The sequence below is a fragment of the Apium graveolens genome, chromosome 9 (genome assembly GCF_009905375.1).
Source record: "Apium graveolens cultivar Ventura chromosome 9, ASM990537v1, whole genome shotgun sequence".
Classification (NCBI taxonomy): domain Eukaryota; kingdom Viridiplantae; phylum Streptophyta; class Magnoliopsida; order Apiales; family Apiaceae; genus Apium; species Apium graveolens.
Genome location: NC_133655.1, coordinates 27,481,719 through 27,553,807, shown reverse-complemented (window position 1 = coordinate 27,553,807; position 72,089 = coordinate 27,481,719). Strand labels below are relative to the sequence as shown.

The following is a 72,089-nucleotide window of genomic DNA, read 5'->3' as shown; positions in this document are numbered from 1 at the left end:
CTGCAAACATATATAATATAGCATAGGTTTTCTAGGCGAACTGAGGTACATGTCATTGTTGAGTGATGTGTATCTGTGGACGAAGTACTCTGAGCTATTGTATCCTGAAAGCGATATTGCTGCAACCCAACACAGCGTAAGTGGGGAAATAATCTCTTCAAGAATAGTCTAGACTTCTCGAATCCTAGGCGCCTTAGTTGTTCTGGTTCTTTCATATTTGTTAAAGTTTCTGATAGAGTTAAGTGTTCTATCTTTTCTTTGTCAATTTCAGTTACTGATTTATATCTTGTTCTTTGCCTTCGTGATTTTATTTCGTTATTTGGTTAATTATATGTTCTTGTTAATTCTGATATATATAACTGACTTATTGTTGCGCATAATGTTAGTTATATTTAGAATTATACCCAACATAATTTGCACTACATATTGTTGCAAATTACTAATCAAACATATTGTATAATCAGCAAGATTGAGATAGCTAGATGAAGAGAGAAAAAGAGAGAGATAGAAAGAAGAATTATTCAATCATACTAAAAAAATGAAATGTCTGTCTTTACATATTGTAACTAACTCATCATATATGCTCGACACTCTAAACGGGAAATGCGAAATTCGTTACATTTCAGTCAACACAGTCAAGCAAGGTCAACATTCATCACTCTCCTTTAACAAGGTACTGTGAGGCCTCCGCTCTACTGCATTATTTTGCAGGAATTTGCTCCGATAATTTCATCGCATGCTGACCAGCTGGAGCGTATAGAGGACTAAGCAATCACGATGCCTCTAACATATGGGCATCATTAATTCGTTATCATCTCCAATTAATAGTACTGTTATGGATAAAAAAAACTAGAGTATATTAATTGTTGTGTTTATTGCTAAGGTTCGGGATCTCAAGGCCTTTAATGGCTGCTCTCATGTTTTGTTGCTTAACTCTGCCTTTACGAGATGCCTATGTACTTTGAATTAGAGAATCAAGCCAAAAAAGCGTAGTTTTGATTGGTGGGGGTGAGACCCTTTATATAGATGTTGGGAGTCCTTGAATTGGACTTGGGTTAGGAGACTTGGTGGGCAAGTCTCTGAATTAGAATGGACTTTGGAGTCCTAAGAAGTAGGAAGCTGATTCCTTATCCCATGAGGTTCCTTGGAGGCCAATCTACAAGGACTTATGTCCCCACTAGGACTCATCTTAATAGCTGTTTTTCTCCCTTATTAATTAATTATGAAATTAATTAATATTCAAGGTTTTGGGCCTTCTTTGTTCCATCAGGCCTGATCTGGTCCATCAGGCTTGATTAATGTGTTAACCTTTTTGGTCTAAATGTCATACATCTTCTTATTGGGCCTTGTAGCCCAAATCATGTGTAATTATTGCAATATTAATTAAATAATCAGGATTTATTTATTCCCTATCATTTGCCCCCCAACTTTTGGGAAACAGTGGCTAGGTTTAACAAAAGTTAAGTTCACTTGTTCCCTTACAGGGTATCGTTTTGCGTAAAGTGTGGAGCAACCTACATATTTACAATGATTTGATTTAATCCCTATTGTTAAGAATTACCTTAATTTCCTGGAATTTTTCCTTTAATTCTGGGATTTTTTCTTAATTTCCAGGAATTTTTCCCTTAATTCTGGGATTTTTCCTTAATTTCCAGGAATTTTTCCCTTAATTTTCAGGATTTATCCTTTTTCTGGATTTATTCTCAATTTTCGGCTCTAAATCGATTAGGAAATATTTCAAAGCGACTAGGATTCCTGATCGAAATCGATCAGGATACTGATCGAATTAGCTATTATTCTATCTCTCTAGTCGATGGAATTTCGAACAGGATTTGTGTCAAAATCGACCAGGATTCATGATCGAAATCGATCAAGATCCTGATCGAACTAGCTGTCATTCTGTCTCTCTGGTCGATGGAATTTTGACCAGGATTTGTGCAAAAATCGACCAGGACTCCTGATCGAAATCGGTCAGGATCCTGATCGAACTAGCTTAAGACTTGTCGCCCTAATCGATCATATTTCGACCAGGATTCCTGATCGAAATCGATCAGGATTCTAATCGAATTAAACAAGCTTATTCCTTTTTGTTCGAATTAAAATTCGACCAGGATGTTATTCTTTGTCGATCAGGACTCTGATCGAACTAAGTGGCTTTTTACACTTTTAATCGAATGAAATATCGATCAAGATTCTTCCTTTCGTCGATCAGGAATCTGATCAAATTAAATGGCTTTTTACCCTTTTAATCGAATGAAATATCGATCAAGATTCTTCCTTTCGTCGATCAGGACTCTGATCGAACTAAGTGGCTTTTTAAACTTTTAATTGAATGAAATATCGATCAAGATTCTTTCTTTCGTCGATCAGGACTCTGATCAAACTAAATGGCTTTTTACCCTTTTAATCGAATAAAATATCGATCAAGATTCTTCCTTTCATCGATCAGGACTCTGATCGAACTAAGTGGTTTTTTACCCTCATAATCGAATGAAAATTCGATCAGGATTCCTACCTTTTGTCGACCAGGATTCTGATCGAAACATTTCTTCAAAATTCTGGTCAATTTTTAACCATTCAGTTTCCATCCCCGCTTCTAGAATATCCCTGAAACTTCCCCATAGTGGGCTTTCCTCAAGTTGGGCCTTGTTGTTTGGGCCTTAAAACGCCTAGTATTCCGAGCTTTTCGCCTATAAAAGAGAAGTGCGAAGTGAGAATCCTCACTTCACTCCTCATTTCTCAAATATTCTCTCAAAAACTCTCTCAAATTTCTCTCTTAGGAAGGCGATTTCCGGTGACCTCAGCCACCGCAGTTCCACCACCTTCAAGCTTTTTCTGGGTTTCAAGCCTTCATTCGAAGAATATCAATGGCGGATCGTGATCTAGCTCGTTTGGGGAAGATGAACACTTCTAAGAGAGGTACCGCCATTCAAATCCAATCTCCGTACACTTCTTTAATTGATATGATAAACTCTAGAGGCGATGAATATCCCTCTTTATCTGAATTAGATTCATACAACCACGGTAACACTTTCCACGAGTTTGAGGGCAGAATTGAGTCCATGAACACCATGTATAAACTTCCACCCCACCTTAGTATTACCCCAGCCGCCCCTGGGGATATGACATGTAACTGGGAGGGCGACACTCTGTTTATTTATTGAGGAACCCTGACCGCGGGTCTTAGGTTCCCATTTCACGAATTTATTCCTCGTTTACTTGCAGACGTGAATATTATCTATTTTATGGTTCTGTGTCTTAGAAATAAATTTCCTCTTTCCGTAGCTGTCTTTAGGAAAGTTTTCCAATTTTATAACAGTTTCATGGGTCAACCGGACTGGGTTTTAATTCGTCAACGACCCAAAATTCCCCATATTTTTTATAGCAACTCTATAGTTGAGAATAACCCTAAGTGGAGGGACGAGTTTGTCAGGCTGACCTGGGCTGGGGGTGATTGGGCCACACTCTTCCGTAGGCCCTTTTGTAAAGTGTAAGATGGTAGTCCCGGTAGCATCAGCTTAACTGATGAGGAGGAGGTGGCCTATCAAGCCCTTATTTCAGATGATGGAAAAACAGACACTTGGACCCTTTTAGAGGAGTTCTCGTTGAAGAAAGTTGGTCTCTCTCAGGCCAGTGATAAGGGTAAATTTATATATGCACAACTATTTCTTTCTTCCTTTTTATTGCAACTTTATTATCTCCAGAAGTTTAATATTTTTCTTCTTTTTCTTTCAGCTTGCGAGGCCATTAACAACATCAACAGGCCTATGGAGGGGGAATCTGGCCGCCAAAAGAGGGCCAAGCTGAACAGAGATCCCAGGGGCAAGCCTGATGCTCCCACCTTCCTTAGGCCCCACGTCCCTGTTGTAGAGCTGGGGTGATGTGGATCCTCCACTTAAGGCGCACTCCTTTAGGCCTAACTGGGGCTTTAGGAAAAGTAATACGGTGGTTGGATCCACCAAACATGCCAAGGACTGGTCGTATCACTCCATCACTCCCCACGACTTCACTGACATCGTCACGGGGAGTGACATTGAGACCATTGAGCTTCTGGGTTCTCAAGCCTAAGCTGCGGTAACATCCCTTTCTCTTCTCTTTAAATTCCAACTTTCCTCTTTTTTTTATAAACTTGCGTTAACTCACGTTTCTTTGTACATAACAACACTTATTTTCAGGCGGCCCTTCATCAGGCTAGGTCCTGGAAGGGGAATCTCGATGAGTTCAAAAGGGAGATGAAGAAATGGAAGGAGAGGCCCAAGGTCCTGCAGAAGAAGTTAAAGACAAAGGGGGAGGATCTGTCTAAGGCTCATTCCGAGCCGGTTAAGCTTATGAGTGATAAGGAAAAACTCATTGATGATTACATAGATTCTGATAAATTCAAGAATCTTATGGAAATCCACGATGAGGGTCTTTATTCTCTGCAGTTTACCTAGGGATGGGATGCAGCTGTGAAGCCTATCTCGGAGAAGCATCCTGACTTAGTTGATCCCAAGGACTTTATAAGTCCTGAGCAGCCAGAGACAGAGGATAGCTTGGACGCCCTCTTCAACTCCCCTCAGCCGGATGATCGCATCCTGGATCCTAGCACTGCCTCTCCTCCTACTTCTCCCGCAAAGGATGCTGAGAAGGATGGTGCTGATAAAGAGCAAGGGAATGAAGGCTCCCGTGTTACGACCGACATTTTCGTGTAATATTATTTGTGATTTTGGTATAATATTAAAGTCGAAAGTAAATATGTTCAATGATTGCGCGTTTGTGTTAGTGAGAATTTCTGCATTATAAAATTTTTAAGTGTAGTACATGATTTTTTTCAAAGTAAAAGTTTATTTATTTCCTTTATTCTTGATTTATAAGGAATATTCTAAACCTTGGAGAAATTTTCTTTTAAAAGATATTTTGTTCACAAATTTTGAAAGTGATTTTATAAAATTTCTAAAAATCCAAATTATTTTATGGTATAAATTTTATAATTTTTGAACTTTTATTTTATTATATAAAATAAATCTTTGAAAATAAGTTGCTTATTAATTATCAAATTACATGGTTGCCCTTGCATGAAAATCCTTTTCTATTCAACTTAAAGGGCTAAAAAGATAATTCCAACCCCACTAACTCTCACCTTACTAGCCAAATTACTTCTTTGTCCTTGCATGCAAAATGACCTAACCTTGCTAGAGGGCTACTTTTATCAATTACCAATTCCACTCACATTTGTTCAAATCAAAACCATAAAAAAACAAGAACAAGTTGTCATGATCATTTCACACTCCACCCTCACCTCACTCTCTCCTCCCTCCCTTCTCCCTCTCCTCTCGGCCCTCCCCCTCTCCTCTCGGGTTTTAGCCGAAAACCTACCCCCACCTTTTCTTCATTCCTCATTCAAGCTCCCACCTTTCATACAAGTAAATATTACTTCCCATATCATGATCATATATAATTCAAAGAATTTTGAGTAAAAAGTTTAAGTTTTAAGTTTGCATGTTAAAGTTTTAGTTGGAACTCAAAGTACAATCTTGATTCTTATGGATTTAAGGTTGTTTTTGAGAGGACTACAAGGAATGGTGAAATGCCAAGTCTTGAAGAAGAGACTCTTGATATTGAATGGTCATTTCCCTTCCATTTCATTCGGCCATGACCTTAAGGGAGCCGAATGAATGGTCCTTGAGATCATTCTTGTTGCCTTGATTCATTTCTATGTGTTTTTGGTAGTGATAACATAAATTTTGTATCAAAAACTTGATAAAACCCTTTGCATGCTAAGTGATCATCTAGATATAGCTTATGTTGGGCTTGCATGTCGATTTCATGATAGAATATATTTAGAAAATATGTTGTTTTGGTTTGAAAAACTCGAAGTCATGCATGCATGTAGATTTCTCTTGGAATGTTGGAAGATTTTGATCATTTGGAAAGATTTTGTTAGTAAGCTTTAATTTCAGTAGGGATAAGGTATTAATCTTGATTAGTTCTCCTTGATGCATGGTAATAATTCGTGAATATATTTTATAAGAATATATAACTTGTTATTTTCAAAAACTTGATGACTTGTAAATTGTGTAATGTGATTTCCTTTGTTTTACCATGTTGCACCCTATGTAAGGATGATCTCCACCAAAATTATTTTGAGTATATGGGAGTTAGTTCAGTAGATCACCATAGTTAAGTCATGGTTTGGGTATTTGAGTTGTTGGAGGTTGAGTTTGTCAAGTAAAAACCTTGGAGAAAGGAGAGTCTTAATTTCTGCAGAAAATCAGTTTAGTACCCTGAGGTTTAGAGTGGGTTTTGACCATGTCATTGATGTGCACTTTGAGGCCCAAGCCACCAGAAGCTAGCATTAGGAGTATATAAAAGGTTTTAGGAGTATACAAGCAAATGATGCCATCGCCCAAAGTTTATTCTCTTGTCATTATTGGTTATGTCTTCACATTGTCATTCTTTAATATATATCTCGATTTATGTGTTGTATCGTATTGTTTAGCACTTGTTGAGCATTTGGTTCACTCCTTGCTTTACCCTGATATTACAGCTAGCAGCTATGGTTAGATTCAAGCAGACATCACGTAAGACCTATAACGCTGATGCGTATGTTCGAGCTCAGGTAAAATAAGAGATAGTTTTGTGTGAGGACTCGATATTAAAATCAGTTGTAATATATGGTAGTGTTGGGCTGTTCCAAACCCTAAACTGTAAGATCTTGGATTTGGTTATGTTTACTTTCTTCTAAATATTGTAATAATTATATTTAATTTTGTTGGTTAAGTTGGGGGTGTGACAGGTTTTGGTATCAGAGCTACGGTTTAGAGTCTCTGGAGAGCCCAAATAGGTTATAGGATTTATGTATAGGTTATAGATAATATGCGAGAGAGTAGGTTAAGTAAATTTAATATTAATACTCCTCTTATTGGTTTGTCAGCAAAGGGCGCATTCCTCGACACCCTCTGGGTCAGACGACACTATTGCTTTCTCCGTGTATGCTGAGTTGAGGCGCGAGTTTGACATGCTTCAGGGCAAGTACGACCGACTGATAGACCGACTGAAGAATGTGTACCCGGATAGCCGAAACTATGAAGGGAAGCCCAAGGAGCAGATGACTGCGAGACTTGAGACCTTGGTTCAGTACGTCAACACTAAGCTTGAGGAGATGCCAGCGCACCGGGACCGCACCAGCCAGTATATCATCCAGATGGTGGCAGATGAGCTCCAGAGCATTGTGAAGACGCTTCGAGCGGAGAAGACTACCAAACCCCGTTCAGATGGAGTGGAGCCTTAGTTCTTTCCATTTACCTTTTCATGTTGTTGTACTATCAGACTTCGTAGAATTCCCGGTTGTTTCCTTTAAATAAGCCTGTTGTTCCTAGAATCAGACTTTGTCCTACTCCTGATGTATTGTGACCTTTAAATTTCAATAATCATGCACTATTGTTCCATTTGCTCTCAACTGTTATTTTACGCTTTTATATGCATCGCCATATCTGCTTAGTTTGAAACTTGACCTCATATGTAAATAAGAATGCCATGCGATACCCTCAAATTATTTCATCATTCATATCTGTTTTGACATAACTCTTATTTCAGGATCATGCCTCCCAAAAAGAAGAACCCAACAACCACATCTACCACAGACCCAAATATTCTTCGACTACTTGAAACTTTGCAACAGCAAACCAATGCTATAGCTGTTGGATTTTTATCACAGCAGAGACATGGTAAAACACTTTTACACATATAAAATCCAAATAAAAGTATATAAATCATGGTAAAAACATAGGGATTGATTACTAACCTTTAATATGCGATCCAAGAGCAACGATCGGAGATCCTTAGCAACTGTTCCTCAAACGTGAAGCACTCCACCGGTATTCACCAAGAAAATGACGTTAAGGAGGAGGAGGAGGTGGAGAGAATTAGGTTTTCTAAAACTTTTGGGTTTTTGGGTTAGAATAAAAATAGGGTTTATAATAGTATATTTATAGGCAAAATTTTCAGCTGAAATTTTCCCATAAATATTATTATTATTATTATCCCATTTATTATTCTCATTAATAATTAAAACACCTTTTAATTATTAATTCTTTTTCTAAACACTTTAGAAATAATTCTTTCTCTTGATTTAATTTCCAAAAATTAAATTCTTAATTAATAATATTAAGAACTTTTCTTAATTAATTTATAATCAATTAAATCTCATTTAATCAATAATTAAATTTGCCAATTAATTATTTATTTCATAAATAAATAATTATCAGCCATTATTAATTAATTCCTTCACCATTAAATCATTCTCTTTTTATGGTGTGACCCTGTACGTTCAATATTAAGCCAGTAGTAGAAATAAATAATAATAAAACTATTTTATCATTATTTATATAAATTCTCTAATTTATTAAATATGATTAATTAATTAATCATATTTATTCTACATCGTGAGGGATACTTCTCAGCATATTGCGACTATCCGGATAATACGAATTCACTGCTTAGAATACCAAGAACCTATTCAGTGAATAGTTACCGTACAATAAACTCCTTCTACCCTACAATGTCCCGATTAAATACAAGGCATGGATCTCGTGTCAAGCCTATCTAATTTAATCACTTGCTTACCATTTACTATGCTTAGTTCTATGCAAATTAGAAACTCCTTTCTAATTTCATTTACTCTGGCCAGAGATTCCTGAACTAGCATAAGTGGATCAGCCTTGAACATTCGCTTCCTTCACTGGAAGGGGTAGATCCTTTATTGATCATACACTATCTTCGTGTACAAATTCCTATACCCAGTAGAGCCCTAATAATTGTCCCTGGAGACTAAGAACTAAACCAAAGCATAGTTCAGTGTACACAAGATGACTATGATGACCTCAAGTCTAAGGATACTTGTACAACTATCACTATGTGAACAACTGCTGACATGTGAGTGAACTCCATCAGTTGTTCAGCTGTGCGAGTCATGTTCAATGAACTTATTCTATAATAAGCACCTACATACTAGCTATAGTGTCACCACACAAATGTCTATGAGAACAGACATCCTTCATAATGAAGCAAGCATAGTATGTACCGATCTTTGCGGATTATTAATTACCAGTTAGTAATCCTACGACCAGGAACTATTTAAGTTTAGAGTTATCATCTTTTAGGTCTCACTATTATGATCTCATCATAATCCATAAAAAGCTTTACTCTAAACTATGGTATATCTTATTTAAACACTTAAATAGATAAAGCCCGTAATAAAAACAAAACAAGTCTTTTATTAATATCAATGAAATCAAAACAGATTACACAGGAAGTTATTCCTAAATCCTAATACATGATTGGACTTAGGACATATTCCTTTCAATAGCTCAACAATAACTAACTCTTCAACAACGAATTGAAAACCAAGATAACCGTGAACCATACCAACCACCCGAGCCACCAGTACCACCCCGACAAATTGTCACTTTCAAGGCATTTCGGAATATGAATCCACCTACATTTCACGATACCACTGATCCAGTAATAGCTAACACATGGATTAAGTAAATGGAAAGAGCCTTTGAGTTGGTACAGTTAGGAGACGATCAGAAGACGCCATATGCTACTTACTTCTTGAAGGGCGAAGTCATCTATTGGTGGGAATCAGTAAAAGCTATGGAAGCAACTCAGTAGGTTTCTTGGGAGAGATTTAAGAAGTTATTTCTGGAAAAGTATTACCCTAAGTACATGCAGAATCAGATGGACCTTAAATTTCTGGAGTTGAAGCAAGGGAACATGACGGTAACGGAGTATAAGAAGAAGTTCACTGAGTTGTCAAGGTTTGTGACCAAGTATACCAGCACTGAGGAAGAAAAAGCGAAGAAATTTCAGCAAGGATTGGAGCCTTGGATCAGAGATAGAGTGGCTATGTTTGAACTTGAAACCTATGCGGGAGTAGTACAGAAAGCTGCTCTGATTGAGAATAATGGGATGCAGTCAAGGAAGGAAAAGGATAATAAGAAGAGAAAGGTCCCATTTTATGGAGAGAAGTCTGAAGCCGGAAATTCACAAGATCGGAATGTAAAGAGGATTGGGTTCCATAAGGGCGTAAATTTTCAAAAGAAGGGAAATTTGGGCAAAAGGCAAGAATCAAAGGGGAACAACCAGGCAAGCCAAGGACAAGTTGGAGAAAACAGGTTCCAGAGACCAGAATGCAAGCACTGTGGAAGAAGGCACCCCGGAGTATGTAATAAGCTGAGCATGACATGCTATAGGTGTAACCAGAAGGGACATTTGGCAAATGAGTGCAAGATGCCGAAGCCAGGAGTTACATGTTACAAGTGTGGGAAGACTGGACACATAGCTAGGGAGTGCAAGGCGACCGGACCAGTCAAAGCTCTAATGAATGTGGCAAGTACCAGTGCAAGCGTGTCAGCCGAGGTATTGGCATTACCTCCACCACCTACAACAACCGCGCTAGCAACAACAAGGACATTTGATCTGAAGATGAAGGATGCTGTTCAGAATTCTGAGGTGATAGCAGGTACACTTTTACTCAATAATGTCAAAGCTAAAGTATTGATTGATTCGGGAGCAACAAGATCTTTCATATCAGAAACTTTTGTTGATAAACTTCAATGTGATAAAATGGTTATGAGCGAGGTAGTAAATGTGGTAATTGCGAACCAAGAGAAGATTCTTGTGAATCAATTCTGTCCGAAGTGTGAGATTGATATTTCAGGGTATAAGTTTTCAGCCGACTTGATACTCTTCAAGTTGGGAGAGTTTGATATAATTTTAGGAATGGATTGGTTAGGGAAGAATAACGCCCAGATTAATTGTAAGACCAAGAAAGTGTATTTAAAGACGAAGAGTGGAGAGAAGGTAGTAGTTAAGGGGCAGAGGCAAGAACAACTATTTCTTACAATCGTTCAGGCTAAGAAGCTACTTAGAAAAGTTTGTGAGTCGTTCCTAGCTTATGTAGTGGATTCAGAAAAAGGTAGTCTCAGCATAGAAGATATCCCCGTAGTTAACGACTTCCCCGATGTGTTTCCAGACGAACTACCAGGCTTACCACCAGATCGACAAATCGAGTTCGAGATCAACCTTGCTCCAGGCACGGAACCAGTTTCAATGGCCCCATATAGGATGGCACCAGCAGAAATGAAAGAGTTGGCAAGCCAGCTAAAAGAATTATTGGATAAAGGAGTGATACGGCCAAGTACATCGCCATTGGGAGCACCTGTTCTGTTTGTAAAGAAGAAAGATGGAAGTATGCGGCTATGTATAGATTATCGGGAGTTGAATAAGGTAAAGATTAAGAACCGCTACCCACTACCAAGAATAGATGACCTTTTTGACCAGCTGAAGGGAGCAAAGTGCTTTTCAAAGATTGACTTGAGATCAGGATACCATCAATTAAAGATCAAGGAAAAAGATATTCCCAAGATGGCATTTAGGACCAGATATGGGCATTATGAATTCCTAGTAATGCCGTTTGGATTGACTAATGCCCCGACCGCATTTATGGATCTGATGAATCGAGTATTCAAGAAGTATTTGGACAAGTTTGTAGTGGTATTCATTGATGACATCCTTATTTATTCTAAGTCGGAAGAAGAACATAAGCAGTACCTCTGGATAGCATTGGAGATACTTCGTCAAGAGAAGTTGTATGCCAAGTTTACCAAATGTGAGTTTTGGTTAAAGGAAGTCCAATTTTTGGGGCATGTCATTGGAAATGAAGGAGTTAAAGTGGATCCGGCAAAGATTGAGGCAGTTATGAGTTGGGAGAGGCCAAAGACACCTACGTAAGTGCGAAGTTTTCTAGGATTGGCAGGGTACTATAGAAGGTTTGTCCAGGATTTTTCAAAAATCGCTACGCCATTGACCAAGTTAACCAGGAAGAATCAGAAGTTCGGATGGAGTGCAGAATGTGAGGATAGCTTTCAAGAGTTAAAACATAGATTGGTAACCGCTCCCGTGTTAGTACTACCAGATGACCAAGGGAACTTTGTGATATTCAGCGACGCTTCTCATAAAGGATTGGGTTGTGTGTTAATGCAATACAGTAAGGTGATCGCGTATGCGTCAAGACAGTTAAAACCGCATGAGTTGAAGTACCCGACGCATGACTTGGAACTAGCCGCCATAGTGTTCGCACTTAAGATTTGGAGACATTACCTCTACGGAGAAAAGTGTGAAATCTACACAGATCATAAGAGTTTAAAGTACATTTTCACTCATAAGGAGCTCAATATGAGGCAGATGAGATGGCTGGAATTGATCAAGGACTACGATTGCTCGATAAATTACCAACCTGGAAAGGCGAATGTTGTGGCCGATGCTCTAAGCAGGAAGGAGAGATTGAATATGATGGCAACGCCAAAGGAACTGATTGTAGAGATCAAGAGATTTGGACTGGAACTCTGTGATTGTGGAAAAGTTGAAGAAGTTTGTCGTGCAATGACTTTTCAGCCAACACTAGTGGAAAGGATAAGGAAATGTCAGGAAGAAGAAATGGAGAAAGAGAAGAATCAGTTAACTGGAGAGGAGATTAGTACCCAAAAGGATGAGCAAGGTATACTAAGGTTTTCCTCGAGAATTTGGGTTCCTCATGTACCTGAATTGAAGAATGAAATCCTACAAGAAGCCCATAATTCAAAATTTTCAATCCACCCGGGAAGCACCAAGATGTATCGGGACTTAAAACGGAACTTTTGGTGGCCAAATATGAAGCGAGACGTGGCAGAATGGGTTGCGAAGTGTTATACTTGTCAGAAAGTGAAGACAGAACAACAACGACCAAGCGGATTAATTCAGCCCCTAAAGATTCCAGAATGGAAATGGGAAAATATTGCTATAGACTTTATAGTGGGACTACCACGAACGAAATCCGGACATGACGCTATATGGGTGATAATTGATCGTCTTACGAAGTCTGCGCATTTTCTTCCAATTAATGAGAAGTCGTCATTGGACAAATTGGGTCATCTGTACGTGCATGAAATCGTACTAAGGCATGGAGTACCTGTATCGATAGTTTCAGACAGAGATCCCCGATTTAACTCGAGATTCTGGAAGCAATTTCAAGAAAGTCTTGGCATGAAGTTGAATATGAGCATGGCGTACCACCCGCAGAATGATGATCAGAGCGAAAGGATAATTCAAACGATCGAAGACATGTTGCGCAGTTGTGCAATCGATTTTGCAGGAAGTGGGGACGACCACTTGCCATTGATTGAATTCTCTTACAACAGTAGTTATCATTCCAGTATTGGCATGCCACCATACGAAGCTTTGTACGGGCGAAAATGTAGATCACCGACAAGTTGGGATGAAGTAGGAGAAGGAAGGATTCTCGGCTCGAAATTGGTACAATAGTTACATGACAGTCAAGTTAATTCAGAGAAGGCTACTTACTGCTCAAGATAGACAGAGGAAGTATACGGATCCAGCGCGTAAGGATGTTCGATTCCAAGTTGGCGAAGCTGTTTTGTTGAAGGTGTCTTGTTGAAGGTGTCGCCTAGAAAAGGGTTGTCTAGATTTGGCAAGAAGGGGAAGTTAACACCTAGATATATAGGTCCTTTTGAAATTCTGAGTCAAGTGGGGAAGGTAGCCTACGAGTTAGCCTTACCACCTCAGTATCAGCATGTGCATAATGTGTTTCATGTGTCGTTGCTTAAAAAGTACAATCCCGACACCAGCCATGTGATAGACTATGAACCTGTAGAAATTCAGGCAGACCTGTCATTTGTGGAGCAACCTGTCAAAATACTCGACTGACAAGAGAAGAGTCTTAGAAATAAGTCAGTAAAGTTAGTAAAAGTACTTTGGAGGAACCCTAAGGTCGAAGAATCGACTTGGGAGTTAGAGTTTGATATGCGTTCGTGGTATCCTCATCTGTTCTCTTAGATTCTGGGGACAGAATCCCTTAAGGGGGAGAGGATGTTACGACCGGCATTTTCGTGTAATATTATTTGTGGTTTTGGTATAATATTAAAGTCGAAAGTAAATATGTTCAATGACTGCGCGTTTGTGTTAGTGAGAATTTCTGCATTATAAAATTTTTAAGTGTAGTACATGATTTTTTTTCAAAGTAAAAGTTTATTTATTTCCTTTATTCTTGATTTATAAGGAATATTCTAAATCTTGGAGAAATTTTCTTTTAAAAGATATTTTGTTCACAAATTTTGAAAGTGATTTTATAAAATTTCTAAAAATCCAAATTATTTTATGGTATAAATTTTATAATTTTTGAACTTTTATTTTATTATATAAAAATAAATCTTTGAAAAGAAGTTGCTTATTAATTATCAAATTACATGGTTGCCCTTGCATGTAAATCCTTTTCTATTCAACTTAAAGGGCTAAAAAGACAATTCCAACCCCACTAACTCTCATCTTACTAGCCAAATTACTTATTTGTCCTTGCATGCAAAATGACCTAACCTTGATAGAGGGCTACTTTTGTCAATTACCAATTCCACTCACATTTATTCAAATCAAAACCATAAAAAAATAAGAACAAGTTGTCATGATCATTTCACACTCCACCCTCACTCACTCTCTCCTCCCTCCCTTCTCCCTCTCCTCTCGGCCCTCCCCCTCTCCTATCGGGTTTTAGCCGAAAACCTACCCCCTCCCCTTTTCTTCATTCCTCATTCAAGCTCCCACCTTTCATACAAGTAAATATTACTTCTCATATCATGATCATATATAATTCAAAGAGTTTTGAGTAAAAAGTTTAAGTTTTAAGTTTGCATGTTAAAGTTTTAATTGGAACTCAAAGTATAATATTGATTCTTATGGATTTAAGGTTGTTTTTGAGAGGACTACAAGGAATGGTGAAATGCCAAGTCTTGAAGAAGAGACTCTTGATGTTGAATGACCATTTCCCTTCCATTTCATTCGACCATGACCTTAAGGGAACCGAATGAATGGTCCTTGAGATCAGTCTTGTTGCCTTGATTCATTTCTATGTGTTTTTGGTAGTGATAACATAAATTTTGTATCAAAAACTTGATAAAACCCTTTGCATGTTAAGTGATCATCTAGATATAGCTTATGTTGGGCTTGCATGTCGATTTCATGATAGAATATATTTAGAAAATATGTTGTTTTGGTTTGAAAAACTCGAAGTCATGCATGCATGTAGATTTCTCTTGGAATGTTGGAAGATTTTGATCATTTGGAAAGATTTTGTTAGTAAGCTTTAATTTCAGTAGGGATAAGGTGTTAATCTTGATTAGTGCTCCTTGATGCATGGTAATAATTCGTGAATATATTTTATAAGAATATATAACTTGTTATTTTCAAAAACTTGATGACTTGTAAATTGTGTAATGTGATTTCCTTTGTTTTACCATGTTGCACCCTAGGTAAGGATGATCTCCACCAAAATTATTTTGAGTATAAGGGAGTTATTTCAGTAGATCACCATATTTAAGTCATGGTTTGGGTATTTGAGTTGTTGGAGGTTGAGTTTGTCAAGTAAAAACCTTGGAGAAAGGAGAGTCTTAGTTTCTGCAAAAAATAGTTTAGCACCCTGAGGTTTAGAGTGAGTTTTGACCATGTCATTGATGTGCACTTTGAGGCCTAAGACACCAGAAGCTATAATTAGGAGTATATAAAAGGTTTTAGGTGTTGGTTGGAGGTTTCCAAGTCGTTTGGTTAGGTGCACAAGTGGAATCACAAAATCTGTCCAACAGGGGATAGTTTTGTTGCAACTTAGAAATAGGAAGTTTTGACCATGTCATGGGTAGGCCTTAATTAGTCCCTGTTGGGCCTTAGTTATAGGGAGTGTCAGAGAAGTTTTTCCAGCCATATTTCATAAAATAGGAGTTAGAACCATGTGTCACAAGTTAGTTCAAGTCAGGGCATTTTCTGCCTAGAAAAACAGGGGAATCATGGACTTTAAACTTAGGCCCAAGGAGGCCCAAGCTAGGCCCTTGAGCCAAATCAAGTTTGGGAGATGCCTTATGGTCAGAAGAGTCTAGTGTAAGAGTTTTGGAGGAAAACTTGTAGTTTAAGGGTGTTTAATGCACTCAAGAAACCATAGATGTCATTCTGAAATTTACTCCGATGAGCACTTTCACTTATCGCATAGTTTTAGAATACTTAGGAGTGAGATATAGGTTGACCGCCATGGTTGTAAGATAGTATAAAGTCAGTAGAACAAAAGGCCCAAGTGAGGGTCAATAGGTTTTGGATAATTTAGTAAAGGCACATCGGGTTAGGAAGCCAAAATTTGGAGACTTTGTCTAAGTATAGTGACCAAGTGACTTAAGTTGGAGATCGAGATCATCCAATCCTAGTGTTGCATTATGGTGTATGTGGTATTATTTGGTATTAAAATATGATATGTGAATATATGTGGCTATGTATACAATTATATTTATAAGGTGAATATAAATTAAGTGCATATAGGCCTAAGTGTCATTCGTGTTTAATTTCGGATTGTAAATAGGTTAAGTTGGTGAGAATATACTATAATGAGGATTATTATTTATGTAGGATCTCGAGACGAGGGTAAACTTGCCATAAAGGTCGAGTGAAGCTTCCAGTTGCTCCTACCAGCCAGACCAGACCAGCCTTTCTCAAGGCAAGTGATTCAACCTGTCTTTCGTATTCTCTGCAAATGAGTAACAATTAGTTCATATCTATATTGATGCGAATATCATGAGTCATTTTGATATACTAGAACCAAGCGTATCTTGAGTTGTCTTTGAATTATATAGAAATGCCATGAACCCTCAAGTACGTATTGCAAGTAGTTCAAAAGTCTTATCATGATAGTATATTAAAGTAATTTGAATGCCATGATAAAATAAAGAGTTGTTATAACACTTGATTGATCCTCTTGATTAACATGCTTATTATTCCTAAAGTACTGATATCTCACCCAAATGCTTGAACCCCTAAAGAACTTTACCTTGATACCTAAAAGCCAGATATTCATCAAAGTTATCCATAATTGATTGATACCTCTCTTTATTACCCTAAAGTTTAACAATCCTGATATACCTTGAGCTAAAGATCATTTCTTCATACCTTAACACCCTTAGTATTCATGAAGCTTATCTTCTTGATGATCTAGCACTTGTACCTTGTCAAAAAAAAATCATTGCTTTAAACCTAGTTTGGCATTACCCCTTCATAATATCCAATAGCCTCGCTAAATTTTCTTTCCCAAGTTTTGTATAGGGAAACCTTTCAGTTACCCTAATAGAGTAAAGTCTAGTGAATCATGGCCCTGAGATTTAGTACCATATTTCCAGTGTTTCGAGTTGATAAAAATGTTTATTTTGTCATAAATCGGCATCAGTTTTTGAAATAAATAAAATGTGGATTTTCAGTCCCAAAGGGGGATAAATGTTTTCTTTGAATAGTGGATCTGGATCTAGATAAATGTTGCCTAGGGATCCCATTAATGTTTTAGAACCCAGCGAGGTTCGGGATTACTTCGCGGCTGATCATCGGCTGTAATCCGTAGCGTCATAAAATGATTTTGATTAAGATATGATTTTGAAAATGTTTTGATACAAGCAAATGATGCCATCACCCAAAGTTTATTCTCTTGTCATTATTGGTTATGTCTTCACATTGTCATTCTTTAATATATATCTTGATTTATGTGTTGTATCGTATTGTTTAACACTTGTTGAGCATTTGGCTCACTCCTTGCTTTACCCTGATATTACAGCTAGCAGCTATGGTTAGATTCAAGCAGACATCACGTAAGACCTGTGACGCTGATGCGTATGTTCGAGCTCAGGTAGAATAAGAGATAGTTTTGTGTGAGGACTCGATATTAAAATCAGTTGTAATAGATGGTAGTGTTGGGCTGTTCCAAACCCTAAACTGTAAGATCTTGGATTTGGTTATGTTTACTTTCTTCTAAATATTGTAATAATTACATTTAATTTTGTTGGTTAAGTTGGGGGTGTGACATCCCGCATGGAGGAGGAGTGTTTCTTATTTGTAATTTTTATTCATAACTAATTGTATTCTGAACTTATTACCCTTCGGGGTTTATTTATGCTACTTTCTTCTTTATACCTTTCTCCTTTAACTTTTCAACACTTATTATGCTTTTAAAGAGAATGTTAAATGACCTGAACTACTTGGCCCTCTGAGTTATGCAACAAGCACTCCTTATAATAGAAGAATTCTTAAAGTCTTCTTCTTTTAATGATCAAAGCATGATCTTTGTTAAAATTACACAAAGTATTATCACAACTTAAATATCCAAAGGTTAAAATAATTTCAAACTCATTAATATAAAGTCTGGTTTTCCAAAGCCTTACATGGTATGAGTTCAACCCTTAACAATAATGAATCAACAATTTAAATCCTACTGGAATTAGAATATAAAATCCTACACAAGCAAAGCTTCAAGGTGCTTTTCAACCTACTTATCGTTTTGACAAGTGAGAATCGTGTTCAACTGATTTACACATAGTAAACCTTCAGGTTTTGTGCATGCCAAGTTCTCGGGACTTCAAAACCATCCATAGTCTCTAACTTGTAGGTTCCCCTTTCTTGAACGCTTTTAACCTTATAGGGCCCCTCCCAGTTTGGGGCAAGCTTTCCTTTCTGACCTACTCCAGAGGTTTCCACTTTCCTAAGGACTAAATCTCCTTGCTTGAAGAACCTTTCCTTAACCCTTAGGTTGTAATAGAACGAAGCTTTCTTTTGATAGTTCACTATCTTCATATGTGCTTCATCCCGTACCTCATCGATTAAGTCCAAGGCTAATCTTTGCCCCTCCTCATTTTCCTCAACATTAAAAGCCTGGATTCGGGGAGATGAGTGTGATATTTCTATAGGGACAACTGTTTCTGCCCCATACGCCAACATGAAGGGAGTGGCTCTGGTAGTGACTCTACAAGTAGTTCTGTAAGCCCAAGGTATTGGGAGTATTTCATCCACCCAATTATTCCTGGATTTCTCAATCCTCTTCTTTAGTCCATCCAGGATTATTCGATTTGCCACTTCCTCTTGCCCGTTAGCTTGTGGATGAGCCACAGAGGTAAATCGTAACTTAATCTCATTCTCTCCATGATACTTCTTGAATTCTTCATTATTGAACTGTGTTCATTATCGGTAACCTGGATACGGGGAATTCCATACCGGCACATGATGTTTTCCCACAGGAATTGTGTAACCTGCTTAGTTATGATTTTGGCCAATGGCTTGGCTTCAATCCATTTAGTAAAATAATCAATGGCTACAATCAGGAACTTTCTTTGTGTCGTGGCCATGGGGAAAGGTCCAAGTATATCCATTCCTCACATAGCAAAGGGGATAGGTGAGTTGATGGAGGTCAGCATCTCGGGGGGTTATCTAACGACAGGCGCATGCTTCTGACAGCGGTCACACTTCTTTACATACTCTTTGGCATCAACCATCATTTCTGGCCAATAGAAGCCTAAATGGGTTATCTTATGAGCTAGCGCTCTGCCCCCCAAGTATTTCCCATAAATACCTTCATGTACTTCTTCCAGAGCCAAGCGTGCCTCATCGAGCCTGAGACATCTTAAGTAGGGAACCACATAAGATCTTTTATACAAAATCCCATCTATCAAGGAGTATCTTAGTGCTCGAACAGCCAACTTTCGTGCTTCAGTAGCATCATTTGGAAACCAACCGGTTTGAATATGGGTCTTAATGGGATTTATCCATGATGCCCTCAGACCAATAGAAGCTACAAGCTTAACATCAATGCTCCGTGTCTTTAAAACCAGGAAGTATACACTTCATGAACTTTTCTCTATCTCAGATGAAGCAAACTTTGATAAGGCATCTGCCTTAGCATTTTCCTCCCTTGGAATGTGCTCAACATGGCATTCATCGAATTGGGTCATCACAGCCCTTACTAGGCGGACATACTTAGCCATCGTATCATCCCTTGCCTCAAACTCTCCCTTTACCTGAGATACGACCAACTTCGAGTCTCAACAGACCTTCAAGTTCTTGACTCTCAGTGTCCCTGCTAGGCCAAGGCCAGCTATCAGAGCTTCATATTCTGTCTCATTGTTTGTGGTCAGGAAGTTTAACTTCATAGCATATTTAATCAAGAACCCATCAGGGCTTTGTAAAACTGGACCTGCTCCACTTGAATTTGTTTTGATGCTCCATCAAAATAGAGAACCCAATATTCCTTCTCCTTATCATCCTTCTCTTTTTCCTCCTTATCAACTTCCTTGTCTTGAGGTATAGTATCTTCCTGCCCCCCGACTTCTTGGTTAGGTATGGTATATTCCACCACGATGTCAGCCAATGTCTGGGCTTTTATTGCCGTTCGTGGCTTATACTTAATGTCAAATTCTCCCCACTCTATTGCCCACTTGATCAGCCTCCCACTAGCTTTGGGACTATGAATAATATCTCGCAAGGGCTGATTTGTTAGTACTTCAATCCTATGAGCCTGAAAGTAGGGACACAACTTTCTTGAAGCCATTACCAAGGGTAGTGCAAATTTCTCAATAACTGAATAATTCAACTCAGCTCCATGCAGAATTTTGCTGACATAGTATACGGGTTCTGGATTTTCAGTTCCTCCTTAGCCAACACAGCGCTCAAGGCACTTTCTGAAACGGCCAAGTACAAATATAAGACTTCATTCAAAGCTGGCTTGGCCAACAACGGGGCATGAGCCATATATTTCTTTAATTCCTTGAATGTCTTCTGGCTTTCCTCACTCCATATAAAATCTTTAACCTTCTTTAAGGACTTGAAGAACGGCAAGCACTTGTGCCCAGACTTGGGGATGAATCGTCCCAACGCAGCAACCCTTCCTGTGAGCTTTTGAACATCTTTGATAGTTTTTGGTGGTTCTATGTCCAAGATTGCCTTTATTTTATCGGGATTGGCCTCGATTCCTCTCTTGGAGACCATCAATCCCAAAAACTTTCCAGACCCTACTCTGAAAGCACACTTCGTAGGATTTAACATCATCTTATGGTATCTCAGGACCTCAAAAGCTTCCCTCAAATGGGTTATATGGTCAGTCTTTACTAGACTCTTGACTAACATGTCATCAATCCATGGTTTTTCCAATAAGATCCTTAAAAAATTTATTTACCAACCTTTGATAGGTGGCTCCTGCATTCTTGAGACCAAATGCCATAACAAGATAACAATAAACACCAAAGTCAGTGATGAATGATACCTTTGGGATGTCGTCCTTGTGCATCTTGATCTGATTGTATCCACTAAATCCATCCAAAAAACTCAGCATCTCATGTCCAGTAGTGACATCTATCAAAGTGTCTATCTTTGGCAACGGGAAACAGTCCTTAGGGCATGCATCATTCAAATCAGTAAAGTTCACACACATCCTCCATTTTCCATTGGCCTTCTTTACCATTACAGGGTTTGCTAACCATTCCGGAAATTGAATCTCTTCAATGAAACCAGCCTCTAAGAGCTTCTCTACTTCTTGTTTAATAGCTTCTTGCCTCTCCGGAGCAAAGCTTCTTTTCTTTTGCTTCACTGTTTTCCGATTTGGATCCACATTCAGCTTGTGAGTGATTAGTTCCGGGTCTATTCCTGGCATATCAGCTATAGACCATGCGAACACATCACTATTTTCTTGCAAAAATTTCACCAACTTCCCTCTAAGGGGCTCTTCTAGTGTTGCTCCAATGAAAGTCACTTTCTCAGGATCCTCGGGAGCCAAAGGAATCGTAACCAAGTTTTCTGCTGGCTTCCCTCATTTCTCATCATTCTCTCAGATATCCAGATCTTCAATAGGCAGAACTTGCCCCCCAACTCCATCTTCCCTTAAAAAGGCTACGTAACAACTCCTTGCCATTTTTTAATCTCCTCTCTCTTCTCCAATCCCATTCCGGGTGGGAAACTTCATGACTGAATGATAGGAAGAAGGGACGGCCTTGAAGGCATGTATCCATGTTCTTCCCATGATAGCGTTATAAGTCCAACATATGTGTTGCTTGCCTTGGTTCCGGACCTATGGTTGTTGGCAACTTGATAATTCCTTCCACGGGGAACTCTACTCCCGCAAATCCATATATCGGCATATCGGTTGGGGTCAATTGGGAATCATTGTAACCCATCCTTAAAAAGGTATCATGCAGTAAGATGTCGACTGAGGCACCGTTATCTACGAGGACCCTCTTCACCGGGTTGTTCCCTATTATTGGGGTTATGACCAACGGGTCATCATGGGGAAATTTCACACCCTCCAGATCAGAATCATCGAAAGCCATTGTTATTCCTGTCCTGACCCTCTTCGGGGCTTCTCCAACAATATGCATAACTTCTCGGGTACACGCTTTCCTGGAGTTCTTGGATAATCCAACAGCGGTTGGTCCTCCAAAAATTGTGTTTATCACAGGCCCTCGGGGTCACGGTCCTCTAAAGATTGCATTTATCACCGGTCCCCTAGATTGGGGATTTTGCCCTTGATCATCTTGATCTCTTCTTCGATCATCAAAGTTCTTTCTCACGTTATTGCTCATATCTCCTCCATCTCCAGTGTACTTGTTCAATCTTCCTTTTCTAATGAGGAATTCAATTTCATCTTTCAGTTGTCTACACTCATCAGTGTCATGACCAACATCCTTGTGAAATCTACAATACTTGCTCTTATCTAGCTTGGTAGGATCAGCCTTCAAGGGCTTAGGCCAACGAATATCTCGATCTTTCTCGATTTCCATCAAAATCTGGCTTCTTGGAGCATTCAACTTAGCATACTCAGTGAACTTTTGTCCAGGTCCTCCCTTCTTCGGGGTTGAGTCATTTTTTTGCTCAGTTCTAGGATACTTGTCCTTTGCAATAAATTCCAGATCGGTTTTTCGCTTCTTGCCTCCAGCGGGCTCGTTACTTACTACGGTCTTCCTCATGCTCTCTTCCACCTTGATGTACTTTCCGACTCTATCTTGGAGCTGTAACATGCTTTCAGGGGGGTGCATGGCCAAGGACAACTTGAAGAACTCATCCCTATTTCCCTGTTGCAGTGCTATCATGGCTACCTTGTCATCAAGATCCGGGACTTTTAAAGCTTCCTTTGTAAAATGATTCAGGTAGTCTCTCAAGAATTCCTTCGCTCCCTGCACAATGCTCATGAGGGATGCTGAACTTTTCTCATGCACTCTCTCGCTGATGAACTTCTTAATAAAAGCCTGACTAAATTCTCTGAAGGACCCAATAGAGTTTGGGGGCAAACGACTATACCATCTTTGAGCCATACCCGACAGGGTTTGAGGAAAGGCCAGACACTTAATAGCGTCATTCACGGGCTGCAACAACAGTGCATTGGAGAAGGTTCTGACGTGATTAGCGGGATCTCCCACTCCATCATAAGCTTTGATAGTGGGCATCTCGAACTTCCTTGAGATATGGGCATTCATTATCTCTTCAGTTAATGGTGGAGTGGGATCATCAGGATCTCCAAGGGGAAGAAGATTGCTTGGATCAGCTCTTGGGACAATAGCCCTTCTTTGTGACGGACTATCCAGGTCTATGATTGGAGGAGGATTTCTCCTCCTAGATGGTAATGGGAGTCTGGGAGCCTGGTGCGCCTCCAAGTCGCGCTTCAGCCTTTGAATCTCTGCCTCGTGCGCCTTAATTCTCTCATGCACCTCTTGGGGATTCACCCATCGGGTACTCTTAGGATGTTGGTTGTCGTCAGCCATTGGTTCTTTGCCAGCACGTCTCCTTCTTGGGGCCACTTCATCGTCCGAAGATTCAGAATCTCTCTCAGTATAAGGACCAGAAAATTCCTGATCCTCCGGGATAGGAGCCAAACCTTGAATGTAAGGGGGTGTTTGCCTCCGTGCTTCACTCCGTCCAGCATGCCCACTTCCTCTAACCTCGGGGTAAAGGGGCATCTCATAAGGGGGGTTCACAATAGTTGAATACTCATACTCAATGGGTCGAGAATTCACAGGTGTGGGCAACTGCTGAAGTTGGGAATTCGTCCCTTGAGTAGCCGAGAGAATCGTCCCTTGAGTAGCCGAGAGAATCGTCCCTTGTGGCTAAGGTTCAGTTGCCCCTACCTGGGCTCCTCCTTGGGTAGCGACATAGGTTGAATGCGGAGGTACCTCCACAGTTGACGAAATCGTTTGGGTTGTCCCCGCGGGTGTTCCTCCTTCAAGGGCGCAACTTGTTCTCCGTGTTCTCTCCATGATTGTTGTTGCGCGTTTCCCACAGACGGCGCCAAATATTATGGATAAAAAAATAGAGTATATTAATTGCTGTGTTTATTGCTAAGGTTCGGGAGCTCAAGGCCTTTAATGGCTGCTCTCATGTTTCGTCGTTTAACTCTTCCTTTACGAGATGCCTACGTATCTCTTTGAATTAGAGAATCAAGCCAAAAAATGTAGTTCTGATTGGTGGGGGTGAGACCCTTTATATAGATATTGGGAGTCCTTGAATTGGACTTGGGTTAGGAGACTTGGTGGGTAAGTTTCTGAATTAGAATGGACTTTGGAGTCCTAGGAAGTAGGAAGTTGATTCCTTATCCCATGAGGTTCCTTGGAGGCCAATTTACAAGGATTTATGTCCCCACTAGGATTCATCTTAATAGCAGTTTTTCTCCCTTATTAATTAATTACGAAATTAATTAATATTCAGGGTTTTGGGCCTTCTTTGTTCCATCAGGCCTGATCTGGTCCATCAGGCTTGATTAATGTGTTAACCTTTTTAGTCTGAATGTCATACATCTTATTATTGGGTCTTGTAGCCCAAATCATGTGTAATCAATGCAATATTAATTGCGTAATCAGGATTTATTTATTCCCTATCAAGTACCTAATACATTAATGTTCACAATCAGAGTTTAATGAAAGTATCAGGTTAAAAGAAAAATAATATTGTACGACACAATACCAATTTTTTGTTTAGGCAGCGGGAACAAAAAATTCGAATAATTGTAGGAATATATGAATTACTTATCACTCGGAAGTCTGAAATCATTTCTTCGTTATTTTTGTTTTCAGAGTGGGGGGAGGAGTCGACAGAGGACAATAAAGCAACGTGGGTGTTGTTATCATAGCCTTGCTTTACGGCAACACCATTCTCGTTTTCTGGTAAAAATGTTAGGACCAGTCTCGGCCTGCTCTTTAATTATATTATATATATATATATATGTTGTCAAGAAATTATAAATATGAACAGATTCTTTTATTGATAAAAAAGGCACACATAACTAAGTGATATTCGAGAGATCACTCACTCTCCACACTAATACCCTTCAACACTATTTCTTTTCCCCCCTAACTATGTAAAATACTTCTCTATTTATACTCAAACAATAACCCATTCCCAGTCCTCAAATCTGAACCTTAATTAACTCCAGTAAATCCTCCTTCCAAATATGTAATGAATTGGAAAGTAAATTACTCCATAAATCACTCATATCCTAATCTGTAATTGATTCGTAACTAAAGGCCAACTAATTAACTAGCTTCCACCAAGTAATTAGTTCCCAAAAATCACTCTCAATATAATTGTTCAATAACAATTCCCCCTTCCAGATCTAGACAATTATTATTGTTTCTTACGTCTAGCGTAAGTAATGTGCGTAGGAGGCCTAACATTACCCGCCACCCAAACTCGAACCTTGTCCTCAAGGTTGAATTGAGGAAATTGTTCCAAGATGACCTCAAATTGTTCCCAGGAATCTTCAAAATCTGGCAATCCCTTCCATCGAATAAGAACTTCTGTACCTGCCTGTCTAGTCTGATCGGATGAACGAACACTACGCACTTCTAACGGTTCTACCAGTAACTCCATATTAGGAGAAAGGTTACTAGGAATAGTTGAAAAAGCTGTGTGTTTGCCGACTGCTTTGTTTAGCTTAGAGACATGAAAAACATCGTGAATCTTGGATGTCGAAGGTAATTTGAGTCGGTACGCAACCTGACCAATTTGCTGAAGTATCTCAAAAGGACTATTGCGAGCAATGGACTATTGCCGGTAAGGTTGCAACTTGACATAAACAAAGTCACCAAGTGCAAACGTAACCTTACGACATTTATAATCTGCAATTTGCTTCATTTTTTGCTGAGCATGAAGCAAATTAGCCTTCAATTCTGCTAATATGGCATCACGCTCACGCAACTGTTTGTCGACTTCCATATTTGCAGCAGAGCCTAACTCATACAGAACCAATGGAGGAGGATCACGACCATAAAGGGCCTTAAACAGTGACATACCAGCAGATGTGTGAAAAGAAGTGTTGTAGCTATATTCAGCCCATGTTAACCAAGTCCACCAACGAGAGGGTTTATCCATAGAAAAACAATGCAAATATGTTTCCAAACCCTTATTGACAATTTTCGATTGACCATCCGTTTGTGGATGGTAAGCAGAACTACGACATATCTCAGATCCTTGCAAAGTAAACAACTCCCGCCAAAAGAGGCTCATGAAAATTTTATCTCTATCTGAAATAATGCTACGTGGTACACCATGTAAGCGGACTATTTCACGAACAAATATAGTGACTACTGAGGGGGCTGAAAAGGGATGCTTTAGTTGAATAAAGTGGGAATATTTCGTTAATCGATCCACCACCACTAGTATAGAATCATATCCTTGAGAATTAGGTAATCCCTCGATAAAATCCATAGTAATATCTTCCCATACCTGATTTGGAATCGGTAATGGCTGTAGAAGGCCAGCAGGAGACATAGCTCCATGCTTGCTACATTGGCAAATGTCACAGGAAGCCACAAAATTCTGGACAGAACGTTTAATTCCCTTCCAGTAAAATTCTGCAGACAGGCGCTGATAAGTGCGGCGAATCCCAGCAAGTCCTCCAACCACCCCACAATGATATTCCTGTAGTAATAAAGAGATGTAATGAGATTCAGATGGTAAAACCAGCCTACCATTGTGTCGTAGATGACCTCCAACTAATCAATAAGCAGGATAATAATTTGGATCTTTTTGTACACATTGCTTGATATTAGAGAGAAATGGGTCATCATCAACTTGCTCTTGTAGCTCAGAAAAATCCAGAATAATTGCAGCTGAAAGGGCTGCCAAGGAAACCTCATCCGGCATTCTTGAAAGGGCATCTGCAGCATTATTAGTTTTCCTAGGCTTGTATTGAATTTCAAAATCATAACTCATTAGCTTCAACAACCATTTTTGATGCTCATCCTCAACCACTCGTTGGTCGAGTAGAAATTTCAAACTGCGCTGATCAGTACACACTGTGAAACGTCGACTGATAAGGTACGGGCGCCACTTCTTAATGGCGAAAACAATTGCCATCAACTCCCGTTCATAAACTGACTTGGCACGCGCACCTGAGCTAAGTTTGTGGTTGTAGAAGGCAATAGGACGGTCTTCTTGCATAAGAACATCCCCTAACCTAAAACCTGATGCATCACTTTCGATCACAAATTTCTTAGAGAAATCAGGTAATGCAAGCACCGGTAAGTTGATCATGGCCTCCTTAAGCTGTTGAAAAGCTGATGCGGCCTCTTCATTCCATCCAAAGGCATCTTTTTTAAGCTGTTGAGTCAAAGGCCAGGCAATTTTACTATAATCTTTCACAAAACGGCGATAATAACCTGTCAAACCGAGAAAACCACGCAAGGCTCGAAGTGATTTGGGTTGTGGCCAGTCAACCATGGCTTGAATTTTGGAAGGGTACGCTGATACACATGTCCCGTCAATTATATGCCCTAGATACTCAATTCTTGTTTGTGCAAAAACACACTTCTTCGAATTAGCATAAAGTTTATGAGCACGCAAGGCTGAAAAAACACACTGTAAATGATACAAGTGGGTTTCTACTGTTGGGCTGTAAACAAGGATATCATCGAAGAAAACGAAAACAAATTTTCGGAGATATTCACGAAAAACCTCATTCATTAAGGACTGGAAAGTGGAGGGCCCATTTGTAACACCAAACGGCATTACGAGAAACTCATAATGTCCTTCATGAGTACGAAATGCAGTTTTCGAGATATCCTCGGTTCGAACACGTATTTGGTGATACCCCGATTTAAGATCTATCTTGCTAAAAACTGAAGCCCCATGTAGCTCATCCAATAATTCCTCAATGACAGGTATTGGGAATTTGTCTGGCACAGTAGCTTGATTTAGGGCTCAATAATCTACGCAGAAGCGCCAACTGCCATCTTTCTTTCGAACCAGCAACACTGGACTGGAAAAAGGACTTACACTTGGCTGAATAATACCAGCAGCAAGCATTTCAGTCACTAAGCATTCTATCTCATTTTTTTGAATCTGTGGATATCGATAAGGTCGGAATGAGATGGGCGACGTGTCTTCTTTAAGAACAATAGCATGATCCCTTTTCCTGCTTTGAGGTAGGCCCAATGGCATCTCAAAAATATCGTTGAACTCCTTTATAAGAACAAAAATTACAGTAGGCATCGGGGTTGCTGGAATAAAGACCTCGTCTCTTGCATCATTATGAGTAATCTGTCCCAATTCTAAGAGAATTCCTTGCCCACCATGTTGCACAGTCCGCATCACAGCACGGAGTGAAACTTGAGCTTTGCATAAGGCAGGATCACCACGCAATTGAACCCGCACACCACCAATGGAAAATTTCATAGTTGAAGCAGCCCAATTCATGTGCGATTCACCCAAGGAAGCCAGCCATTGGTACCCTAATATCACCTCAGAATTTCCTAGCTGAAGCGGAAAAAAATCAGCAATAACATCAAACTCAGGAAGATTTAAACATACTTGTCGACATATTCCAGCATATTTGATTTCCTCTCCTGTACCCAATGAGACTCCAAAGTCTTTAGTGGGTGATAAAGGTAGCTCTAATTCAGCCACCAGTGATGAAGAAATAAAATTATGTGACGCTCCAGAATCAATAAGAACGATAACTTCTCGCTCACTAATTCTACCACGAACTTTCATGGTGTATGGAGCAGAAAGTCCTACCAACGAGGAAAGAGAAAGCTCCATAGAGGATGGGTCAATCTCCGTAGATAAGTCTGTCGTCATAGCTTCTTCTTCTTGTTCTTGGGACCCGTGATCAACAAGTTCATCTTCATTTACCCACAGAACATATAATTCCCTATTCTTGTAGCGATGTCCGGGACCAAACTTTTCATCACAGCGAAAACAAAGACCCTTTTATCTCTTGTCTTGCATTTCAGCTTCAGTTAATCGTCTAAACTTTGAAGTAGTTGCTACTTTAGCAGAAAGCTGGACTGATGTGCTAGAGGGAGGCCCGGTGGAAGGTAGTCGAACAACATTCCGAGAAAAATTAGTCCCTGCCGGACTAGAATGTTTCTGGACAACCTGTCCCTTAGAAAGAATTGATCCACCTTGGAAATGTCGTATGGCTGTATTTTTATCCTCAATTTGTTGGGCAGTACACATCTTCTTGGACAACCTCAGAGGCTCCATTAGTCTCAATTCAGCCCTTATGTCTGGTTAAAGCCATTTTCTAAAAACGTTTTCCAACACCGACTCTGATAATTCTTTTAAAGGGGCAGAAAGTACCTCAAATTGGCGACGGTATTCCCGTACGGTTGTTGTTTGTTGCAGAGAGAATAGTTGGTCATGAAGAGCATCCACTTGTGTTAGTTGGGATCGCTCCAACAGTTATAATTTGAATTCCTCCCAGCTGCGAAAAGGACGCCGACCTTCCTCATAATAGTACCATGATAGAGCATCACCTTCCAAACAGGCCACTGCAGATCGGAGTTTCTCCGTGGAGGACATGTTATTAAGCTCAAAGTATCGTTCTGCACGAAACAGCCAACCTTCGGGATTTTCTCCTTCAAACACAGGCAATTCCAGTCGTCGAGGTAAAAAATCCAATACCGCTCCTGATTTATTTTGTTGTTGCTGTGAATTCTCAAGGACAAGGGTAGATCATCCAGTAGCCTCATGACTATAGCTATCCATTTTTGTAAGTATGGTAATCATACTTTCTTTGAGAAAAGAAATGTCATTTTGAATTTTTTCAATATCCAGCTTCTGAAATTCTGCTTGCAATGCTTCAAATTTCTTTTCTAAGTCTTCAACTCGATTTTCAACTTGTTTTGCACCTGCCATTTTCCCAAAAACGGAGATACTCTGATGCCACTGTTAGGACCAGTCCCGACCTGCTCTTTAATTATATATTATATATATATGTTGTCAAGAAATTATAAATATGAACGGATTCTTTTATTGATAAAAAAGGCATACAGAACTAAGTGATATTCGAGAGATCACTCACTCTCCACACTAATACCCTTCAACACTATTTCTTTTTCCCCCTAACCATGTAAAATACTTCTCTATTTATACTCAAACAACAACCCATTTCCAGTCCTCAAATCTGAACCTTAATTAACTCCAATAAATCCTCCTTCCAAATCTGTAATGAATTGGAAAGTAAATTACTCCATAAATCACTCATATCCTAATCTGTAATTGATTCGTAACTAAAGGCCAACTAATTAACTAGTTTCCACCAAGGAATTAGTTCCCAAAAATCACTCTCAATATAATTGTTCAGTAACAATTCCCCCCTTCCAGATCTAGACAATTATTATTGTTTCTTACGTCTAGCGTAAGTAATGTGCGTAGGAGGCCTAACAAAAAACCTCATCTCCTTAGCTCACTTTCCCATTTTTTAAGGGACATGTAACCAAACCACGCCCTTTTGCTTCCTCCCATTGCCCCTCTTTTATTTCTTTTTTTTTACAAATATAACTTATAACTTTATAAATGAATATTTATTTTCGTAAATTGTCGGGATGAACGAGTATCGAACCGATGATAGAGGATAACCACTTGAGTTATCCAACCATTCTCATTTGTATTCCTTTTTTAATTATATTAAATAGGAATCGAATTCAGAATCTAGAATGATATTCTCAACGTCCTGAATTATATAACCTCATTTGACTAGCGTTTTTAAAAAAAATTGAGTTTGACTTATTTATTAATCACAAAAATAAGATATTTCGTGTTAAAATTAGTGTATTATATTAATAAGTCGATATGATAATATTAAAGTAATACTATAAAGGGAAAGTTCATTTTTTTAACATCCAAAAAACTATAAAGGAAAAGTTCATTAACATCCCAAAAAGGAAACAATGTCATATAAGATGGGATCGAGGGAGTAATAGATAAGTCCTTAACAAATCTTGGGTATTCCAGTTTTTAATTTTAATAAGTTATTTTTTACTTGAACTAAATAGATATTAAATTATTCAAATAAAAATTTCTATTTTTAAAATATCCATGTTATGATTTTATTTATACAACAAGCAAAAATTATTTTTAATTTTAACAAAATTATTTTTTACTTAAAGTAAATAAATATTATACTATTCAAATAAAAATTGCTATTTTTAAAATATCCATGTTATGATTTTATTTTTACAAGCAGCAAAAAGTACCACTACATAGTTACTTTGATTTTCAGTAATAGGTAAATAATAGTTACTTTGGTTTCTCTTATAAGGACCCTAAAGGTTTCCATAATTATCTAGAGTTTAGTGAGTTTGTAAATAAAAGCCAAGGCTATTTTTTAAATCTAGGGAATTAATTTTATTATTATAAAAATATATTCAATTTTTATATACAAATTCTAATAATTTTAGAAAAAAAATTCTAAAGTTAAATTTGTGAACCTTTTTCTCAAATTATAATTAAATTTACTGTTAAATCTAAAATTTATATTAAATGAAAATTTAAATTCAAAACCTTATTTGATATTAAGTAATATTTTTTAATTAAACTTAATTAAATTTGCTTTTGCAACTTAACATATGTATTAAAAATAAAAATAATTAAATAGAAAAGTATATAAAATTTATTACACGGTTTTTTATTATGTGCAGCGATAGCACACTATAGGTTATAGACTTATAGCTCGAAAAGGAGATAAGTTTAATACGCAATATCTTTGGAGAATGTTCCCTAGTTTTAACCACATATTTTATATTTTTGCCAAATTATTGGGCCAATGCAGCCCAAACATGGTTCGGCTAAATTAGACTAAACATATTTTAAAAGCCCAATCCTCTTTGGGCCCGATTCGTAATTTCATTGCCTAATCTCTGTCATTCATCCCTGCTCTTACAACTAAAGGCACCTATGACTCATTTCAACTAAATTACTTCACTCCACTTCAAGGGTTTATAGGTTTGGATCTCTTAAACCCTCTTTCTTGCTTACCCATCATTTAATATACAGATTATATGTGTATCGTAGATTATTAATACATATGTTTGTGTTCATGTGACTTTAATGTTTCATTTTGTGCTTCACCTGTTTATTCAGTAAAAACCCTAGCTTTATTCTTGATATTATCATATATTTTTTGCAAAATTTAATAAAATCGTTTTATAATTATGCGGGTTCCTTTTTTTCAATAACCTCACTGTGTAATGTGTGTATTATAGTTTATAATTTGTTTGTGGTGAAGTTTGAATCTTTGTAGAATATAGCCGGTTATAGCGAATTTGTGTTTTTCGATAAATGGGAGCAATTCGTTATCGGGTTAATATCTTTGATTTATTTGTTTAATATTGTTATACAGTGATCTAGTGAGCATCATGTTTTTGTCAAGAATTTTTGGGAGGGCACTTTGCACTGCTGCTAAATCCGAGAGTTCGGCTGCGGCAGCTGCTGCTTCTACAGCTAGGATGGGGCATAACCCACTTGAGGAGTTTTTCGAGACTGATAGAAGCCCGGATGAGGACAAGCCCATTGTTTATGGTAGATTGTCTTTGCTCTTATTGTTCTATTCAAATATCACTATCTCACTCTGCTATGTTTGTCTAAAAACCAAAATAAAATTGGCCAGTACTAGTAGAGTAGAGTTTTATGAGGCTGCTTTGACTCATCCTGTATAGGTTGTTTTGTAGAATTATCATAAATTACAAGAAAAAACATATAATGTACAACACCTAGTAGGGATGGCAATTTCGGGTTTCAGGTTGTGTTCGTGTTTGTAAACGGGTCAAGTTAAAATTACCTAAAATTAAATGAAATCGAATATTTAAGTTTGAAGGAATGAAAAGCTTAAAAACGGGTCATTTCGGGTCAGTTACAGTTAGTGTTCGAGTCACTTTTGGATTTCTTCTCAGTAAATCGGATTACAAATCGAGTCGGGTTTCGGGTCCTGTCTGATATTGCCGCCCCTAGCACCTAGAAAATTGAAATTCTTCTTGAATATTTGATTTATTAAATTATAGTGTTGTCAGCTACGTAAATAAGCATAGTTTGATCTATGTAGCATTGTACGAATATCAGCTTGAATAGCTTGACTTTTGGCATTTGCTTGTATGAAGTATGCTAATATCTCCCACACCCTTCAGTTTTCTTTCTCTGTATTCTTGAGTTACGTGGAGTTTTTAATTCAGGGCGGAGTTGGAAGGCGTCCGAACTTCGTCTCAAGTCTTGGGATGATCTTCACAAACTATGGTATGTTCTGCTGAAGGAGAAAAACATGTTGATGACTCAACGCCAGATGCTTAATTCACAGAATCTAAGGTTTCCTAATCCAGAGCGTATTCCCAAGGTATTAACTACTTTGATATCTTGTTACCCAGTATTCAACTATGAAAGAAGGTTCCTTCACGAGTTGTTGGGTATAATTGTCTACCTTTGACCTATCGCATCAGGACAACTAAATAAGCTTTTGTTTGGCTGTATGATAAATGATGATTTTTGATTTGTGACTGCTCATGTAATTTAACAAGTTTCCATTTAGCAAAAAAAAAGGTAACAAGTTCCACTAATTGTACTGTATTATTTTTTACAACTTTTGATTATTCATTTGATTAGCATTTTCTCTTTGGGTGGCCAATGTGTTTTCAGTTTTATGATTCATTCATTTCAGTTTCTCTCAGTTAAAAATATAGCTCCAAAACAAGTAAACTTAATGGTTGAATTGTCCAATCTAATACTCATTCGTTCCTGTTGAGTTTTTCAATTTCTTGATTGTTCGTCTTATTGCATGATCTTTTTGTTTATGTAGTTAGTTTCTTTCAGGGGGAAAACTATAAATGGACTTAGTTTGCTGATTATTGTCATTATAGAATTACACTGGGACATCATGTAGTAGTATCCAGTACAGTATTATGTAACTGAGCTTTTGTATAACTTTAATGCAAGAGGCATCCTGTCTTTTTTTAACAATTCAGTCACCTATCATCATATAATGCGACTTCTATCAGTTGCTTGAAGTAGATGATATAAATGTGTAACTCTTAATTGTCTTTTGTCCTTGTGGTTTATTGATTTTGCAATCAAAATATAAAGAGGCAGCTCTCCCACAAAACGAGATGATTCGTTAATATCACAAACCCTCTATATACATTTCCTCCCCTTCAAAGTAAAGGGATCTCTTTGAAGATTTTAATCTTGTCATGTTCTATTTGCAGGTAAGGAAGTCCATGTGCCGGATCAAGCATGTACTGACTGAGAGAGCAATTGAAGATCCAGATCCTAGGAGATCCGCAGAGATGAAAAGGTTGATCAATGCTTTGTGATTGGCTTTGGTTGTGGGTTAGTTGTAGTTAGGATTTTGTAGCCAGTGATGCTACTTTCTGTTCAGCTTGGAATATTAGGCAGGGAAGCCTTTCTTTAGACCAAGTTATTCAAGAATCATTGTACCAGCTTGTGAACCAAATATATCTTTCTTTGTGCGGGAAAGATGATACTAGGTATATCTGTTTTCTTCTTCTTTTCTAACCGCATATTTATATATAATAACATAAGAGACAAGTTATATTGATTTTCAAGGACTTTTTTTTTCTGTCAAAATAAAGACTTGAAGGAAATTAGACTTGGTCGGTTGATCACAAAATATGGTGAACATATTGTGTACTGCAAAACATAATTTGGTTAGGGCTGGAAACTATAAAACTGTTGCTAGTCTGATCAGCATAGCTTCTGTTTATGTCCATGTATTCTTACAAGCTGCAGTGCCGAACTCTACATTGTATGAAAAACTCTAAAGAATCAGACTCATACATGCTTTTGCGAGCTACTGAGAATGAAGACGAAGTAAGAGAGACAACTGTGATTGCTCCTCTCCTGATGTCTTTTCTTCTCTGTTTGTATTTTCAACTCAAGTCCATATTGCAAAATCTTATTACCTGCAAAGTTCAGGGCTTGTTGATGCAGACGTGACAGAGGAACAAGAGAAGAATGACTGTGAGAGTGAAATTAAATTCTATGGTTTTAGAAAAGGAATGCATTTTTTTAATGGAATATTATATTTCATTAAAATCACATAAATTTGTCAATAAAGTACCAACATTTTGAATGAATTTTCAATTTTTGTTAACTAGATTAACGCCTAAATCTGACAATAAAATATATTACTCAAACACTAGAAATTATAAAAATGAAATGTAATCATATATCTTTTGCTAGCGCACAAGACATAAGCAGCTTGGAATTTATGCAGTACAGGTACATGTAATTTGTTTGAATGGTTTTTTTTTAATTGACCTCGGGTGTTAGCGGTTGAATTTGGTATTGTGAGTTCTGTCACAATTTTTGTTGTGTTAGTAGAAACTAGCTCTTTAACCCGTGTAAAGTACGGGTAAATTTTATGATAATTTTTTTTTTCTAAAATATAAGATATATCTATATATTTACGATAAATGAGTTAGTGTTGAATTAGTTATATGATTGATATTTTTACATGATAATATTTTGTAATATTAAGTATCCCCTTTATTTAATTATTCTTCTAAATATGAAAATTCGATATTTATTACATTGATATGAGTTTATTATTATCTATAATCTAAATATAATAATTTAATAGGAAAGATGACAGACAAATTATATGTATATATATTATTACATGCATGCGTATTATCTGTTTTATAATTTATTTTGTATGATACGTAATTATGATTAATTTATAAATGACTCTTCATATTGATTTTCATTTGTATTCTGAAAATATCATTCTAAACTCATTAACAAATTCCTTCACATACTATTATTTAATAATTGATTTCATAATAAATTTGGTATTTACGAAAACTCTAATTTGATCGAACGATATTCTTATAATATTCTACGGTACCGTTATCATTAAAAATATTATACATTTTTCGTGCTCAAGTACACTAACTCTAACAAAGATTTTCCTAGAATATAATCGGTATAATGAATATAGTCTCTCAAAATGATAAATTTTAAATATTGTATTATCGATTTGTGTTAATATTATCATCTGATAAATATATTTAATGTAAGGTACTAAACTGTTATAAATAAATAATTAAATTGTAATACTTATATGTAATAAAGATTAATACATGTATATTAAATTCAATTCCTATCAAATAAATAGATACAATTAATATATATGCATTAAATAAAATGTCATTAATATATAATAATATGGGGTAATATTATAATTTCAACATGAATAAAATGTCTCATAAACCCCCCTAAATTAATTTATAACGACTCTTCATATTGTTAAATTAATAATCATTGTCAGAATCAATTTTCCATTTATAAAAGGTCCAGTTCGACTCTTATTATGTTTAGTTTTGGCCGACAATATTCTTATAATAATCTCCATTACTTCTACGAGTAAAACTTATTTTATATTTTTCGTGTTCAAATCTACTAACTTTAATAGCGTTGTTTTCTTGAATGTAATAAATATATCCCCTCAAAATAATAAATTCCAAACATTGTGTTATCAATTAATGCTAAAATTATAATGTGATAAATGTAAAATTTATTATAAAGTATTAAATTGCTAACATAAATAATGAAATTGTAATGATTAGATGTAATAATGATTAATTAATACATGTACATAAATTAGATACAATTAATATACGTGCATTAAATACAATATCATTAATATATAATAATATGAGGGCAAAATAGTAATTTAAATATGAATAAAATGTCTCACAAACCCCCTATTTACTCTATTATACATATAACTAGCATAATAACCCGTGCGAGACACGAATCATTTTTTAGAGTTTTTTTATACATCATACAATTATAATATTTGTAGAACAACTCCAATAATATCCGTATATAGGCTCTTGAGTCAAATTTTGAAGAAATGGAGATAAAATTTCTCTTCAACAAGCTTCATGTCCCCCTCTATAACATTAAAAGTTTCGAATGCTTCCTCACTTTTAGGAGTAAATATCTCCTCGACTATTCTTATATTATATTTTTCTTACCCGTTATTTTATATTTGATGAATAAATATATACATGGTAATAATTATACGTTTAAAACGAAACGATTAAATTTAATCCGTAGAATATCGTTAGTATGTTTACAAATAAAAAACTACAAATTAACATATATGTTGAATACAAAATTGACCAAAATCTTGAATTTTATTTAAATAAACTATATGTACTCCTAATATTATTACTGAGTTAACTACTAACTTACAATTAACTTACTCAATTTAAAAAGATAAAAAAATGCATAACTAAAGTCAGAATGACTTGCAATCATAATATACAATAATGTAAAATTTACACTATTATTAATATTAAAGTTGATTTTAGTGAAAAATATTAGTTTTTGAAATTTAACGTATGTATGTATGAGAAAATTTTAGTTTTTTATTTACACTACTGTTAACAAAGTAAGATTAAGTTATATGTATGTTAGCATGTAAATTATTGTATGTTACATCTCTTAGTAAATTATGATGATTTCAGTTATTTATATGATAAATGTCTGATTTATGTACATGTATAATCATTATTAACATATATTGAGATAATTGATTACTTAAATAATATATTTAAAATTATTCAAAAATTAAAATCATGTAAGAAATAAATTACTATAATTTATATATGATATTCACATTATCAGTGACAAACAATCCATATCTATTTTTTGCGCAACAGGGTATCAATCATGGTTGTAACATAAAAATGAATTATATATTTTTAAGACTTATCATTGATATTCATAATTTTTTTCCAAGAATTCGAAAGAAAAATTGTATTTATATCGTTATTTAAACCGTTTTTAAGTTTCTTTCATTACGACTCTAATATTTCTTCATATAATAATTTGATAACATTTTATACTATTCTTCTAAAATTAAAAAAGTTCATTTCGATAAAGTTTTATAAATATCAGTTGAACCGGTTAATTACTTCAAATTATTGAAAAATATATGTTTTTTCCTTAAATAATTTAAAATGCATTGAATCAAATGCTATAATATAATATATAACTTTAATTTGAATAATTCAAAATATTAAAATAATTCAAAATATTTGTACAATATTATCTTGATCAATGAATATTGTTGATCTAAAAAAATTCTTTTTAAAAAGTTAATTTTTTTAAAGTGAAAAATGAAAAATAAATCGATTTAATATATAATCGTAGTTTTAACAAATCTGTGAGATCTCATTTCAAATATTCTTAAAATTGGGATAAATCTCAAAAATAATAATGCGTTATCATTGAAGTTAGTAATTTTAATATAAATAATCAATTGACTTGATCCTATAAAGACCTAAAATACATTAATTTATATTAACATAAGATATTAAAAAAATTCACATTATTGGTAAGATATTCTCGCCGAACTTGTAATTTAAATTTACTAAACGTAAAATGTGACGATGTTTTTCGGCCGGGTTATGTAGTCAAATTTTGAGTATTTTTTGAACAATGAGCCAAGTTCTAAAATGTATTGACTCATTATAATTCGAACTTATCTAAATATGTAATACCAATATAGATTATTTATATATAAGCGATTCTATGTTCAATATTTTTAAAAAAATTATATACGTACATTTTAATTACTTTTTATAATAAAAAATATGTTAAAAATATGTGAGATATATATATTTGCAAACTAAAAAATAATTAATAAATAAGATAATAATCCATTTATGTACTACGCCTAATTTTATATTTGGAATTCAATTCCTTAAAATTAACTTTACAAATATTCAACTAACTATCATTTTTTTGCGGAATTCAAGTAAGTATCTTTAAACTTAAATAAAATATTGATTTAACACATTTACATATTATGTGTATGATAAATGACACATGTGGTAATAGGTTGTTGAGTTCGATTCCTACAAAACACATCTTTTATATAAATATTAAAAACAGGGGCAATTTAGTCTTTTTTAATGAGACTTTTTAATCTTATAAAATTATACTCTTATTCTTCTATTATATATAGAAGAGATAGATTTGATCCAAAATAGATTAAATATATTTTTAATTTTCTTGGACTAATATATAAAATTAATTAAAGGAAAGTCTATACAAATATTCGAGATAATCGAGTAACAAACTGCGACGTAAATATCTCATTGAATATTAAATTCCATACTACGAAAAACAACATATTTAGTTGTGCCTTCGTCATTAAATTTTTATTCATGATTTTGTGCACTCTAATAAGAAACTCAACGTTCAGATGCCAATAATCCAAATGTGTCAAAAACAAGAAGTAATTATTACCTTTTAAATATTTTTTTTATATAATTTTATTCTTTTTGAAAAATAACTCTAACTATAGGTCCAAACTCCCTAAAATGGGTGTAGAGTAGTAAAATAACAAATGTTTCAAAATAAAAGAAGACTCCACAAAATTAAACATAAATGTCAATATTCTATATTTAAAAAAGTTATAGAGAATACAAAATTTTGATTTAATAATATAATCAAAAGATTGGTTTCATCCAAATATTAATTTATTTTAATCTAAATAAGAAAAATTCAAATAAAATATTACCATTATCAATTAATTCACATAAACAATAAATTATAGTATTTGTTACCAAAACCAACCTCAGTAAAAGCATCGATGTTGCAACATTCCCGCCGTAACATTTTTACAACTCCACACACAAACCCTAACCTCACTAAAAAAATGGGTCGAGCTCGGAAACGCAAAACCCCAACCCCAGAAACCCTAGACATCCCTCCACCTCAAAACGACACCGTTTCATCCAATCCCACCACCCAACCCTCCACTCTCACCACCACCAACAACCCAATTCGCCGCCGTGGCCGCCCCAAAAAGACCCCCCAACCCTCAGAAACCAACCCCTCACCTTCCCCAACACGTCACATTGAAATTGAGTCTAATGGAAACAACGCAGTTGAACCCAATTCTGTTGATTCTGATTATGATAATGTGGGTGGACGCGTTGTTCCGTCCATGGAAGCGGTTGTTAAGGTGTTCTGTGTGCACACTGATCCCAATTTCTCGCTTCCGTGGCAGCGGAAGAGGCAGTATAGTTCTAGTAGTAGTGGGTTTGTTATTGGTGGGAGGAGGGTTTTGACTAATGCGCATTCTGTTGAGCATTTTACGCAGGTTAAGGTTAAGAAGAGGGGGTCTGATACTAAGTATGTGGCTACTGTGCTTGCTGTTGGCACCGAGTGCGATATCGGTGAGAATGTTGCTTGTTTTTTAAAATAATTTGTTTCCTTTAGTTTGATATATGTTTATGTTTTTCTTTGCCGAATGCATGGGGTTTCGGTTTAGGATTATGTTCATGTTTGTAAGTGTGTTTGTCTAGGATTTTTTTGAGTTATTTTTGGAACTTGATAAACATGACTTTACTAGTTTTAAAAATATAATGTACACAAATCACTCAGTGATGGGTCATTTTGAGGTTAATAAAGTTGAGTTTGCATCAATTTCGTCGATAATAAGGTCGAATTTAAGTTGCATTTAGGTGTTTGAGACACTGCGACCCTTACATTCAAATTTGACTGTAAAAGGATGTGGTAAAGATAGGATCTTTTCATTCTGTACGGGACTACCAGTCTTGTGCTGGTGTTTGTAAATTGTTTGCTGAATGCTTGGGGGTTTTGGGTTTAGGATTGTGTTCATGTTTGTAATTGTGTTTGTTCGGAATTTTTTGAATCATTTTGAAATATGATAAAAATGAATATACAAGTTTGAAGGAATAGAATATAAACAAGTGAATCGTGATTGGTCATATTAGGTTACTCAAGTTGAGTTTATGGCACTTTGGTCGGTTGAATTTAAGTTGCATTTTGGGTGTTTGAGACACAGAGACCCCTAAAAATCAAATATGACTGTTAAAGGATGCGGTAAAGTTAGGATCTTTTCATCCTGTACGCTTGTACCAGGACTACCAGTCTTGTGGTGGTGTTGTGGATTAGTATCTTTCTTGTTAGGTTTAGTGTAAGACTTTTAAATAGACTTGTATATATGCATCTACCCTTAGTATTAGTTATGCAGACAAGTTGCAGTTATAACTATGGTTATTTTACTAATGATTCTGTTTATCTTATTTGTGCTGCAGCTCTCCTTACCGTAGCTGATGATGAGTTCTGGGAAGGGGTGTCCCCAGTGGAATTTGGGGATTTGCCTACACTTCAAGATGCCGTGACAGTTGTGGGTTACCCAATTGGTGGAGATACTATATCAGTCACCAGTGGGGTTGTTTCACGCATTGAAATCCTATCGTATGTTCATGGGTCCACTGAGCTTGTAGGACTTCAGGTGGTTATTACTCTGCCACTAAAATATATTTGGCGAATTTCTGCCTATTGATGTATTTAGTTATCTCACAAACTGAATTGTTTACAGATAGATGCCGCTATTAACTCGGGGAATTCTGGAGGACCTGCCTTTAATGACAGGGGGGCATGCGTAGGTATTGCATTCCAATCCCTTAAACATGATGATGCGGAGAATATAGGCTATGTCATTCCAACACCAGTAATCAGGCACTTCATTCAAGATTATGAGAAAAATGGAGGATATACAGGTATTTGTTGGAAAATCAGATTGTTTTTTGATGGTTTTCCATTTATCTGTTCATGTGTTGGCATGTTGCTACAGTGGCAACAGTTGATAGCTTCAACTCTTTAGTGTTATTCAGCCAGTTTGAACCTACAGGCAGATTGAAATATACTATAACGAATGAACAAGTAATAGAAAGAAATTAGTGGAAACTGGAAGGGACATGCATTTTTGTACCTCAATTTTTTTTACAAATGTAATAATCTCAAGAGTCTAACTTCTTCGATACAGTGGAAAAGGTTTAAGGAGCAATCTGCCATTACATGTACATAGCAGTTTCTATAGTAAAGGTTTCTAAAGTTGGAGAAATGTGGAGCTTGACCTTCGTTACAATTGTTTTCTTATGTTTATTTAAGCACTAATTTTTTTGAGGGGCATTACATTACATGTATTGAAACTGCATTGATGAAATAGAATTCTATCAGTCTCTTAGGGATGGCAAATTAATCCGATTCGACGGATATCCGATCTGAAACCCGAAGTTTTGGATTTGGATTTCAACTATACCGAACCGATACCCGATCCGAAATCCAATCCAAACCCGAAAACCGATTAAAACCCGACACATTTATTATAGATTATATGTAATATTTTAGATGTAGTACATATAATTTACATAGTTTTCTTGTATTATTTGAGTAAGAGTAGATTATTATCAAAATTGTCAACACTTATTTAGTAAATTATAACTTTTTATTTCAAAATCAACTTTTATTATGTAAGATGTACTTTGTATATATTTATAAAAATAATAATTTATGATAAATACTAAATATTATGTTATCAACATACCTTAGATATTACTCACATGTCAACCCATGCAATATGTGTTGAACTACTTATTAGTAAATATATTTTAATTTTAGCTATCATATAAATGCGATTAATAGTGTTTGTATGGATAAATGATATTAAATTTGACTACATTATTCGTAATTTTGGATACCCGGAAAATTCCTGATCCGACCCGAAACCCCACAGATTTGGATTTGGATAACCCGAAAATATTTGGACCTGGATTTGGATTTTACAATACCCAATCCGAACCCGACCCGTTGCCATCCCTACAGTCTCTTCTCATATCTAGCAGCAAGTGTAGTTGTAACTGCTGTCATACCTAGAATTACTTAAATTACATCTTCCTTTGTCACTTTACGCCATGGATTCCTTGATGAAACTTTGAGATCTGTCTGCTTTTTCTGTCATCTCTTCCCTCCAGGTTTTGTCAACATATTCTTTTTAAACACCCTATACCCGTAACTAAAATTACGAGTTATAACATACATGTCTAATACCTATAATTAACTGACACTGCAGTGCACTCTTCTTCGACAATTTAGTTTAGATTTGTTCATGATTTCTAGGCTGGGGAGCAGCATATGAATAGTTTGCATCATTTATTGTGCCTAAATACTTCTAAAGTATTGACTTCTTGCTCTTCAAGTTTTCTCTTTAGTTGTCACTGTACTATTCTTTCCACCTCCATCTTTCTACTTGTGCTCTGTTTAATTGAAACATCTGCTTTTCCAGGATTCCCTATTCTTGGGATTGAATGGCAGAAGATGGAAAATCCAGATCTTCGCATGTCAGTGGGGATGAAATCTAATCAAAAGGGTGTCCGAATAAAAAGAATTGATCCAACTGCACCCGAATTTAAGGTTTTAAAAGCATCAGATATTATACTAAGTTTTGATGGGGTTGATATTGCCAATGATGGAACAGGTAGGAGTTCTTTTAATTGAATGGGCTTTATATTGGGCATATATATATATTTTATATTTGTTATCTATATGGTATATTTAATCCATAATTTTTTGTGCTAAATTTTATATTAAATAATTATTTAAGACAGTCTTGGCATTTTTTGTTACGTTTCTTGTTTTTTTTGTGTTAAATTAAGTTTTTCGGAAAATGAATTAGATTGACAAATTTGGTGCTTCCTGATGGATATTAAAATATTTTGCTGACTCTACTTATTGTAATTTTCAGTTCCGTTTAGGCATGGAGAGCGGATAGGTTTTAGTTATCTTGTTTCACAGAAATATACCGGAGATAATGCAGCAATCACAGTTCTACGCAACTCTGAAACACTTAAATTTGATATCAAACTTGCTTCCAACAGAAAGCTGATTCCGGTTCACATCAAAGGCAGACCTCCGTCATATTACATTATTGCAGGATTTGTTTTTACAACTGTATCAGTTCCCTATCTTCGTTCAGAGGTGCGGAAATATTTTGGAACTCTGTCTCTATGTACACGACTACACATATGTATATGTTATCTTTTTCTTAGAATGGTAGAAACACCAACTAAATCAAGTTTAGAACTAGCATACTATCCCTCGCTGATGTGTCTGAAAAGGGATATGGGTAGCTCCCCCCCCCCCCCCCCACTGCTCTACATTTTGTTAGAGGCTTGGGGGAATATTGGCTGCTAACATCCAGCCAGTAACATGATGTTTAAAAGAAGTAGCACTGTAGCAAATAAGATCTTGAGCTTTCAATTAGAACTTGGAAACTGGTTGAGAGAAGGATATGGCTTATAACTTGACTGGTTGCTTTATAGGTTAAATCAAATTTAGAAGATGTATGCATAAATTTCTGATTTCAGGCGACAACATTTTGGAATTTTGTTTAGAGAGATGATCACATGTTTGTTTTAAAATTATGGCAATGAGATAAGGAGGTTGTATGAATATTTAACAAATTTTGAGAGGGATGCTGATGCAAAGGCCTGACTGTAACATCTGGCCCAGGGCTATTCTTAGCGTTAACAAGTTCCTGAATCTTTAAAGAAGTGTCGCAACTCTGTGACTGAAGGGCATGATTCTGATTTTACTACACAAAACCTCCTTAACCTTCCTGATTGAACAATAGCAAGATAATTGTATCTTTTGGTTAGTAGTTTGTTGACTTGAGCGGACTATCTGGGAAAAATTCTAATCTTAATTGCCATAAGTTCTCTATTTGAGGCTTTGTTACTATTCAAAAGGAAGTTGATTGGCACTGTATAATTAATCATAATAAGTTGTTACGAAGTTGAGTATATAATGGTTTTCTGATTTTTTTTCTCTGTTCCTTCTTGAACCGACCCTTGTGTACGTGTGTACCCAGTATGGAAACAGTTATGATCTTGAAGCTCCAGTCAAGCTGTTGGACAAACTCTTGCATGAAATGCCACAATCTCCTGATGAACAGATTGTTGTGGTTTCTCAGGTGCTTTCATATCTTGCTAATTTATGATATCGCACATTTAAGAATTGAAATTTCAACCTTGCCTGTTAGTGTAACTTACATTTCCCTCTCTTGTCAAATTCTTGTTTATAGGTACTTGTTGCTGATATCAATATAGGTTACGAGGACATTGTCAACACCCAGGTTAGTTCCGATTGACCATTACAACTCAAGTGTTAGTAGTCTACAATAAATTGTTTCAACCTTATAAAACCAACCGATCCTCCTCCATTGCATGTGTTTAGGTTCATGCTTTTAACGGTCAACCTGTGAAGAATCTAAAGAACTTGGCCAGCATGGTAGAGAATTGTACTGCTGAATTTTTGAAATTTGATTTGGAATATCAACAGGTATACTCTTATCTTTTTGTCTCCTCTCACAGTCCATTTTTCGAAATTTTTATTGAAATATTTTCCATGTGCAGATTGTTGTCCTACAGACAAAAAAAGCGAAAGCTGCCACTGTCGACATATTAAGAACACACTGTATACCTTCAGCCATGTCTGACGATCTCAAGTGAGAAGTGTCAATTATGATTTGTACCATGATTGATACTCTTGCGAGACATTGGTTTTCTTGCTTCCGATACGTTAGTCCATCTCAATCTCCTATTGCCACCAGATATTAGTTCTCCAATTAAAGGGATCTTGCATAAAAATATAGTTATTTTTGGTAGCCAGAGCTATAAAGTTATGCAATCTTGTGTGGTTTCTCATCTATTGAGTTGGGGTAGAGCTTTTTTATAGAAGGAAGAGAGGATTTGATATCAGTATCTTGTTTCCTCGTCATTTTTGGACAAAATTCTTGATATGTCATGGATATATGTTATAATGAGGCTTTAGAGACTTGAATGGAGACAATAGCTTTGAAAATAAACTCAGAGAAGGTTTATTGCGTAGCAGTTAGCACATGTAAACCTGTGCATTCTTTTTATATTACAAAAAGCTTTTGTTGTGTTTATTCAAGATTTGCTGAAATTGAAGAGGATGGCCTTTTTTTGTGTCGGAATTAAAGAGACTAAAACATAGTTTTAGTACTCCCTTTTTTTTGGTTTTTTTATGACATTTTCACTTTTGTACACATTTTTAAAATTGGACATTTTTAAAATCGGATAGTTATAAATATAATTTTAAAATTTTTCTTTTTATAAATTAAAATATAAGTTTTCTAATTTTATTCAAAAAAGAAAACTTTTGTAAATTATGTTTTTAACTATCTGAAAAACACAAGCATCTCTGAGTAAAAATGACACTCTTAAGTAAAAACGACACTCTCCATTTATTGACTGCTAATCCTTAAAATTTCTTATAAATCTAACATATTTATTTTTTAAAAGTGAAACATACTACTTCAAATTTTTTTAAAATATTATTTAATTGTTAACAAAAATTTTAAAATATCATATAATAAACTATGTTTTAATTATATATTTTAGAATTTATATAAGTAATGTTTGTTAATTTTATTTTTCTATTTTTAAATATGTTATATATTTATAATTGTAATATTTTTTTATTTATAATATTTACTTAAAATATTTACATAAATATGAAAATATAAAGATATGAACATTGAATATCTTTTTATTAAATACATATTTTACTTTCAATTGTATTAATTAAAATTAACATAAATTTATTTTAATTGTATGTTTAAAATTAATAAAAAAAATAATATTTTAAATATAGCTAACGATTATATAGGTTCAATAAAATTTTAGATAATAATTTTTTAACTACCAGATTTTACATGTTAGCCTTGTATCCAACCATAAGAGCTAAATGGTTAGTTAAATCATTGTCATCTAAAATTTTGCAATCTATAAGGTTATTTGCTTCAGTGGTATTAACTACATTGATTAACTAAATTTAACAATAATATGTTATATGTATTTTTAAATTATTTTATATATATGAAAATTTCACATGTTAAAATAAACTTAAATATTTAATTAAATACAAGTAAAAATAAAATATTTATTTAATGAAAAAATATTGAATATATAATTATATAATTATAATAAGACACTTATATGTGTTAAAAAATATAATACTTATATGTATAATAAAATTTTATATTCATATTTATATTATATTTTATTATATTAGATTATATTATATTTATTAATATTTTTATAAATATGTAATGTTTATTAAAATAATTAATAAAATTGGTCAATAAGAAAATCATATTTTGACACTTAATATAACATAAAGTTGAAATATTAAATATGAAATAAAAATTTGAACATATATATATAAAATATAAATATAATATGAATTTATGTGTATTGATGATGTGCAAAGTTAGATTAAAATAAGGTACAAAGCTACATAAAGCCGATATGGATTTTTTATCTAATGTCTACACGATCAACATGAACATATATACTGATATTGATATCTAATTTTTTTGCTTATCTTGATTGGAGTAGTATATTTTTTAGTTAATATGTATATAATTGTGCCACTACACTTTTTAGCTAACAAGCGATGATGGTTGATGTTGGGCTAGGATTATGCTGGACATGACTACATGGACAGGCCCAATAATGAAGAAGACTATAAGAAGACAAATGGGCTTGGCACATGTAGGAAGTGGAGGCCCAACCGACTAGGTCAATAATGTGTTGCCTAAGGATAAGTCATGATAACAGATATTAAAAATGGGAAGACTAACGAAATGGATGAGTGGGAGGAGAAAAAGGATGAGCAGTTCGCATGTGATGAGGATCAAATAAGCCTCTAAACTCAAGGGAAAAGGGAGAGGAAACACACAACAAAAAATACATAAACAAACACTTAAAATTTCATGTATGCTTTCCAATTGTAACACATCACTATAGTGAAGATTTATTGGCTTGGGAACTATTCCAACCCGCGGTTTTTTTTATTCCAATTCGGAATTTTCCGCGTCAACAAAATTTTCTAGTCTCGTATTTATATTTATTTTCTTACGCAATATTTAAGTCAAGTTTAGCAATTAACCCGACTAAAACTCACAAAAACAGACACTTGCTAACAACTTGAACGAATCACAAACATGACAGCCGGCGACATATTTCAACGAGCGGAAGCATCGCAAGGAGCCGACAATGCGGAGCTGATAGCGACAATGAAAAAACTACAAGCCGACATGGAAAGCCTACGATCAGAAAATGAGAATTTAAAAAAGGAGTTAACCACGGCAAAGTCGACTAGCAGAGCCAAGAGCACTAAAACCGCAAAGAGTGTGGCAAGACGACTGTTCGACGATGTAGAAAGCGAAGACAATGAGGAATGCCCTCGTGCGAATAACGATGATGTAATCCTCATGGATAAAGAAGGAAGAATCATGGGAAAATAAACAAATGTGGAAAAGACAGGCGACGAGGGACACAGTGATCGAAGCCAAGACAAGAAAAAGACAAAACACAAAAGATCTCGATCACACCATGGCATACCAAAATCTGTCAGAAAGGAGTTGCAAGAAACGAATGACATGATACAAAGAATCCCAGGAGTACCCAAACCGCTGGAAAAGGCTACACCCATGAGCTATGCTGACTCCCCTTTCACGGATGAGATAACACAGGTTGAGATTCCCAAATGATTTACAATACCAACGATGAAGTCATATGATGGGTCGACGGATCCACAAGAGCATATTGCACAATACAAACAACGGACGTTTACCGTGCCAATCACTATAGATCTTAAGGAGCCATGCATGTGCAAAGGGTTTGGCTCCACATTGGCTGGACCTGCACTAGTGGTTTATGAACTTGCCCAATGGCAGAATAGGCACATTCGCAGTCTTAGTGGACGCCTTCAACCTATAGTTTGCAAGCAGTCGATGCTTTGAGAAAACAACGAGTGATCTATACAAGATATGCCAAAAGTTCACATTTTTAAGAGCGGCCTATCAGATCCTACGGCCAATCCTTTCGAAGCAGATACTACTTCTGAAACGATTGATGGGACTGCACTTGTTCACTAATTATGACGGTTCACCAGGGCTTTTCTTTTTTTAAAACTAGATGGCTGTCGAGAACCACTTAGAGATTACTTGACGAGATTCAACAAAGAGAAGGCGAGAATCACAAATTGTGACACCCCTACGACCGTAGAAGCCTTCAGAAGAGGATTGGGCATGGATTTGCCACTGTATGACGAGTTGACGAAATATCTATGCAAAATAATGGAGGATGTTCAGGCCAAAGCCTTGGCACAAATACGATTGGAAGAAGACAAACGAGGAGATGAAGAGAAGTATTACCATCCAAATAGGAAGACTACCACTCAGAATCATAGAGACTACAAACCAGAATACAAACCATATACTCGAAGTTTACAAGATGACCATCATGTCAACACATCACAAGGAAAGAGTGATTGGAGAAAAGACCTCAACCTGCCACCTACGTACGAAAGCTATGGCTTTAGCATAACTCCAACAGTGATGGTCAAGGAATTTAAAAAGCTAGGAAACACAATCAGATGACCACCCAAGACCACGAAACCTAAATCTAACCCATATTCGAGATTGTGGTGTGAGTTCCATGTGGATTATGGGCATAAGATCAACGACCGCGTAACACTAAGAAGGGAAATCGAAGCATTAGTAAAGAAGGGTTATCTAACTGAGTACATGCCAACTCAGGAATACAATCATGTAAGTAACAACAAGACGACATCAACACTGCCACCTCCCCCACCACATCATAAAGTGATCAACTTCATAGCAGGGGGCTCAGAAATCTGTGAAGCCACATACTCTCAAGCTAAAAGGAGGGCTAGAGGAAACGAAGTTCAAGTTTCAAGGGCAGACGTCTCATTTGATGCAGGCCAAGTACTACAATTCGATGATTCAGGCATGGCACACTTTAGTGCACCCCAACATGATAGTCTGGTCATATCGTTGCTCATTGGAAATTGTCTCATCAAAAGAATACTCGTAGACAATGGCAACGCAGTGAATATCATGATGATTGACACCCTGAAGCAAATGGGACTGACGAAAGCTAATATTAAAAAGAGATTCACCACACTAGTAGGATTTAGTGGGAGACGAAAAGAATAATAGGAGAAATCCACTTACCCACGTATGCTGGAGGCAATAATTTACTATAGAGGTTTTTAGTAATTGATAGTGGATCCACTTATAACATCATCCTGGGAAAATCTTGGATTCATGACATGAAAGCAGTTCCGTCCACACTACATCAAGTAGTCAAGTTCCCAACACCATGGGGAGTACAAACAATATGAGGGGAGCAAAACATGGTGAAAGAATGCTACAAGGCATGCTTGAAGCCCACAATACAATATACACAAAAAGAAGCTCATGATGTTCTGCTAAATGGTCTAGGAAAGTTGACTGAGATAGACTTGGCGACAGGTAGAAGGAAAGTCTTAGTAGGCAAGGATGTGTCACCACATATCGAAGTTAACCTCGTGAAGTTCTTGATAACAGGATTAGACGCATTCACTTGGGAACATGAAGACATAACGGGGATCAATCCTGACATCATAACACATAAATTGAATGTAAATCCCAAACATGTCCCAGTACAACAGAAAATACGGAAGTTTGCTCCTAACAAGAACAAAATTATCAATGAAGAGGTCAACAGACTACTCTAAGCAGGAATGATACAAGAAGTAGATTATCTTGAATGGCTAGCCAACATTGTCATTGTGCAAAAGAAGAATGGAAAGTGGAGAGTGTGTGTAGATTATACGGATTTGAACAAGGCTTGTCCAAGGGATCCGTATCCATTATCACACATAGACACTATGGTGGATTCAACAGCAGGACATGAACTGCTAACATTTTTGGACGCGTCAAGTTGATTCAACCAAATACAGATGGACCCCTCTGATGCTGAGAAGACAACTTTCGTAACTGAAAGAGGAATATATTGTTACCTAGCCATGCCTTTTGATTTACGAAATGCAAGTGCAATATTCCAACGATTGGTTAACAAAATATTCAAGGAGCAGATTGGGCACATGATGGAGGTGTATATAGATGACATGGTGGTAAAGTCAAAGAATACAACAGATCATGTAAGAGATCTTGAAGAAGTCTTTAACATATTACAAGCATATAACATGAAGCTAAACCCTTCAAAATGCAACTTTGTCGTATCCTACGGAAAATTTTTAGGACACATAGTAACGAGAAGAGTCATCGAGGCCATCCCAGAATAAGTCAAATCCATCATGAATCTAACAAGTCCAACAACACTGAAGGATGTCCAAAAATTGACTCGAAGAGTAGCTATACTCAATAGGTTCATATCACGATCTTCTGACAGGTGCAGACTGTTCTATGACGTGTTAAGGAAGAATAAATGATTCGATTGGACAAAGAAGAATGAAGCAATACTTGACGAGTTGAAACAATATCTCATGTCATCACCTTTATTGTCGAAACCTACTCCAGGTAAGATGCTCTATGTATATCTCTAAGTCACGGACCATGCTGTCAGTGGGGTCTTAGTTAGAGAAGAAGAAAGTATGTAATTCCCAATCTACTACGCTAGTAGAAGTTTACTTGATCCAGAAACTAGATATTATACCCTCGAGAAACTAGTCCTAGTGCTATCCATGATGTCGGTAAAACTACGTCACTACTTCGAGTCATACAAGATGTGCGTCGGAACAAACTACCCCATGAAGACTGTCCTGAGCAAACGATAACTGACGGGACGACTTTCCAAGTGGTCCATACGATTGAGCATGTACGACATTGTATATGAGCCCAGGACGGCCATCAAATCCCAATCCCTAGCTGATTTTGTGGCAGACTTCAGTCCAAATCTGCTAAGTCAAACAGAAGAGGAACTCCGACATCTGGTGCTGAAAACATAAATGGAACCTTGGTCTCTATACACAGATGGAGCCTCAAATCAAAATGGAACAGGACTGGGACTTGTTCTGAAGTCGCCACAGGGGACGTCATAGTATACTCGATATGTTGTGAATTCAAATCCACAAACAATGAATCCAAGTATGATGTATTGATAATTGGCTTAACTACTGCAATTGATCTCAAAATCATCAACATTAATGTCTAATGTGATTCACTCTTGGTAGTTAACCATGTCAAGGGAATCTATGAGGCCAAAGATGAGAAGATGGCCGAATATTTAGAGATTGTTAAGAATTTACAAGGAAGATTCGACGACTTTACCATTCAACAAGTCCCAAGAGAATCAAATCCAGAAGCTAACGTATTGGCTACCTTAGGAGCAGTATTCAGTCATCAAAACATGTCCTCAATACCAGTAATTCATATCCTAGATTCAGCAAGAATAAGATGGGAGAAAGAGGAAGAAGCCTTGGAAGCAAGAAATGTCGACACAATTGAAAATTGTAAGAAAAATACGTAGATTATTTGACTCTCGGCACTCAACCACTCAACAACAATGAGGCGAGATCATTTAGGATGAAGGCATCCAAGTTCATCATCATTGATCACGTGTTGTTTAAGAAGTCTGTTACAGGACTACTGCAAAGATGCTTGAACAAAAATGAGGCTGAACATGTTCTACGCGACATGCATGAAGGAGATTGTGGAAATCATTCGGGAGGAAGAAGCCTGTCCTACAAAGTTTTATGAATGAGATATTATTGGCCAACACTAAAATAGGATGCGGTAGATTATGTCAAAAGGTGTGACGCATGCCAACGATACGCTCCACTTATACATGCACCTTCAGAGAAATTACATCCAACACTCCCGTCTTGGCCATTCATGAGATGGGGTATGAACATAGCGAGTAAAATGCCCCCAGCTCCTGGACAATAGGTCTACATGTTAGCTGTTGCAGACTACTTCTCTAAATGGATAGAAGCAGAAGCATTCCGACATGTCAAGTCAAAAGAGGTCATCTCTTTTATCAAAAGGAACATAATTTGCAAATTTGGTGGCCGTGCAGAGATAGTTTGTGACAATGGCTCACAGTTCATAAGTGACGAAACAGAAGCCTTCTTCCGTCAATGGAACTTTAACTTGGTCAAATCAACACCCCACTATCTGCAGGCAAATGGGCAAGCAAAATCAAGCAATAAAATAATCAACAACAACTTAAAGAAGAGACTTACATCGTGTAAGGGCAAGTGGGTTGAACAGCTTTCATGTGTCTTATGGTCGGATAGAACTACTCCAAAGACATCCGCAAGGTAAACACCCTATAGTCTAGTTTACAGAACTGAAGCCGTCCTACCTACAGAAATTATGACGCCAACAACAAGGTATGGACTACTGACGGAAGATACAAACGACAAAGAACGAGCACATGACTTAGACACTATAGATGAGCTACGAGATATGGCGAAGATAAGATTGAAATCCTATCAACAAAAAGTAGCTAACAGCTACAACAAGAATGTGCATGTCAGAACATGTGCAGTTGGAGACATGTTATTGAGAAAGGTTTATCAAAACATAATGGATACAAGTGCATGAAAATTCGTTGATTCCTGGGAAGGACCATACTTAATTGATGAAATTGTGGGTCGAGGCGCATATAGTTTGATGACATTAGAGTGTGTACAAGTGAAAAGGAGCTGAAATGCATATCATCTCAAAAAATATCACATGTAATTCCCTACAGGAATGCCATCTAGCATTTGAATATTAATAGTTGAGTAGTTGAATAAGTCATTAGGACATGTAGTGATCTAGTTGCCAACATAGGGGTTGAGTCTTTTTTGAAATTTTTTAAGTGTTATGTTCGTTTTGAATACTGATTTATTTGAATGAACACATGTGGTGACACATTTTTAGTTTTGACATCTCAAATGTTGATACATGGTTAGCCAAACAATTTTTTCACATAACAGAACCCTAAAACTTACGAAGGGGGCTGCTCACCCCACTCTACAACAACATTGTATAATGGCTACCACAATGTGACAATTCAACATGAATGTCTTGAAATTTACTTACATAACGAACATAGGCAAGAAGCCTTAAAAATCTCATTTAAACGAAAGATGCTTCAAGGAATATAATATTTATTAACAACTTTTTACAATACATGCATCGACGAATTTCAATTACAAAAAATAAAAATAATAATAACATGACGCACGAGTCCAAGACAAAAACAAAGAAGGTCAAAAGATTAAGATACGAAAAATAAAGGAACAACGAAGGTCTAGATTGAAATACTCTAAAACACGAACAATTCCTCGCTTCAAAAGCGGAATAAGGAATTGAGCACAGTCAAATAAAGTAAAGAAGTTCAAGACATTACATAAGGAAATCCTAAAGAAATTAAGTACTTAAGGCCAACACGTCAACATCAAATATCTCCTGGATTAACACCGTCTACAGATTTGGACATGTCTTCCACATGATTCACATCCTTTAGGGACTTGAGCTCTTCACCAACAGGAACTTCTACTTGGAAGGCATCATCAGGATAAGAGTCATTATAAATCTTGAGAGTATCAGCCACGTACCATGATTTCCATTCACCACGACTATACTCCAACATCATCTCAACACGAGTACACATGCTTTGTTGGGTAACTACTTTGGCAGCTTCATCATACATCTCAGACTCTAGAGACTGGACCTTTGTTACAAAATCATCAAACTCTTTCTATATTTCTTTAGCCATCTTGAGGTTTTCTTCAGCCCCCTCAAGTGCAGCACGAAGCTTTTCATAACAATCCTTGTGCTCCACTTTAATCCGACTAAGCCTTTGAACTCATTTTCATAAAACTCGTGAGCAACCATAGTGTTTTAAAGAACCTACAGGACAATAGTCAAAATAACACAGCAAGATGAATAAAAAAAATAGGAAAGGGGGAGAAAATCTCACATGAAAAACATGGCCCGACGCCTCATCAAGAACACGACTTATTGTCTTAGCAGACCGGACTTCAAGAGTTTGAGGGAGTAACATATCCCCAAGAAGATGTCCAAATGAAGAGGCTTGGGAATCAACATCATATATGTACGTGACAAGAGGCATGAAACAATCACCAAGAGTAGTGGAACTAGTGGATTCCGTCCTAACCTTTTTAGAAAGAGGACTAAAATTGGAATTAACATGATAGGGGCTTTAGATGACTCAGTTTCACTCGGCTTATCTTCACGAGCCCTTTTAAACAACTCTCTACTAGTTATTAGCAATGGCTTGATCACGGGTGGTTTAAACTCAATTACAAAAAAAGAAAGGCTCAATGAATGTCAGGAGAATCGCAGAAAAACTCACGGATATAAACAAAAACATTAACAAACGAAGGATGGGGCGTATACCTTTGGCATAAATGCGCCCAAAACTCATTTCAATGTCTTTTCCTCCATCCTTGGGGCTCTAGATGTTGCTGGATTAGCAGGTGGTTTGATCATAAGTCGACTCCTGATTCGACTAACAGCGCTCTTTGGAACGACCTAATCGCTGTCATCAATCTCAACTTTTCCTTTGGACTTCTTCATCTTCAGAATAAAGTCGTCAACATCTACAAGTCCCGCATTACGAATTGGCCTATGAAGGCAATTTGGCCACAATCTGTCAGCAATAGGTAAGGCAAGGATTTTGTCAACAATGAATTTTGTCTCAACATGCTTCTCGTCAAAGGTAAACTCGGGATCTGCAAACAGCGAATCCAACAGATTCATGAAAATGGAGAATAAAGCAACGCAAAAGTGAAGACAATATAATGCATGTGAGTAAAAAAAATCAAATCGTACGAACCACGAAATAATAGAAGTAAAACAAAAATCAACAAGATACTTTTGATTGAGAATTGACGACATATGACAAATGATAAAAAAGAATTAGAAATGACAGAAGGTCTCTATAGAGTCACCTTTGGTGTTCCAACACTCAAGGAGATAATCAGCCTCTTCTCCCAATGAGGTCTTGTCGACAAAGAAATAGTCGAGCTTCCAGCCCCTATCATTCACATTATCATTATTCAAGACCAAGGGGTCGCCTTTCAAATCATTGGAGAAACAATAACGACATCCCCCATATTTCTTAAGACCATATGAATATTTGACGATATTAACATCAATCTTCAAGTTGTGTTTAGTCTCAATAGCCTCCAAGCATGCAAGGGTCCTGCATGCAGATGGCATAAGCTGACCAGGCGCAATCTCGAGGGCAACAAGAACGTCGACAACAAGCTTTGGGAACGGGAACACCATTCCAATCTCAAACATGTAATAGTAAAAGCAGACTCAATTCATCTTGTACCAATCTGCGAGTTCACTTGAATTAGGCATCACGGCGATAACATCACGGCGAAAGAGGAGTTTGGCCTCTTCGAGCTTTTCCTTCTTCAAACAGTTGGGCTTGTTGTCATGAGACTCAAGTATCTCAGTAGGGATCCAGTCGGATAAAGGAATGATTGAATCATCAGTATCGACATTTCGGGAAGAAGAGGGCTTGCTGTTTTTCTTAGCCATGGAAGAGGGTGTACGAAACTGAGGAAATGAAGTAGGGCGAAGTAAAGATAGAGTGATGCTGGGAAGATGATGTATAAAGAAATGAAAGAGTGGATTGAGATTAAGAAATGTTGATAAATGAAAAGACTTGAGAGATATGTATGGGAAAGGTAATAGTGCGGGAACCAAAGAGGCTTTATGTTTATTTCAATAAAAGAAGAAGCAACAAATGACTAAATACAAAAAGGAAGATGGAAAGATTTAACAAATTTTTATAACAATTTGTTAAATCAGGGGCTAATGTTGGGCTTGGATTATGCTGGACATGACTACATGGACATGCCCAATAATGAAGAAGACTATAGGGAGATAAATGGGCTAGGCACATGTAGGAAGTGAAGGCCCAACAGACTAGGTCAATAATGTGTTGCATAAGGATAAGTCATGATAACATATATTCAAAATGGGAAGACTAACGAAATGGATGGGTGGGAGGAGAAAAAGGAGGAGCAGTTGGCATGTGATGAGGATCAAATAAGCCTATGAATTCAAGGGAAAAGGGAGAGGAAACACACAACAAAAATTACACAAACAAACACTTAGAATTTTATGTATACTTTCCAATTGTAACACATCATAATAGTTAAGATTTATTGGTTTTGGCACTATCCCAACCCGCGGTTTTTTATTCCAATTCGGAATTTTCCGCGTCAACAAAATTTTCTAGTCTCGTATTTATATTTATTTTCTTACGCAATATTTAAGTCAACTTTAGCAATTAACCCGACTAAAAATCACAAAAACAGTTGGATGTGCTCTAAGAATAAGTCCAATACAATGTTATGAGTGGTGTTATTTCTATAATTTGAAACCAAATATCAAAAATTTCAAATCCGAAGAAGTTCTATATTTGGATGCAAATATGCATCATTGGTTCTAAATTTGAAACCAAACTATATCATCAAACTATTACAAATGAGATCAATGTTGTTGTGCTTTAAATGAAACTAAGGAGAAAGTGACAAAATTTAGGTAAATTATGAAATATTTGGTTTCAAAATTTATCTAGCATTAAAGTTGAAATTTTATTTTAGCATTAAAAAATATTTTTTGATGTCAAATTGTAAGAATAACTATATATATTTTGCATCTTATATTGGATTTACTATAATCCGTGCAAAATTGGGAGCATTATGTAAAAAACAGGAGATCAGGATGGGATGTTTGCTGAGAGCGCGGAAAGCCATTATTAGAATTTTGGCTTATGTGGTTGAATGAATAAAAGTCACAATTAATTTTTTTTTTGCAGCGCAACTCGCACTTAAATAATTTAAAATAGCAAATAAAAATAGGAAACAGATAGATGAAAAATTTACTAAGAAAATAAATATAGCAATTTAAAAAAAAGAAACTTTTGGGACGCAAGATGGGCCTGTACCACATAACAAGAAGCATGGGGGAAAGTTGGAAACCTAAGCTACTAGAAGAGACTAGAAAGTGTTGAGAAGGCAAAATTGCTTGCGAATTGGTGCAAGTCCATCTATTAAAACTGTCCCGCCTCATCTGCAAATTAGGTGTTGTAATTGTAATAGCATTCTAACCGATCAATTTCTTCACAATTTACTCGTATCCTCCGTAAGTTCAAATTCACTATTTATACCTATATAATTTTATTTATATTTATAAAATGCTAAATTCGTTTTGGTACATTTCTGCAGGTTGTAATGGCAGACACAAAGCCTGAGGAAAAAGTTGAAGAAGAGGTTGCCAAAATTGACTTGTTTGAAGACGATGACGAGTTCGAAGAATTCGAAATCGGTCAAGGTCTCCCCCTTTCTTTTTTGTAATCTCGATAAATGAATAATCTCGTAACCCAGAGAATTTTATAAATATTACTTTATCGAATATTAATTTATAAAGTTTCTACTGTATGTGCATATATTTACTACTCAGCCTGAATTAATAATTTACCTGACTGGCAGCTAAGATTGTTTGCTTGTGATGTACATTGTACACATCGTGTTTTTAGAACAGTTGCGGCTTCGTTTGAACCATTGTTATTTTTAGAAATTTGCAGCTAAGCTGTTTGCTTGTTTGAACTTACTGTTATTTTTAGAACAGTTTTGGCCTTGATATCTTGTGCGGCAGTGTTTAATTAACTAGACAGCAGGGGTGGAGCTTATCTTATGTAGTGTTACTTATCGCTATTGATTGAAAATTATTTGACAGAGTTCGACGAAAAGAAGGAAATTGGGACTGATCTAACACAACAGTGGGAAGATGATTGGGACGATGATGATGTCAATGATGATTTCTCTTTGCAGCTGAGGAGAGAGTTGGTTAACAATTCTACTGAGAATAAATGTGCTAAGTAATGCTTTGTCAAGAATTTCATTTCTGCAATGTACTTTAATTTGGTGAAAGAATGCTTTGCTCTGGTATCGACTTCTGTTTAATTCAATATCAGAATGTTGCAACTTGCTATTCTTGGGATGTGAGCCCTTTTACTAGTTATTATCTTAGAATTTCGGTTAAACTACTGTTATTTAATGTGTATATTAGTCTGAGCTCTGAGGCTCGGTAGTGTCTTCATCTCAAACACAGAAGCTGCATCAATCATCTACTTGTGGTAGCTATGTGGGGAATTCTATATTGAATAGAAATGAAGCACTCCTCAAGGAAATAGAAGTCTTCAAGCGTATGAAAGTGGAACAAATTAACTATTGAAATCCTTATAAGTGGAACTAATCAATTTTACAAATCCTTAATTAAGCATATATGAATCAGTTTGATAGGACTGCATAGTATTGAGAAGATAACGTGGTTTAATTTTGGGGAAGGGGAATGGGTTTAGGTGTAGCCGGTCGGTTGAGGACTATTTATCACATATGATTTCTGATGAAACCAGTTACTCCCTCTCATACCATATCAAGCACATTTTACAGGAAAATACTGAGAGTTTTTGTTAGTATATCTTTCTTTGAACTTGGAGGATCGTTTAAATCTTTAGATTGACCCGCTTTTTTTCACCTCATTTGGAAATCTAGATGTACTTGAGGATACCATCATTTTGGCATTGACTCGTCTTTTCATCTCAGATGAAAACCTAGATCTGATGCAGTGTTGTTAAAGGCGCGCCGAGGCGCACGAGGCGCAGCGAGGCGCACCATTAGCGCATAGTTCTTACCGAGGCGCAGCGCCTTCAATGATGCGCGCGCCTAGACCCCTGAGGCGAGAGGCGCAGCGAGGCGAGAGGTGCAGCGAGGCACAAAAACAGTCAAAATATTAAAAAACAGCCCTAAAACCCAACTTTTTTAAGCCCATAAGTGTTTAGAAATCCATGTTATCAATAATAACAAACGTGAAGACATTTCCTTACATATACATGTATATTCTACTTCGTTTCTTCTCGGTAAAGCTGTGTGTGTATCATGTATATATATATTGTGTGAGTGTGTGTATACAATTAAATATATACATATATATTCTTACGGTTATAGTGTGTTATACATACTAATATACCATGTATATGCTTGTTCTTTTGTGTTTCCAGTTACATAATGATATATATGTATGATTTACACCGTAAAGGAGCAATGGCTACCGAAAAAATTGATAGTAAGAAAACTTATCCAACATGAAAGTTCCTTTAAGTTTCATATTCTTATTTGTGGTGTTTTTGCAGAATTCTATAATAAATTATTCATTTTCCAAGTAAATTCGTTTCACTTCGATGAGGCGCGCGCCTCGCCTCGCGCCTCATCGCCTAGGCTCCAAGGGACCCTAGCGCCTCGGTGCGCATCTCGCCTTTAATAACATTGATCTGATGTATCTTCATTGGCATCACTGTTCTGAAATTCATGCTACTTCTGTAGCACAACCCAAGACATTCAAAACCCCAATTTAGCATGAATGCTGATTGTTAAGAAAAAATAAAATAAAGCACAAGTGTTTTGCCAGTCCTGTCAAGAGCAGAAGATGAATTCTTGGGATTTAAATAGATGTTTGTTTTTGTACTAAAAAAAGGAGATGATTTTAGAAAGTATTGATCAAGCAGGGACGGCAATCCACAGTAAGGATTGGATATTTGACTTCTGAATATCACAGATTTGAAGGAACTCTAAATCTCACGGACCTAGCACACTCTTGGACTTTAATGTCATTTTATAATCTCAACTGGGAAGAATATATACTATTTGGTTTGCAGTTTCTTCATGTTTTGTTGCCTTCCTATTCCCATCCTGCTTTGCTTCTGGTCAGGACATGTATGTTTGGTTTGTTTTGGTCAGGACATGCAAATTAATCTGTTGAGAGTTGAGACACATATATTGCTATCTTTTTGTATGCAATGGGGTGTTTTATATGTAGGGAAATCGTAAAAAAAACAAACAATAATATGTTTTACAGAAGATATCATCTTTTGATTCAATTCCATGCTGAAGTCCCTAGATTGACTGATGATGACCATCAGCCAGATATGCCCAATTCTGCAAAGATCGATGATACTTGTCTCAATGAGTACTCGTTGACGGGGTTCCCAAGCTACTGGGGAAAGGGATATGCTAACCTTCCCGTTGCAGATTTAACTTGTTTTGTTAAACGTGTATACTATTAACCCTGTCCCAGGGGACTGGAGAAGGTATATGCTAAACTTGATTGTAGATTACCTATCTTGTTATACTTTTATACTATGAACACACAGCTGACAGTAAACCAAATTACATGTCCTTGAAGAAAAGCACAATATACTGTAATCAGTATGTTATTTAATTTTATTCTATAGCTGATTTGATTGAATTTGTTGACAAGTATTTTGTTTCACAGATTATTCTGAATGGCTACATTCCTACCCTAGGCTCCATGAGATTACTTACTAGGTAAACAGCACATGCAATCATGCTCATTATTGATAATGATTGTAGAATATTAGAGGCTTTAGAGCTCATTGTACAATACATAAAGATTTGATTTCAAGTACTATTATTTTATTTGTATAGACAACTACTACATGAGTTCATTTGAAAAATAATTACAAAACTAATATATAGTGGACTTACCAGTTGCCACCTTGGTCAACTTATTAATATTTTTCTGACTGGTTAGCAGTGGATCTTGAAATGTACAGTTTGAAGAGTAGGAAAGAGGAGAAGAAGCAAACACAGAACTCTTGAAGTCTTGTGTGCCGATTTTATATAAATAAAGATTTAAAGCTAGGGTAATCATATCTTGCAAAGACCAATCCAAGTTGTAACTTGAATCTTCTTCATTCTCTACCTCTCATTTCAGCTCCAGCTTCGCAAAGACTGCACACGCTGATCTCCAGGGTTGTGCGACACATGGGACAAGAGGCCGTCTTAGATAACCACGAGTCTATACATTGAGTATGAAAGGTATGTTTGCAGTTTGGTAGTAATCTGCACTTGTCACCATCCTTGAATATCTCCAAGCACACGGCACAGTCCAAATAGCTCTGGCTTTCCTCGTCCACCTCCACTTTATAATCGAAACATGGCAGCTTGTTTATCTCATCTATTGACATGATTCTTCTTTGCAAAGCAAAACTGCTGCCAACGCCATTTTGTTCCCTGAAAGCTCGTTCAACTATCCAGACATGAATAATCACCAAGATAGCAATTCCAGTAATCAGTAGCATCACACAGGTTACTATTTCATCCACCATGGTCACACTTTCAAAGCACAACTTGCGAGCCTCGTGTTATATCACTTATTGCGGCATATATGCCAATAGTTTTGTATTATTATAAACTCTTTGGATGACCTGTGTGACCAAAGAGGTGAGTAGAGTCTAAAGAGAGATTAATCAATATACCTAAAAGTAGAAGCTTAGAGGTTTCGATTGCCTTGAAAACTTGTGTGTATGTTCAGACTAAAGACTGAGAATGTTTTCAGAACTGATTACACAGGCTAAAATTTTGATGCAAACAGAGTACAGGGTGAGGCCATTTGCTAGTATCATTGATACAATCCTAATGGATATGGGTAGCTGTAGCTTTTTATATGTGTACTGGAATGGATCAATGATCATAATATTTGTTATTATGATTTGATTTGATGATCTGTTATATTTTCTTAAAGGGGATTCGTAACTGCAGGGCATTAGTAGTATGAGACTAGATAAGCTAATTAGAGAAAGGTTGGTGGCAGTTATGTAGTACTAATATGCAAATTAGAGGGAAGGATGGTGGGTAATTAACCGCTGCAGAGAAATGGAAAATGGCATTTTCTTACAAGTGGCATGCATACATATTTCATTTCTCTACTTCAATCGTCTTACGTTCCAGCTAAATCTTAATATAATACATAATTAGTTTGTAATACATTATTGTATGCAATAATGCAACACATTTTTGTGCTTCTTTACTTGATAGATCTGTTTTCCTTGCACATGATTTTCTAGGGATAGCTACTTGAACCCTTCCATAATTTTTTAATATATGATAATGATAACAATTAACTAACAATTAACATTTAGCAATGAAATGATGATGCATACAAATAGATTATTTAATATAATGCAATAATTCAGTGGTCTAACTGTTTCTCCAAATTTAGTTCCAAATAGGCTATAGAAAAGATTATATATAATGTTTAATATAGTAATATAACTAATAGCTACTATTCATGATATACAATCTAAAATTTATTTAATTTCCTTAATACAATTATATGTTACTATAAATTACTTATATAGTTGGTCATGAGTTCACTGGAGTAAGTTTCTTACATTTTCTTCATTTAATTGGTCAAATTCATCACAGAAAAATGTGATTTGAATTCTAACTAAAATAATTTGTAGAAAGTTTGAATCAGACAGGTTAATTCTTTCATGACCCCTAATGCCATTATATACGAACAAGTAAATCATAGCATAAAAGAGAAGAAGTGAATTTAGAACACTAAATGAGCAGTTATCATGTAAAACGAGATCCTGATTCATGCTTGACAACACGCACGTCAACAATAGACCGGTTCTAGAGCACTCCCACCGGTTATATACGGTGCTTATCTAAATTTTAGAAGACTTGCAACAGTGTTCTAGTAAATCTCTTAGGGATGTTTGGTTGGCTGGGTGTCACTAGGTTATAATAGAAAGGTTAAGATAAAGATAACGTGTGTGAGATATTATTCTTGATATTATATATTTGGCGGAGTAGTATATAAATATGATTAAATTAAAATATTTTTAAGTAATTAATTTTAATTAATTTAGATCTTGAAATAATTAATATTTTGATACATTAATTATATATGATAAGATATCTAGTAAATTTGAGGTATGGATTTAGACGAACAAATTTTTGAACCAAATATTAGGAATGAGTTTGAAATGAACAAAATTATAATAGAAATGTTTGAACTAAACAACCTATTAAAAGATTTGGATCCTTTATCATTCTTTAACTAGTTTACCAAGCCGAGATTTGCAGCGGCGTTTTTTTTTTATTTCTTATCTGATCTTAGTCATCATGAAATCATGGATAATAAATAAATATAATAAATCAAAAAGTTTAAAAAGTCATTTTCGCGTTAACATGTTTATTCCAATAAGTCACTCTCTCATTATTCATAAATCTGATATCGTAAAATTATATTATTATTAGTCAATAATCAATGTAATATTTTTTTTATTTAATAATATATATTTTTGAGAAAATTGCAAAAATAAATTGAAATTATATGAGATGCGTCACCTCACCGCCCTTGTCTTCTCTTTTATATATGTATAAAATAACGATTTAATGATTTAAAAAATATATTTATATATACTTGTTTATGTAGTTTTTATAGTCTAAAAATTTAAAGAAAAATTTAAGAAAAATATAATATATCAAGATGGTAAGTCGTATGTCGTACATCAAGCGGATCACATATAGCACATAACACGTAAGATATTTAATAAAAATATTTTTTCAAAGAAAATTCGGGATTTAAATAATTTTTCAGATATTTAATACAATATTTTTAAACATTTTTCGGAATTAAAATGGGTCGTTAAATCATTTATAAACAATTAACAGGGTTTGGATATCCGAATCTGACTTTAAAATCATTTTATAATAATTATCGAGTCTTGAAAATAATTTAAAATAATATTTTAAAACTCGAAACTATTTTTGAAATTTTTAAATCAAAATAAATAATTAAATCTAATTAAAGAATCAATTAAAATTAATTAATAATTAAATAAATCAATTAATCAATTAATATTTGAATTAATCGATCAATCAACTAATTACTTATTAAATAAAATAATTAATTGAATAATTCAAATTTATTTTTGGATTAAAAATAATTTTTGAAATTAAAAAAATGATTTTTGGAATTTTTAATAATTAAAAACGAATTTTTGAAATTAAAATAAATAGAAAATATGATTGTTATGAATTTTTAAAACATGAATTCCATTTTTGCAATTTTTGGAAACCTCGGGGACTAAATTTCATCGTTTTCAAAAGTACAGGGCCTAACTACAATTTTACAAACCCTCACCGGAAAAACGACGGGGTTCACCGGAGATTTCGATCCCGGAATCCTCCGGCCACAATCTCCTCCAGATTTGATCTACAAATAACCAGGAATTCAACCATGTAGTTACTTTAACAAATAACCCCTGAGTTGACCGGAATAACTCGAAGAAAACTCGTCGGACAACGAGTTCTTCTTTTCTCCGGCCAGCTCGATTCCAGTATCGCCTGTAGACGAGACCCCCACCAATCGATTACTCTTTTCAAGCTCTACACATCCATACCAACAAATCAATCTAATAACCCCTAGATCAAAAAAAATCCTAATTTCAATCTAAAACATTCATACGAGTTATAAACCCTAATTTCATAATTCGTAGATTAAACTCAATTTTGAACATGTTATTGAACTCCAAATGACTATTATGACATACCAAAATGATCAGAATCAAGTTATCTACAACATGCAAGCATCAAATCATACAAACAACATCAAAAAAAAATCAAAAATTTATAATTTAATCCAAAATAATTTAAAAATAAATAAAATTATAGAAAAATACCGGTTAATTCTGCAGTGAAATAGGTTCTTGAATCTGATAGTACTCTCTAAGACCTTCGATTTGGTTACTCGAACTCCAAAATCGAATATCGATAACGCCTTGAAATTTGGGTTTTATTCTGAAGAACTAGTATGAATATATTGATTTTCTCTGAAAATTATATATTTTACTGTTTGCAAATGATTATCTGTACAACATTAAATACGTTAAAGGCTATTTATATTTACGTAATAATGGTTCCCCGTTGAATCATATCGGATATATAAATATCCAAATTGGTACCGGTTTTAGGATAATTATCCAAAACTACACATTTTGTAAATACAGACTTGGTCTCAGCGCTTTGATTACACGAATTACGAGAAGATAATATAATAGTTTAATCAAAATATCTCGTTTCTCGAAAGTACGGTTTTATCGGTTTACCGAAACGAACATTGTATCGAAAATTTTGCACTGGGACCCGCTCAGGGAAAACCGGACTCCGGATCGAAAAAGTCAAAATATGGAAAATGCTCGGAATATTGCAATTAGGTTTGAAAGGCGTTTTCCAGAGACTTCCGGGTTGTAAAAACGTGAAAACGGTTGAAGTAGGTTGGTTCCCGATTATACAAAATAACTTATAAATACTCAGAAAAAATAATTTATTAAATCCATAAATCATTTATAAAATCATATAACATAAAAATTAATAGAAAAATATCACAATTATCTACACTTTATTTTGGACATATAAAAATTAAAATACTCAAATGTTATCAAATTTAAATATCCAAACACAGATACCACTTAACTAAAAATAATTCACTAAAAATCCACATAATAATTATATAATAATTATTTATTGATAAAAATAATTACACGATATATCCCAGATATTACATCATCCCCCCTTAAAAGGATTCTGTCCTCGAAATCTCCTAAGAAAACAAATGAAGGTACTTTTGTCGCATAACACTTTCTAGCTCCAAGGTTGATTCTTCAACCCTTGGGTTTCTCCACAACACTCTTACTAACTTTACAACTTTATTTCTTAAGACTTTCTCTCTTTCTTCTAGAATCTCTATTGGACTTTCTACATAAGACAAATCTGTCTAAAGTTCTATCGGCTCGTACTCAATTACATGCCTGGAATCTGGATTATACTTTTTAAGTATTGATACGTGAAAGACATTATGAATATGCTCTATATGCGGGGGTAATTCCAGTTCATAGGCTACGTTGCCGATAGCTTCAAAATTTCAAAAGGTCCGATGTATCTAGAACTCAGCTTTCCTTTCTTTCCAAATCTAGTCAATCCTTTCCACGGTGACACTTTCAACAATACTAAATCTCCGTCTACAAATTCCATATATTTCCTTGATTGATCTGCATATTTTCTCTGATGGTTTTGGGCTGCAATTAACCTTTTCTGAATAACTTCAACAACTTCTTTTGTTTGTTACACCGATTCGGGTCCAAGTATCTTGCGTTCTCCTATTTCATCCCAATATACTGGTAATCGACATTTACGTCCATAAAGAGCTTCATAGGGTGGCATTTCAATGCTGGCGTGATAACTGTTGTCATAGGGTAAGTGCTCGTCCCAACTTCCTTTGAAATCAATAGCACAAACACGTAACATGTCCTCAATTTTCAGAATCGTTCTCTCGCTTTGGCCATCAGTATGTGGATGGTAAGCTGTACTCATATTTAATTTGGTTCCCAAACATTCCTGAAAACTTCTCAAAAAATCTCGAATTAAATCTTGGATCTCAATCAGATACGATAGACACAAGAACTCTATGACGAACTACTATCTCTTTCAGATACATGTGAACCGACTTATCCAATGAAAACCTCTCAATAATAGGCAGAAAATGAGCTGATTTAGTAAGTCTGTGCACTATAACCCAAATGGCATCGCGGTTCGCTTTTGTCCTTGGTAATCCGACTATAAAGTCCATAGCAATATGCTCCCACTTCCATTCTGGAATCTCTAATGGTTGCAATAGTCCACTTGGTCTCTGGTGTTCTGCCTTGACCCTTTGACATATATAAAATTTGGTAACCCATTCTGCAATTTCTCTTTTCATATCTGGCCACCAATAATTTTTCTTTAAATCTCTGTACATATTGGTACTGCCTGGATGGATTGAATACCTTGAATTGTGAGCTTCCTGTAAAATTTCATTCTTCAACTCTGTCACTGGCGGAATCCAAATTCTGGAAGAGAATATGAGAATAACTTGATCATCCTTTTAAGTACATAACTCTTCTCCTACAAAACGATTGATATCCTGATCCATTACTTCCTCTTGATACTTCTTTATCTTCTCTAACAATTCTGGCTGAAAAGTCATACTATACATCTTTGCTTCATTAGGCTTGAAAACTCTGATCTCCAGTTCTAATTTATGAAATTCCTTGTATAACTCTTGTGGTCCTGTCAACACGTTCAATTTCTCATTTCGGCTTAAAGCGTCTGCCACAACATTTACTTTACCTGGGTGATAGTTAATCGTACAGTCGTAGGTCTTGATCAACTCTAACCATCTTCTCTGCCTCATGTTGAGTTCCTTTTGCGTGAATATGTATTTCAAAGTTTTATGATCCGTAAAAATCTCACATCTTTCTCCATATAAATAATGTCTCCAAATCTTCAAAGCGAATACTATGGCCGCTAGCTCCAAGTCATGAGTAGGATACTTCTGCTCATGAGGTTTCAGTTACCTAGACGCATAAGCAATGACTTTATCGTGCTGCATCAAAACACAACCAAATCCCTTATGAGAAACATCACTATAGATTACAAAATTTCCTTGATCATCTCGAAGTGACAAAACAGGTGCCGTGATTAATCTCTTCTTCAGTTCTTGAAAACTTTCTTCACACTTTTCGTTCCATATAAACTTCACATGTTTCGTAGTAAGCTTCGGCAAAGGCGTCGTAATCTTTGAGAAATCCTGAACAAATCGTCGATAATATCCCGCTAATCCCAAGAAACTCCTCACTTTTGTTGGTGTTTTTGGCCTTTTCCAATTGTAATAGCTTCAATTTTTGCCGGGTCCACTTTGATCCCTTCATTACTGACTATATGCCCTAAGAACTGAACTTCCTGTAGCCAAAATTCACACTTTGAGAATTTAGCATACAACTTTTCCCTTCTTAAAATTTCCAAAGATATCCATAAATGTTCTACACGGTCTTCTGCTGACTTCGAGTAAATCAAAATATCATCTATAAACACAATGACAAACTTGTCCAAATATTCTTTGAAAATTCTATTCATCAAGTCCATAAATGCTGCTGGGGCATTGGTTAATCCAAAAGATATCACTAAGAATTCATAATGACCATACCTTGTTCTAAAAGCTGTCTTCGGTATATCTTCTGGTTTAATCTTTAATTGGTGATATCCGGATCTCAAATCAATCTTAGAAAAATACTTGGCTCCCTTCAACTGGTCAAATAGATCATCTATTCGAGGTAATGGATACTTATTCTAGATTGTAAGCTTATTGAGCTCCCGATAATCGATACATAATCTCATGCTTCCGTCCTTCTTCTTCGCAAGATCCTCTAATACCTCTCTGGCCCAGCCCATAAGAGCACCAGGGCCTGCATACTCACAAGTAGTTCCATGCAGTCTAGCCTCAAGAACCCTCTGAGTCACATGAATCTCCTCTCGAAGCTCCCTCGCACTCTTGTCAACATCTATAGCCCTCACAATATGCTGTAGCTCCTGAATTTGTGCCAATTGGGCCTTTCGCTCCAAAAGAAGAGCCTCATACCAATAATAAGAATGGTATGGAGTAAACTGGAAAGATGAACCCGTAACTGAATGCCCAGTAGAATCAAAATCAGTAGGTGGGGGTCCTCGGATAGGTGGCCTTATACTAGGAGGTGAAATAGCTCGCAGTGGTACAACCGTCACAACAGGAGGTAGTATATCTAATACCGGTGGAAGAGCAGGACGTGGATCAGATGACGGTCCTTCGACTGAAGGCTCAGAATGATCAGCTGGTACTGGAATAAAGGATTCTGCCATCGCTTCTATCTGAAAATCATATCGCAAGATAAGAATCTCAAACCACAACACGAATTATACTAACACCTATTATACAGTCGCACTCAACCTCTCGATGCTCCAACTTTCTATTTCTTACTTCTAATCCTAACCCTCTACCCATCCTCGACAATCTAGGCTTGTGTCAGTAACTTATAACCTGTAACTCTGATACCAAACCTGTGACGCCTTCCAAACCCGGGTCAGAAGTTTGGGGTTCACAACACACACACACAATATATAAACCTGCTTATGATAATAATAATAATAATAATAATAATAATAATAATAATAATATGTAATGAACCTACTTACCTCCATCCACGGATTGTAACAGGTTAAAGTATGCACACAAGCCACAACTTACCTATATTACAAACGTTCCAAATCCCAACTAGTTAAACTTACAACTAAATATCAAACATTCTTACAAACTTTCAAACTTAAACTATTAAAAAAGTCTTCATCTAGCTTATTCCGTCTCAACCTGGAATCCTAGCTCGCATGCTTGATTGGGGATCCTCGCTACCAACAGGTTCCTTCTTAACTGGAAATGAACATAAACAGAATCACACAAATGAGCTAACTAGCTCAGCAAGTCACAATGACAATACTGAGATTAAACAATGATCAAGTGAAATGATTTAGGATTTTAAGTTTCTTTATAAGCAATGATTAGAATTGGATATTCAATTTTTATTTAAAAAACCAAGGTTATGCTGCTGATCAGTCATGCACTAACCCCGAGAAAGGCACACAACTCTGCTCTAATTACTAGATCCAATGCACACATTGGACTAACATGACCACCAATCTGGTCCACATTTATAAATAATCAAATTCTATAACAATAATAGAATAAACAAAGTAAATCAATAAACAGAATCGTAAACAATACTGGTCTTCAAGCATAAGGTGATTTGTAATCACCAAATAGGATACAACAAGGTAAGTACAAAGATTGGCTATCATCTGGTAAAAGAATCACATAATAGAAGAATCAAGGTCTTGTGGTTATAAGGATTAGTCTTCTGATGTATAAGATATGAAGGTTTTTATGTTAAATAATTCCGGTTCAGTGATCGGTATTTAGTTTGTATGTATTTGTGGATTAGTATCGTATGTCTATGGTTTGTATCTGGTATTCAACAATCAATGTTTTACAAAGAATAAGGCTTACGGCTTAAAGATCAATAACTGGAATCAGGGTTTAGGGTTAAATGCTTCAAATCACTTGCAATATAAATAGAACTAATCAATTACTTGCAATATATCTTGAGAAGGTTCAGAACACTTGCAATATATCACAAGAAGGTTCGAGAATACTTGCCTTATCTCGGTTTGCTAATGCTTCTCTTGCTTTCAGCATCGTCTCCTGACCACTGACTATCTGCTTCCCCTTTCTACGCCTCGCTTCCTCTGCTAAACATCACAAGTATCTATCAATACTTTTTCTCACTTTATTCTATTCATTACAAGCTTCTATCTACCCTTCGTTTTTGTAACGACTGAGAATTTTATGACGTAATTAAGTCAATAAAGTATGATTTATGTGAAGTGATTATGAAATATGTGATTAAGTGATGATTAAATTTCTTTATTGTATATTAGTATCTGGGAGCGTAGATAAACGCGTTCCAATTTAAAGACTCAGCTTAGGAGTTAAGCTGTGTTGTCGGGCCGTCAGGTAGAACGGAACCCGTCCTAAAAAGGGATTAAAGTATTTAAAATGTGAAATATGTGTTATTATGTGAAATGAATGTTTAAGTAAAGTATTGCGTTCTAGTGATGTGTCGGTCGGTAATGATTTTGTGAAGCGTAATTGAAACGCTGAGCGTCGGGCCGTCAGGCAGAACGTGACCCAGTACGCGAAAAGAGGAATAATGATAAAAAGGGAAATTTTTATGATCAGACATAAGTTGTGATGTGTGAGTATACGTGCTTGCTTGTCTGTATGCATGATTACGTGATCTATTGATATTTTAAGGGAATTATTTGATTTAAATAAGGTTTATTTAACCTTTGCACATTTTTATAAAATTATATGAGTAAGGTAAAGGCATGAGATTTGTTTTGTTATCTTCAAAATAGTCCTAGAGACTTTCTAGAAATGATAGACAGATTTATTTCATGATCGTTGCATTTTAAAATGATTTTTATGTATTAAAACGCTATTTTTAGTACAAAATTGTAAAAATCATATAAAATCAACCGTACGCTCAAAAGTTTATTATGAGTAATGGTTGGAAAGCTAATTTCGAGATCCACGTTTTAAAATTATCATTCGTATCAAATTTATTTTTTTCGAGAGAGATATTTGCAAATCGAATTCGTTTTTTCTAGAGAATAAACGGTGAATTGGAAATAGAATGGCCTAATTACTAAACTACCCTTCCTTGGTAGTATATAACCCCACCCCACCCGCTCTTTCTTTCTTTTCTCACCCAAGCTGTGACGGCCTCAACCCCGGGGTCAGGAGTTGACGTCACTAAACACAATTACCCAAAAATTATAACAACAGAGTTATTATTATTAGAATATACTAACTTGACCCCAAACCAAGATCCGATCCAGGTTCAAGTATAATTCAGGTTTCTCATTATTACAAACTCTTTATTCACTAT

General features: G+C 35.8%; 4 protein-coding genes and 1 long non-coding RNA gene across 6 annotated transcripts; all 5 read left to right on the top strand.

The window, feature by feature from the left end:
- Positions 1 to 31,978: 31,978 nt before the first annotated feature.
- On the top strand, positions 31,979 to 34,684 carry LOC141682746 (uncharacterized). The gene is made up of 4 exons (XM_074487442.1): positions 31,979 to 32,085; positions 32,483 to 32,661; positions 33,309 to 33,466; positions 34,332 to 34,684. The coding sequence occupies exons 2-4, from the start codon at positions 32,499 to 32,501 to the stop codon at positions 34,437 to 34,439; spliced, it is 429 nt and encodes a 142-aa protein (XP_074343543.1). The 5' UTR covers positions 31,979 to 32,085; positions 32,483 to 32,498; the 3' UTR covers positions 34,440 to 34,684.
- Positions 34,685 to 39,772: 5,088 nt separating this feature from the next.
- On the top strand, positions 39,773 to 45,929 carry LOC141686814 (protease Do-like 9). Its single transcript, XM_074491893.1, has 9 exons — positions 39,773 to 40,349; positions 41,235 to 41,434; positions 41,522 to 41,702; positions 43,268 to 43,459; positions 43,727 to 43,959; positions 44,852 to 44,953; positions 45,065 to 45,115; positions 45,217 to 45,321; positions 45,396 to 45,929. The coding sequence occupies exons 1-9, from the start codon at positions 39,827 to 39,829 to the stop codon at positions 45,489 to 45,491; spliced, it is 1,683 nt and encodes a 560-aa protein (XP_074347994.1). The 5' UTR covers positions 39,773 to 39,826; the 3' UTR covers positions 45,492 to 45,929.
- A 6,845-nt stretch (positions 45,930 to 52,774) lies between these two features.
- Positions 52,775 to 53,146, top strand: LOC141685162 (uncharacterized). Its single transcript, XM_074490281.1, has one exon. It carries the CDS (start codon positions 52,775 to 52,777, stop codon positions 53,144 to 53,146), a length of 372 nt encoding a protein of 123 aa, XP_074346382.1.
- Positions 53,147 to 57,771: 4,625 nt separating this feature from the next.
- Positions 57,772 to 58,861, top strand: LOC141684686 (protein DELETION OF SUV3 SUPPRESSOR 1(I)-like). Of its 2 annotated transcripts, none has more exons than XM_074489767.1 (3): positions 57,772 to 57,898; positions 58,087 to 58,192; positions 58,598 to 58,861. In XM_074489767.1, exons 2-3 carry the CDS (start codon positions 58,093 to 58,095, stop codon positions 58,741 to 58,743), a joined length of 246 nt encoding a protein of 81 aa, XP_074345868.1. In that variant the 5' UTR covers positions 57,772 to 57,898; positions 58,087 to 58,092; the 3' UTR covers positions 58,744 to 58,861. The 2 variants fall into 2 exon arrangements, with proteins under 2 accessions (XP_074345868.1, XP_074345867.1); XM_074489766.1 differs by having other exon boundaries at positions 57,786 to 58,003.
- A 2,390-nt stretch (positions 58,862 to 61,251) lies between these two features.
- LOC141684687 (uncharacterized) lies at positions 61,252 to 62,332 on the top strand. The gene is made up of 2 exons (XR_012560659.1): positions 61,252 to 61,758; positions 61,925 to 62,332. It is a non-coding gene; the product is annotated as an uncharacterized LOC141684687 (long non-coding RNA).
- The last annotated feature ends 9,757 nt before the right edge of the window (positions 62,333 to 72,089 follow it).

Bases quoted from the DNA above. Each gene is read 5' to 3' on its own strand.
- LOC141682746 (XM_074487442.1), top strand. From the start codon at position 32,499: ATGTTTTTGTCAAGAATTTTTGGGAGGGCACTTTGCACTGCTGCTAAA. The intron at 32,662-33,308 runs GTAGATTGTCTT...TTTTTAATTCAG, and splicing joins GGACAAGCCCATTGTTTATG to GGCGGAGTTGGAAGGCGTCC. The intron at 33,467-34,331 runs GTATTAACTACT...TTCTATTTGCAG, and splicing joins ATCCAGAGCGTATTCCCAAG to GTAAGGAAGTCCATGTGCCG.
- LOC141686814 (XM_074491893.1), top strand. From the start codon at position 39,827: ATGGGTCGAGCTCGGAAACGCAAAACCCCAACCCCAGAAACCCTAGAC. The intron at 41,435-41,521 runs GTGGTTATTACT...AATTGTTTACAG, and splicing joins CTGAGCTTGTAGGACTTCAG to ATAGATGCCGCTATTAACTC. The intron at 41,703-43,267 runs GTATTTGTTGGA...CTGCTTTTCCAG, and splicing joins GAAAAATGGAGGATATACAG to GATTCCCTATTCTTGGGATT.
- LOC141685162 (XM_074490281.1), top strand. From the start codon at position 52,775: ATGTTAGCTGTTGCAGACTACTTCTCTAAATGGATAGAAGCAGAAGCA.
- LOC141684686 (XM_074489767.1), top strand. From the start codon at position 58,093: ATGGCAGACACAAAGCCTGAGGAAAAAGTTGAAGAAGAGGTTGCCAAA. The intron at 58,193-58,597 runs GTCTCCCCCTTT...ATTATTTGACAG, and splicing joins AGAATTCGAAATCGGTCAAG to AGTTCGACGAAAAGAAGGAA.